Genomic DNA, 72,089 nt, shown 5'->3' on the forward strand with positions numbered 1-72,089 from the left:
ACATCAACATGAATCCACCACGGGTGTACATGTGTTCCCCATCCTGAACCCCCCTCCCACCTCCTTCCCCATCTCATCCCTCTGGGTCATCCCAGTGCATCAGTCCCGAGAATCCTGTATCATGCATCGAACCTGGACTGGTGATTCATTTCACATATGATAATATACACATTTCAATGCCATTCTCCCAAATTATCCCACCCTCCCCCTCTCCCACAGAGTCCATAAGACTGTTCTATACATCTGTGTCTCTTTTGTTGTCTCATATACAGGGTTATTGTTACCATCTTTCTAAGTTCCATATATATGTGTTAGCATACTGTATTGGTGTTTTTCTTTCTGGCTTACTTCACTCTGTATAATAGGTTCCAGTTTCATCCACCTCATTAGAACTGATTCAAATGTATTCTTTTTAATGGCTGAGTAATACTCCATTGTGTATATGTACCACAGCTTTCTTATCCATTCATCTGCTGATGGACATCTACGTTGCTTCCATGTCCTAGCTATTATAAACAGTGCTGCAATGAACATTAGGGTACACGTGTCTCTTTCCCTTCTGGTTTCCTCAGTGTGTATGCCCAGCAGTGGGATTGCTGGGTCATATGTCAGTTCTATTTACAGTTTTTTAAGGAATCTCCACACTGTTCTCCATAGTGGCTATACTAGTTTGCATTCCCATCAACAGTGTAAGAGGGTTCCCTTTTCTCCACACCCTCTCCAGCATTTATTGCTTGTAGACTTTTGGATCGCAGCCATTCTGACTGGCATGAAATGGTACCTCATAGTGGTTTTGATTTGCATTTCTCTGATAATGAGTGATATTGAGCATCTTTTCATGTGTTTGTTAGCCATCTGTATGTCTTCTTTGGAGACATGTCTATTTAGTTCTTTGGCCCATTTTTTGATTGGGTCGTTTATTTTTCTGGAGTTGAGCTGTAGGAGTTGCTTGTATATTTTTGAGATTAATTCTTTGTCAGTTACTTCATTTGCTATTATTTTCTCCCATTCTGAAGGCTGTCTTTTCACCTTGCTTATAGTTTCCTTTGTTGTGCAGAAGCTTTTAATTTTAATTAGGTCCCATTTGTTTAGTTTTGCTTTTATTTCCAATATTCTTGGAGGTGGGTCATACTGGATCCTGCTGTGATGTATGTCGGAGAGTGTTTTGCCTAAGTTTTCCTCTATGAGTTGTATAGTTTCTGGTCTTACGTTTAGATCTTTAATCCATTTTGAGTTTATTTTTGGTGTATGGTGTTAGAAAGTGTTTTAGTTTCATTCTTTTACAAGTGGTTGACCAGTTTTCCCACCACCATTTGCTAAAGAGATTGTCTTTTCTCCACTGTATATTCTTGCCTCCTTTGTCAAAGATAAGGTGTCCACAGGTGTGTGGATTTATCTCTGGGCTTTCTATTTTGTTCCATTGATCTATATTTCTGTCTTTGTGCCAGTACCACACTCTCTTGATGACTATGGCTTTGTAGTAGAGCCTGAAGTCAGGTAGGTTGATTCCTCCAGTTCCATTCTTCTTTCTCAAGATTGCTTTGGTATTCAAGGTTTTTTGTATTTCCATACAAATTGTGAAATTATTTGTTCTAGCTCTGTGAAAAATACCGTTGGTAGCTTGGTAGGGATTGCATTGAATCTATAGATTGCTTTGGGAAGTATACTCATTTTCACTATAATGATTCTTCCAATCCATGAATACTGTATATTTCTCCGTCTATTAGTGTTCCCTTCGATTTCTTTCACCAGTGCTTTATAGTTTTCTATATATAGGTCTTATTTTATTCTTTTCGTCACAATGGTGAATGGAATTGTTTCCTCACTTTCTCTTTCTATTTTCTCATTATTAGTGTATAGGAATGCAAGGGATTTCTGTGTGTTGATTTTATATCCTGCCACTTTACTATATTCATTAATTAGCTCTAGTAATTTTCTGGTGGAGTCTTTAGGGTGTTCTATGTAGAGGATCATGTCATCTGCAAACAGTGAGAGTTTTACTTCTTCTTTTCCAATTTGGATTCCTTTTATTTCTTTTTCTACTCTGATTGCTGTGGCCAAAACTTCCAAAACTATGTTGAATAGTAGTGGTGAAAGTGGGCACCCTTGTCTTGTTCCTGTTTTTAGGGGAAATGCTTTTAATTTTTCACCATTGAAGATAATGTTTGCTGTGGGTTTGTCATATATAGCTTTTATTATGTTGAGGTATATTCCTTCTATTCCTGATTTCTGGAGAGTTTTTTTTTTTTTTTTTTTCCCCGTCATAAATGATGTTGAATTTTGTCAAAGGCTTTCTCTGCATCTATTGAGACAATCATATGGCTTTTCTTTTTCAATTTGTTAATGTGGTGTATTACATTGATTGGATTGCACATATTGAAGAATCCTTGCATCCCTGGGATAAAGCCCACTTGGTCATGATGTATGATCTTTTTAATGTGTTGTTGGATTCTGATTGCTAAAATTTTGTTAAGGATTTTTGCATCTATGTTCTTCAGTGATATTGGCCTCTAGTTTTCTTTTTTGTGTGGCATCTGAATCAGGTTTTGGTATTAGGGTGATGGTGGCCTTATAAAATAAGTTTGGAAGTTTACCTTCCTCTGCAATTTTCTGGAAGAATTTGAGTAAGATAGGTGTTAGCTCTTTAAATTTTTGGTAGAATTCAGCTGTGAAGCCATCTGAACCTGGGCTTTTGTTTCCTGGAAGATTTCTGATTAGTTTCAATTTCCGTGCTTGTGATGGGTGTCTTAAGATTTTCTATTTTTTCCTGGTTCAGTTTTGAAAAGTTGTACTTTTCTAAGAATTTGTTCATTTCTTCCAAGTTGTCCATTTTATTGGCATATAGTTGCTAATAGTAGTCTGTTATGATCCTTTGTATTTCTGTGTTGTCTATTGTGATCTCTCCATTTTCATTTCTAATTTTATTGATTTGATTTTTCTCCCTTTGTTTCTTGATGAATCTGGCTAATAGTTTGTCAATTTTTTTTATCGTCTCAAAGAACTAGCTTTTGGCTTTGTTGATTTTTGCTATGGTCTCTTGTGTTTCTTTTGCATTTATTTCTGCCCTAATTTTTAAGATTTCTTTCTTTTTACTAACCCTGGGGTTCTTCATTTCTTCCTTTTCTAATTGCTTTAGGTGTACAGTTAGGTTATTTATTTGACTTTTTTCTTGTTTCTTGAGGTATGCCTGTATTGCTATGAACCTGCCCCTTAGCACTGCTTTTACAGTGCCCCACAGGTTTTGTGTTGTTGTGTTTTCATTTTCATTCATTTCTATGCATATTTTGATTTCTTTTTTGATTTCTTCTGTGATTTGTTGGTTATTCAGCAGCATGTTGCTCAACCTCCATATGTTGGAATTTTTAATAGTTTTTCTCCTGTAGTTGGGATTTAATCTTACTGCATTGTGGTCAGAAAAGATGCTTGGAATGATTTCAATTTTTTTGAATTTACCAAGGCTAGATTTATGGCCAAGGATGTGATCTATCCTGGAGAAGGTTCCCTGTGTGTTTGAGAAAACGGTGAAATTCATTGTTTTGGGGTGAAATGTCCTATAGATATCAATTAGGTCTAACTGGTCTATTGTATCATTTAAAGTTTGTGTTTCCTTGTTAATTTTCTGTTTAGTTGATCTATCCATAGGTGTGAGTGGGGTATTAATGTCTCCCACAATTATTGTGTTATTGTTAATTTCCCCTTTCATACTTTTTAGCATTTGTCTTACATATTGCAGTGCTCCTATGTTGGGTGCATATATATTGATAATTGTTATGTTTTCTTCTTGGATTGATCCTTTCATCCTTATGTAGTGTCCTTCTTTGTCTCTTTTCACAGCCTTTGTTTTAAAGTCTTTTTATCTGATATGAGTATTGCTACTCCTGCTTTCTTTTGGTCTCTATTTGCATGGAAAATCTCTTTCCAGCCCTTCACTTTCAGTCTGTATGTGTCCCCTGTTTAGAGGTGGGTCTCTTGTAGACAACATATGTAGGGATCTTGTTTTTGTATCCATTCAGCCAGTCTTTGTCTTTTGGTTGGGGTATTCAACCCATTTACATTTAAGGTAATTATTGATAAGTATGATCCTGTTGCCATTTACTTTATTGTTTTGGGTTTGAGTTTACACACTCATTTTGTGTTTCCTGTCTAGAGAATATCCTTTAGTATTTGTTGGAGAACTGGTTTGGTGGTGCTGAATTCTCTCAGCTTTTGCTTGTCTATAAAGCTTTTGATTTCTCCTTCATATTTGAATGAGATCCTTGCTGGGTACAGTAATCTGGGCTGTAGGTTATTTTCTTTCATCACTTTAAGTATGTCCTGCCTTTCCCTCCTGGCCTGAAGAGTTTCTATTGAAAGATCAGCTGTTATAGGCATCCCCTTGCGTGTTATTTGTTGTTTTTCCCTTGCTGCTTTTAATATTTGTTCTTTGTGTTTGATCTTTGTTAATTTGATTAATATGTGTCTTGGGGTGTTTCACCTTGGATTTATCTTATTTTGGGACTCTTTGGGTTTCTTGGACTTGGGTAATAATTTCCTTCCCCATTTTAGGGAAGTTTTCAACTATTATCTCCTAAAGTATTTTCTCAGGGTCTTTCTGTCTTCTTCTTCTGGGACTTCTATGATTTGAATGTTGGGGCGTTTAACATTGTCCCAGAGGTCTCTGAGATTGTCCTCATTTCTTTTAATTCATTTTTATTTTTTCCTCTATGACTCATTTATTTCTACCATTCTGTCTTCTACCTCACTAATCCTATCTTCTGCCTCTGTTATTTTGCTATTTGTTCCCTCTAGAGTGTTTTTGATTTCATTTATTGCATTATTCATTATATATTGACTCTTTTTTATTTCTTCTAGGTCCTTGTTAAAACTTTCTTGCTTCTTCTCAATCCTTGTCTCCAGGCTATTTATCTGTGATTCCATTTTGTTTTCAAGATTTTGGATCATTTTCACTATCATTATTCGGAATTCTTTATCAGGTAGATTCTCTATTTCTTCCTCTTTTGTTTGGTTTGGTAGGCATTTATCCTGTTTCTTTATCTGCTGAATATTCCTCTGTCTCTTCATCTTGTTTGTATTGCTGTGTTTGGGGTGGCCATTCTGTATTCTGGCAGTTTGTGGAGTTCTCCTTGTTGTGGAGTTTCCTCGCTGTGGGTGGGGTTGTACTGGTGGCTTATCAAGGTTTCCTGGTTAGGGAAGCTTGTGTCTGTGTTCTGGTGGGTGGGGCTGGACTTCTTCTCTCTGGAGTGTAATGAAGTGTCCAGTAATGAGTTATGAGATGTCAGTGGGTTTGGAGTGACTTTGGTCAGCCTGTGTATTGGAGCTCAGGGCTATGTTCCTGTGTTGCTGGAGAATTTACTTGGTATGTCTTGCTCTGGAACTTGTTGGCCCTTGGGTGGTGCTTGGTTTCAGTGTAGGTATGGTGGCTTTTGATGAGCTCCTGACGATTAATGTTCCCTGGAGTCAGGAGTTCTCTGGTGTTCTCAGGATTTGGACTTAAGCCTCCTGCTTCTGGCTTTAAGTCTTATTTTTACAGTAGCCTCAAGACTTCTCCATCTATACAGCACTATCTAGGTTAAAGATGAAAAGTTTCTCCATGGTGAGGGACACCCAGAGAGGTTCACAGAGTTGCACAGAGAAAAGAAGAGGGAGGAGGGAGATGGAGGTGACCAGGATGAGATGAGTTGGAATCAAAAGAGGAGAGAGCAAGCTAGCCAGTAATCCCTTCCTTATGTGTGCTCCACAGTCTGGACCACTCAGAGATGTTCATGGAGTTATATAGAGAAGAGAAAAGGGAGGAAGGAGAGAGAGGTGGCCAGGAGGATAAAGGGGGGAATCAAAAGGAGAGAGATCCAGCCAGTAATCAGTTCCCTAAGTGTTCTCCACTGTCTGGAACACACAAAGAGATTCACAGAGTTGAGTAGAGAAGAGAAGGGGGAGGGAGGAGATAGAGGCAACTGGCAGAGAAAAAGGAGAGTACAAAGGGAGAGAGAGCAGTGAAGCCAGTAATCTCACTCCCAAGTAAAAATGGTACTGAAGATTGGGTTCTTAAGGGTAAAAAATTGATAACAAATACCAAAAAGCAAAGATTAAAAATCTAGAGTAGAGGTTGGATTTTCAAAAATACAATATTAAAGAAAAAGAGAAAAAAAAAAAAAAAAACCCAAAGGCACAAAAATTATAAAATATGTATATATGAAGTTTGCTTTAAAAAATAGGGTCTCTCTTTTTTGCAAAGTAATGGTAGGTTATAAAAATGAAAATTAAAGGAGTAATAGAGGACTTAAAATTTAAAAAAAATTAAAAAATGATAGTAGAAATAGTAAAAATATATCTAGGAGTTTCTCTGGTGTTTTTGTGGGCAGTGTGGGGTCAGTTCATTTTCGGATAGTTCCTTGATCTGGCTTATATTTCTCAAGATCTATAGGCCCCTTCCTATGTGGTTGGTACTATCTACAGGGTTTTAATCTATTGCACTTTTCACTTCCAAGGAGGGTCCCTCTGTTTTAGCTTCTTCTGTTTGCTGGTCTCTTCAGTGTCTAATTTCCACCCTGGCACAAGGGGGCAGTGGTGGACACTTTTTTAGGCTCACTTGTTCAGTTGTGCTCTGGGGAGGGATCAGATCAGATCAGATCAGATCAGTCGCTCAGTCGTGTCCGACTCTTTGTGACCCCATGAATCGCAGCATGCCAGGCCTCCCTGTCCATCACCAACTCCCGGAGATCACTCAGACTCATGTCCACCGAGTCAGTGATGCCATCCAGCCATCTCATCCTCTGTCGTCCCCTTCTCCTCCTGCCAGCATCAGAGTCTTTTCCAATGAGTCAACTCTTCGCATGAGGTGGCCAAAGTACTGGAGTTTCAGCTTTAGCATCATCCCTTCCAAAGAAATCCCAAGGCTGATCTCCTTCAGAATGAACTGGTTGGATCTCCTTGCAGTTCAAGGGACTCTCAAGAGTCTTCTCCAACACCACAGTTCAAAAGCATCAATTCTTCGGCACTCAGCCTTCTTCACAGTCCAACTCTCACATCCATACATTACCACAGGAAAAACCATAGCCTTGACTAGACGGACCTTTGTTGGCAAAGTAACGTCTCCGCTTTTGAATATGCTATCTAGGTTGCAGGAACACTGCAAATAACACTGGCTTGTGCTCACAATGTCTCGGCCGCTCTGGGTTTGCCCCCGCTCACAGCGTGTGTGCTTTCCCTGTCTACAATGCTTAGGCTCTAGGTTGCTCTCCCAGGAACTGTCTGAGGCTGGCCCTGGGTTGTATGCACTTCCCAGGCCTAAGCCGCTCAGGTTCAAGTATTCGGGTAGTCCTCAGAAGTGCAGACTTGGTTGGACCTGCGTTTTGTGCCCTTCCCAGATCCGAGCAGCTCAGGTGACAAGGTTTTTGGCGAGCACGGCACTGTGACTTATTGCCTCCCCTCTCCCTACCGCTCGGTTTTCTGGGTATACAACAAGCGCACCTACGTAGGTGGATGTTGACCCGTCCAGAATCCCAAGAAGTCTTGGTTAGCAACGAAGCCTGCTTGCAGTTTGGTAGATAATGCCTCTCTGGGGCCACAATTGCCCCGTTTCGGCTCTGGGTGCCCTCGCCTGCCCGTCACGGGTGGAGGATTTGCCGGTCTGCAGCCGGCGAGCTCTGTTCAGTCCTTTGTTCTGTGAGTGGGCCTGGCAGTGTCTTAGGTTATGGCTTTTCGCTTTTCCCACAGTCTGGTTTGCTAGTCCAAGTTAGTTCCCTCAGATTGCCCTCAGGGCATTCAGGCAGGGTCCTTACTCTAAGCAATGCAGCCCGCGCCTCCCTGCCCAGCCCCCGCTTGCTAGTGATGAATGCAGGCGTCTGTGCTGCTTCTGCGCTGGGAGTTACCCTTGGGCACATAATCTGTGGGTTTTAATTATTTATTATTTTTCCTCCCGGCTATATTGCCCTCTGTGGTTCCAAGGCTCACCACAGACTCAGCAGTGAGAGTGTTTCCTGGTGTTTGGAAACGTCTCCCTTTTTAAAGACTCCTTTCCCAGGATGGAGCTCCATCCCTATCTGTTTTGTCTCTCTTTTTATCTTTTATATTTTTTCCTACCTCCTTTCGAAGACAATGGGTACTTTTCTGGGTGCCTGATGTCCTCTGCTGGCATTCAGAAGTTGTTTTGTGGAATTTTTTCAGTGTTCAAATGTTCTTTTGATGAATTTGTGGGGGAAAAAGTGATCTCTCCATCCTATTCCTCTGCCATCTTCAGAACTTTATTTTTTGTATCATATAAATGATGTTTAGAGTTGGAAGTGTTTTTGAAATTATGTATTCTTTTCTTGCAGAGTAAATGCCTCCTAGCCTAACAACTTATCAGTGTCTCTAGATGTAAATACAGTTTGCACAGTCCCCTTTTCACGAATTTTCCACTGACTACAATGTGTAGGTTTTCTTTCTGAAAAAATTAATTGAATGTAATTCATTGAAAATAATTCATTGAATATAATTAAAATATCTTTCTACTTTCTGTTGAATTCTATGGTAGTAATATTCATCTTCCTTCTGATCAGAATTGGTTCTAATTAGAAAGAAAGGCAGTTTAAGAACTTTTCAAGTGCAAATCTATTCTTTTCCAGAAGCCTAGAAACCTCATTTTCAGACTGCTTCAGTAAATAAAAAAATAGATAGAATTAGAAAACATGATTTAGTCTAATATAATGTAATGTATCTAATGAAGTGATTTGAAAATGTCTAAAACTATTCATAATACTATATCATAATACATATTCAGAATAACTGATTCATTGGAAAAGACCCTGATGCTGGGAAAGACTGAAGGCAGGAGGAGAAGGGGATGACAGAGGATGAGATGGTTGGATGGCATCACTGACTCAATGGACATGGGTATGAATAAGCTCCAGGAGTTGGTGATGGACAGGGCAGTCCTGCGTGCTACAGTCCATGGGGTTGCAAAGAGTTGGACATGACTGAGTGACTGAAGTGAGTGAAGTGATTCATAATGCAAAGTGAGTGTTGTCACATGCAAAGAATATTAATAGAGTAAAATTTTAATGCACCTTTTCAGAACTTCTTTGTATTTAAAATAAATTTAATTAAATGTTTTCTATATTTCCATTTAATTCTCAATTGGCTCTCAGGTTTTCCCAACAAATTAAAAGATGAACAAGACTAGCATTAACTCAGAATTTTTAAATTACACCTCCAAATTATCCTGACTGTTTTACAATAAAATCATTGACATCGTGATTAATATTTCCAAAGGGAATTGTAGAGATAAAATATTCTCTAATGTTTTAAGGACACACACACACACACACACATACACACTAACAAAAGCAATAATAGCAAATAGTAAACAGAAATTCTCTGTCTCTCTCTCTCTTTTTTTTTTTTTTTGAGATGCTAAACAAGAGTTTGTAATATTCACGCCTGATAATGAGATTTTCACTTTTTTGAAGGTGAACAAATGAGCTTGAATGTATTGCTGTTTCAATAAGAAGCAACAAATGCTAAACAAAAACAAACTGGGATAGGAGTACAAGGGGGAACCAAGATTGAGATTCTGTTTATCTCTATTGCAACCTGACTAGAGTTGGATGGAGAAACTGGAAAATTTAGGTATACATTCAGTCCTCCCTTGCCTTTGCATGCCTCTCTTCTTCCTTATGTATCTCATTCTTATTTTTCTAAGAACTGGATTTCTTTGCAAGAGCCAGGAGATATCTGAATTATGGCTCAAAAAATTAATCACTGTAGTTCTCATTTTTTACAGAGACTAAGTGATGATCACTTCTGGAGAGAGATGTTTCTTGGTTAATTGAATCAGATGCCTGCTCTGTTAATCATTTATGAAAAATGGGGTGAAATTATGTGGTAAATATCTGACTTCTTGGAGGCATATCTTTGTCTTTATGGAGTGGATGATTTCTAGATAATGAGTGATAGCTCCTGGACTTAATTGAAAAGAATATGTATCATGAATATTTTTTCCCACAGTTAGGAGGATAAAGTTCAATACAAAAACAATGTTAAAGAAATAATTTTGAATAGATAACTTTTTAGAATAATAGATATCTTCCCAGGTGGTGCTAATGGTAAAGAACCCAAATAATAACTAATTTCCCACCCACCATTCTGTATTTGTGGAGGAATATTTTGTTAACCATACTAATTTATGGAGGGACAATATATAATAATAATTCCATTTAGTGAACTCTTATTCCAGGCTTCCCTGGTGGCTCAGATGGTAAAGAGTCTGCCTGCAATGTGGGAGACCCAGGTTCGATCCCTGGATTGGGAAGATCCTCTAGAGAAGGAAGTGGAAACCCACTCCAGTACCCTTGCCTGGAAAATCCCAGGGAGAGAAGAGCATGGTATGCTACAGTCCATGGGGTCACAAAGAGTCAGACACAACTGAGGGACTTCACTTTCCTTTATTCCATGTCAGACTAAAACTATGCACGTCAGAGTACTACACATATAATCAATTGAACCAACCATATAATTGTTTTATTGAATGTCTCATTCATCAAGCACTGTCCAAAGATCTGAATTTAGCTACATGAGAAATTTAACTGAAACTGGTGAAAGTTCACAAACATAAATGAAGGGTGCTGTGGGAAAGTAGGGCCAGGGAGTTGACCCTTTTTAATACAGTAATCCCATTACCTAGCACTACAGATGAGTTATCTGACATTTAGCACTATTATTTCCCCAGTGTTCTGGAAGGGTAGGGCAGAGCCTGAATTAGAAGTCAAGTATTTCTGATTCAGAAGTTCTTGCTTTGTTATAAAGAGGAGATAATAAAATTTGGAAGTTGCTGTGATGCACACAAAATCAAACAAATGATTATTTCTGGCATAGACTAGACCTCAGTGTTTGTTGATTTTGAATCACATGATTTCTCTTGCTGTGCATTTCCTCTACAGAAACAGATGAAAAAAAGGCAGGAAGAGTGGGTTCAGCTTTCTTATGAACTAAATTACCAAGAAGTGCCAAATCAATTTAGTTTTTGTTCCTAGCAGAGACAGAAAAACCTCAAATTCACACTTTTCTTTGGATTTACATTTCTGAGAAAAAATCAGTTTCTTGTAAAAGTGATGTTAGCAGAGATGGAATATTTTCAATTTTACTAATGCAGAGACATTTAAGGGAAGAAAGTCTTGATATATTTTAAAAATAAGATTCATTTCAGTGTCACTTCACAAATAAAGTAAGAAATGTCTTTGTTTAAAAAAAATCTCTTGATTTTGTATGTCTTTTACAATAAGAAATTGATGTACTAACATCTGCCATTTTCAGTGCTGAGCATAATCTAAAACTTAAATTACTGTATGAAGTATGAAATAATTATTCTCATTCTCTATGAAATAACTGAGATGTTAATTAGATGACATATTTCTTATATAATTTCAGAATTTCATATTTCTTCCTGTTTATTTTGGGTGGAGAGAAGTTCTGTTTTAAATTCTTAAGATTGTTTACCTTAATAAATCACTTTATAGCAACTTGGTAATAGCTACTTTGTGTGCTCACTCAATTGTGTCCGACTCTTTGTGACGCCATAGACTGTACTCCGCCAGGCTCCTGTGTCCATGGAATTTCCTGGCAAGAATATTGGAGTGGGGTTCCATTTCCTACTCCGGAGGATCTGTCTGACCCTGGGATGGAACTGCGACTCTTGAATCACCTGCGTTGGCAGGCAGATTCTTTACCACTAGTGCCACCTAGGAAGCCCCAGGTAACAGCTACTGGTGCTGCTGCTGCTGCTAAGTTGCTTCAGTCGTGTCCGACTCTGTGCGACCCCATAGACAGCAGCCCACCAGCCTCCCCGTCCCTGGGATTCTCCAGGCAAGGACACTGGAGTGGGTTGCCATTTCCTTCTCCAATGCATGAAAGTGAAAAGTGAAAGTGAAGTCGTTCAGTCATGTCCGACTCTTAGCGACTAGTAATAGCTAAAATTTATTTGAGAAGTTATCACATGCTCACTAACGCCTCAGTTACTAAAGCTACAGCTAAGGATTATACTGACCCAATATTTTAAAAAGAACACTCGTGTATTTCAAAATATTACTGAATCTATGCATTCACAATAATTTTACTCTTTAGTAATAAAAAAGGAGAAACTGTAAAGATGAAAGAGTTGGTTGCTCAGTTATTTCAGACTCTATGAGACCCTGTGAACTGTAGCCTGCCAGGATCCGCTGTCCACAGAATTCTCCAGGCAAGAATACTGGAGTGGTTTGCCATTCCCTCACCTGAAAATTGTCCTGACCCAGGGATCGAACTCCGGTCTCCTGAATCTCAGGCAGATTCTTTACCATCTGAGCCATCAGTTTACCTAGTTTCCCTCTCAGTGATTCATTATTTCTTAGTGAATTTTATTGATAATTTCTGCCTGACTTTACACTCTGTGTGTAATGACATAATTTATTCTACAATCACAAAGTTTACTATGGGACGTTAATAAATATTTGAATACTTCAAAATATAATAATAAAAAGCAATAAGCTATATTTAGGGATCTTACAAATTCTCATAATTTTAACTTGAATATTGAGACTATCATAATATCTGGTCTTTTTTAAATCATATTTTATATGATACATTTATCATACTTTTAATTATGTAATGTATGTAAGTCACACATGGTTTACATATATTACATTATTTTATATAGTATATGACTACATATATTATGTCAGTTTAGTTCAGTTGCTCAGTCTTATCCAATTCATTGCGATTTCATGGACTATAGCATGCCAGGCTTCCCTGTCCATCATCAACTTCCAGAGCTTACTCAATCTCATGTCCAGTGGATTGGTGATGCCACCCAACCATTTCATCCTCTGATGTCCCCTTTTCCACCTTCAATCTTTCTCAGCATCAGGGTCTTTTCCAGTGAGGCCACTTTGCATCAGGTGGCCTAAGTATTGGAGTTTCAGCTTCAGCATCAGTCCTTCCAATGGATATTCAGGACTGATTTCCTTTAGGATTGACAGGTTTGATCTCCTTGCAGTCCAAGGGACTCTCAAGAGTCTTCTCCAGCACCACAGTTCAAAAGCATGACTTCTTCAGCACTCAGCTTTATTTATAGGCCAACTCTCTCATCCTTACATGATTACTGGAAAAGCCATAGCTTTGACTAGTTGGAACATTGTTGGTAAAGTAATGTCTCTGCTTTGTACTATGCTGTCTAGGTTGGTCATAGCTTTTCTTCCAAGGAGCAAGTGTCTTTCAATTTAATGGCTGCATTCATCATCTCCAGTGATTTTGGAATCCCCCCCACAAAAACAAAACAAAACAAAACAAAAAGCTTGAATCAAGATGGCCAGGAGAAATCTCAATAACCTCAAGTATGCAGATGACACCACACTTACGGCAGAAAGTGAAGAACAAAAGAGCCTCTTGGAGCCAAGATGGCGGAGGAGTAGGACGGGGAGAACACTTTCTCCCCCACAAATTCATCAAAAGAGCATTTAAACGTCGAGTAAATTCCACAGGACAGCTTCTGAGTGCCGGCAGAGGACATCGGGCACCCAGAGAAGCAACCCAACTCTTCGAGGGGAGGTAGGAAAAAATATTAAAAACAAAAAAAGGGAGACAAAAGAGGGAGGGACGGAGTTCCGTCCTGGGAAGGGAATCTTAAAAAGAGAGAAGTTTCCAACCATCAGGAAACCTTCTCACTGCCGAATCTGTGCCGAGCTTTGGAAGCACAGAGGGCAACATAACAGGGAGAAAAAATAAATGAACAATTTAAAACTCGCAGATTGCGAGCCCTACAGTAACTCCCCCAGCAGAGAAGCAGCGCAGACGCCTGCATCCGCCATTAGCAAGACGGGGCTGGGCAGGGAGGCGCGGCGTGGGCTGCATCGCTGAGAGTAAGAATTTGGCCTGAATACCCTGAGCGCTGTCTGAGTGAAATAATTTGGGCTAGCAAACCAGACTGTGGGATACCTACCACGCGAAAAGCCAGCCCTAACCTAAGACCGCCGGGCCCACGCACGAAACAAAGGACTGAGCAGAGATAGCCGGCTGCAGACCTTCCCCCTCCGGTGACAGGCAGCCAGAGCCGGAAGGGGGCAATCGCAGCCCCAGAGAGACATTATCTATAAAATTGTAAGCAGGCGTCTTTGCTAACTAAAACTTCTTGGGGGTCTGGACGGTCAACATCTGCCTGAGAAGGTGCGCCGGTTTTACATCCAGATAACCGAGTGGCGGGGAGGCAATAAGTCGCAGCATTGGTGCTCGCCTGGGAAGAGCAAATTGGCGCTCGGACCTGGGAAGAGCACAAAACGCAGGCCCAACTGAGTCTGCGCCTCTGAGGACTACCCGAGTGCCTGAACCTGAGCGGCTTGTACCTGGGAGGTGCATGCAGCCCAGGGCCAGCCTCGGATTGTTCCCGGCGGAACAACCTAGAGTCCGAGCAGTGTGGACAGGGAGGCTACACGCGCCGTGAGCGGGGGCAGACCCAGGGTGGCTGAGGCACTGCGAACCCACGCCAGTGTTATTTGTTTGCAGCATCCCTCCCTCCCTCCCCACAGCGCGACTGAACAAGTAAGCCTTAAAAAAAAAAAAAAAAAAAAGTGTCCTCCACCGTGCCCTTTGAGTCAGGGCGGAAACCAGATACTGAAGAGACTAGCAAACAGAAGAAGATATAACAGAGGGAAACGCCTTGGAAGCTACAGGCAATAGATCAAAACCCTGTGGTTACTACGGACTACATAGGAAGGGGCCTATAGATCTTGAGAAATATAAATCTGACCAAGGAACTAGCCAAAAATGAACTGAACCCACAACACCCACAAAAAAAAAAAAAAAAAAAAAAAGTCCTAGATATTTTTATTATTTTTACGATCATTCTTTTTTTTTTTTTAATTAAAAAAAAAAAAATTTAAGTCCTCTATTGTTCCTTTAATTTTCACTTTTATAACCTATTACTTTGCAAAAAAAAAAAGACCCTATTTTTTTTCTTCTTCAGCAAACTTCATATATATATATTTTATAATTTTTTGACCTTGGTTTTTTTTGTAGTTGTTGTTTTTGTTTTTTTCTTCTTTTCTTTAACATTGTATTTTTGAAATTCCAAACTCTACTCTAGATTTTTAATTTTCGCTTTTTGGTATATGTTATCAATTTTGTACCTATAGTTTTTTTTATATAATTTCTGTGACTTTTTTTTTTTTTTCTTCTTCTCTGTTTCTTTCTCTTCTTCTTTTATATAACATTGTATATATGAAATTCCAAACTTTACTCTAGATTTTTAATTTATGCTTTTTGGTATTTGATATCAATTTTGTACCTGTATTTTCTTTATAATTTTTGTGACATTGTTCGTATCTGTTTGTTTGTTTTCTCTCTTTATTTTTCTTCTTCTCTTTTTTTTTTTTTTTAACATTGTATTTTTGAAATTCCAAACTCTACTCTAGATTTTTAATTTTTGCTTTCTGGTATTAGTTATCAATTTTGTACCTGTACTTTCTTTATAATTTTCACAACCTTGTTTGTTTTTGTTTGTTCGTTTTTTCTCTCTTTCTTTTCCTTCTTCTTTTCTTTAACATTGTATTTTTGAAATTCCAAACTCTACTCTAGATTTTTAATTTTCGCTTTCTGGTATTAGTTATCAATTTTGTACCTGTACTTTCTTTATAATTTTCGCGACCTTGTTTGTTTTTGTTTGTTCGTTCTTTCTCTCTTTCTTTTCCTTCTTCTTTTCTTTAACGTCGTATTTTTGAAATTCCAAACTCTACTCTAGATTTTTAATTTTTGCTTTTATGTATTTGTTACCAATTTTGTACCTTTAAGGACCCAATCTTCAGGACCCATTTTTCACTAGGGAGTGAGATTACTGGCTTGACTGCTCTCTCTCCCTTTGGACCCTCCTTTTTCTCCACCAGGTCGCCTGTGTCTCCTCCCTAACCCCTCTCTACTCTACCCAACTCTGTGAATTTCTGTGTGTTCCAGACGGTGGAGAACACTTAGGGAACTGATTACTGGCTGGATCTGTCTCCCTCCTTTTCATTCCCCCCTTTTATCCTTCTGGCCACCTCTGTTACCTTCCTCCTTCTTCTCTTCTCTGTATAACCCCGTGAACATCTCTGAGTGGTCCAGTTGTGGAGTGCACATAAGGAAGTGACAACTGGCTAGCCCACTCTCTCCACTATTGATTCCACCTCATCTCATCTGGGTCACCTCTAACTCCCTCCTCCCTCTTCTCTTCTCCATGTAACCCTGTGAACCTCTCTGACTGACCCTCACTGTAGAGAAACTTATCATCTTTAATGTAGATGTTTTATCAATGGTGTTGTATAGAAGGAGAAGTTTTGAAACTACTGTAAAAATAAGACCGATAATCGGAAGCAGGAGACTTAAGTCCAAACCCTGGCTCCAGGGAACTCCTGACTCCAAGGAACATTCATTGACAGGAGCTCATCAAATGCCTCCATACCGACACTGAAACCAAGCACCACACAAGGGCCAATAAGTTCCAGGGCAAGACATACCAAGCAAATTCTCCAGCAACAAAGGAACACAGCCCTGAGCTTCAAGATACAGGCTGCCCAAAGTCACCCCATAACTATAGACATCTCATAACTCATTACTGGACATTTCATTGCACTCCAGAGAGAAGAAATACAGCTCCACCCACCAGAACACTGACACAAGCTTCCCTAACCAGGAAACCTTGACAAGCCACCTGTACAAACCCACACACAGTGAGGAAACGCCACAATAAAGAGAACTCCACAAACTGCCAGAATACAGAAAGGACACCCCAAACTCAGCAATTTAAACAAGATGAAGAGACAGAGGAATACTCAGCAGATAAAGGAACAGGATAAATGCCCACCAAACCAAACAAAAGAGGAAGAGATAGGGAATCTACCTGATAAAGAATTCCGAATAATGATAGTGAAATTGATCCAAAATCTTGAAACTAAAATGGAATCACAGATAAATAGCCTGGAGACAAGGATTGAGAAGATGCAAGAAAGGTTTAACAAGGACCTAGAAGAAATAAAAAAGAGTCAATATATAATGAATAATGCAATAAGTGAAATTAAAAACACTCTGGAGGCAACAAATAGTAGAATAACAGAGGCAGAAGACAGGATTAGTGAATTAGAAGATAGAATGGTAGAAATAAATGAATCAGAGAGGATAAAAGAAAAACGAATTAAAAGAAATGAGGACAATCTCAGAGACCTCCAGGACAATATTAAACGCTACAACATTCGAATCATAGGGGTTCCAGAAGAAGAAGACAAAAAGAAAGACCATGAGAAAATACTTGAGGAGATAATAGTTGAAAACTTCCCTAAAATGGGGAAGGAAATAATCACCCAAGTCCAAGAAACCCAGAGAGTCCCAAACAGGATAAACCCAAGGAGAAACACCCCAAGACACATATTAATCAAATTAACAAAGATCAAACACAAAGAACAAATATTAAAAGCAGCAAGGGAAAAACAACCAATAACACACAAGGGAATTCCCATAAGGATAACAGCTGATCTTTCAATAGAAACTCTTCAAGCCAGGAGGGAATGGCAAGACATACTTAAAATGATGAAAGAAAATAACCTACAGCCCAGATTATTGTACCCAGCAAGGATTTCATTCAAGTATGAAGGAGAAATCAAAAGCTTTTCAGACAAGCAAAAGCTGAGAGAATTCTGCACCACCAAACCAGCTCTCCAACAAATACTAAAGGATATTCTCTAGACAGGAAACACAAAAATGGTGTATAAACTCGAACCCAAAACAATAAAGTAAATGGCAACGGGAACATACTTATCAGTAATTACCTTAAATGTAAATGGGTTGAATGCCCCAACCAAAAGACAAAGACTGGCTGAATGGATACAAAAACAAGACCCCTACATATGTTGTCTACAAGAGACCCACCTCAAAACAGGGGACACATACAGACTGAAAGTGAAGGGCTGGAAAAAGATTTTCCATGCAAATAGGGACCAAAAGAAAGCAGGAGTAGCAATACTCATATCAGATAAAATAGACTTTAAAACAAAGGCTGTGAAAAGAGACAAAGAAGGTCACTACGTAATGATCAAAGGATCAATCCAAGAAGAAGATATAACAATTATAAATATATATGCACCCAACACGGGAACACCACAGTACGTAAGACAAATGCTAACAAGTATGAAAGGAGAAATTAACAATAACACAATAATAGTGGGAGACTTTAATACCCCACTTACACCTATGGATAGATCAACTAAACAGAAAATTAACAAGGAAACACAAACTTTAAATGATACAATAGACCAGTTAGACCTAATTGATATCTATAGGTCATTTCATCCCAAAACAATGAATTTCACCTTTTTCTCAAGCGCACATGGAACCTTCTCCAGGATAGATCACATGCTGGGCCATAAAGCTAGCCTTGGTAAATTCAAAAAAATAGAAATCATTCCAAGCATTTTTTCTGATCACAATGCAGTAAGATTAGATCTCAATTACAGGAGAAAAACTATTAAAAATTCCAACATATGGAGGCTGAACAACACGCTGCTGAATAACCAACAAATCACAGAAGAAATCAAAAAAGAAATCAAAATTTGCATAGAAACGAATGAAAATGAAAACACAACAACCCAAAACCTGTGGGACACGGTAAAAGCAGTCCTAAGGGGAAAGTTCATAGCAATACAGGCATACCTCAAGAAACAAGAAAAAAGTCAAATAAATAACCTAACTCTACACCTAAAGCAACTAGAAAAGGAAGAAATGAAGAACCCCAGGGTTAGTAGAAGGAAAGAAATCTTAAAAATTAGAGCAGAAATAAATGCAAAAGAAACAAAAGAGACCATAGCAAAAATCAACAAAACCAAAAGCTGGTTCTTTGAAAGGATAAATAAAATTGACAAACCATTAGCCAGACTCATCAAGAAACAAAGGGAGAAAAATCAAATCAACAAAATTAGAAACGAAAATGGAGAGATCACAACAGACAACACAGAAATACAAAGGATCATAAGAGACTACTATCAACAATTATATGCCAATAAAATGGACAACGTGGAAGAAATGGACAAATTCTTAGAAAAGTACAACTTTCCAAAACTGGACCAGGAAGAAATAGAAAATCTTAACAGACCCATCACAAGCATGGAAATTGAAACTGTAATCAAAAATCTTCCAGCAAACAAAAGCCCCGGTCCAGACGGCTTCACAGCTGAATTCTACCAAAAATTTAGAGAAGAGCTGACACCTATCCTGCTCAAACTCTTCCAGAAAATTGCAGAGGAAGGTAAACTTCCAAACTCATTCTATGAGGCCACCATCACCCTAATACCAAAACCTGACAAAGATCCCACAAAAAAAGAAAACTACAGGCCAATATCACTGATGAACATAGATGCAAAAATCCTTAACAAAATTCTAGCAATCAGAATCCAACAACACATTAAAAAGATCATACACAATGATCAAGTGGGCTTTATCCCAGGGATGCAAGGATTCTTCAATATCTGCAAATCAATCAATGTAATACACCACATTAACAAATTGAAAAATAAAAACCATATGATTATCTCAATAGATGCAGAGAAAGCCTTTGACAAAATTCAACATCCATTTATGATAAAAACTCTCCAGAAAGCAGGAATAGAAGGAACATACCTCAACATAATAAAAGCTATATATGACAAACCCACTGCAAACATTATCCTCAATGGTGAAAAATTGAAAGCATTTCCTCTAAAGTCAGGAACAAGACAAGGGTGCCCACTTTCACCATTACTATTCAACATAGTTTTGGAAGTTTTGGCCACAGCAATCAGAGCAGAAAAAGAAATAAAAGGAATCCAAATTGGAAAAGAAGAAGTAAAACTCTCACTATTTGCAGATGACATGATCCTCTACATAGAAAACCCTAAAGATTCCACCAGAAAATTACTAGAACTAATCAATGACTATAGTAAAGTTGCAGGATATAAAATCAACACACAGAAATCCCTTGCATTCCTATACACTAATAATGAGAAAACAGAAAGAGAAATTAAGGAAACAATTCCATTCACCATTGCAACGGAAAGAATAAAATACTTAGGAACATATCTACCTAAAGAAACTAAAGACCTATATATAGAAAACTATAAAACACTGGTGAAAGAAATCAAAGAGGACACTAATAGATGGAGAAATATACCATGTTCATGGATTGGAAGAATCAATATAGTGAAAATGAGTATACTACCCAAAGCAATTTATAGATTCAACGCAATCCCTATCAAGCTACCAACAGTATTCTTCACAGAGCTAGAACAAATAATTTCACAATTTGTATGGAAATACAAAAAACCTCGAATAGCCAAAGCGATCTTGAGAAAGAAGAATGGAACTGGAGAAATCAACCTACCTGACTTCAGGCTCTACTACAAAGCCACAGTTATCAAGACAGTATGGTACTGGCACAAAGACAGAAATATTGATCAATGGAATAAAATAGAAAGCCCAGAGATAAATCCACGCACATATGGACACCTTATCTTCGACAAAGGAGGCAAGAATATACAATGGATTAAAGACAATCTCTTTAACAAGTGGTGCTGGGAAATCTGGTCAACCACTTGTAAAAGAATGAAACTGGACCACTTTCTAACACCATACACAAAAATAAACTCAAAATGGATTAAAGATCTAAACGTAAGACCAGAAACTATAAAACTCCTAGAGGAGAACATAGGCAAAACACTCTCCGACATACATCACAGCAGGATCCTCTATGACCCACCTCCCAGAATATTGGAAATAAAAGCAAAAATAAACAAATGGGACCTAATTAACCTTAAAAGCTTCTGCACATCAAAGGAAACTATTAGCAAGGTGAAAAGACAGCCTTCAGAATGGGAGAAAATAATAGCAAATGAAGCAACCGACAAACAACTAATCTCAAAAATATACAAGCAACTCCTACAGCTCAACTCCAGAAAAATAAACGACCCAATCAAAAAATGGGCCAAAGAACTAAATAGACATTTCTCCAAAAAAGACATACAGATGGCTAACAAACACATGAAAAGATGCTCAACATCACTCATTATCAGAGAAATGCAAATCAAAACCACTATGAGGTACCATTTCACACCAGTCAGAATGGCTGCGATCCAAAAGTCTACAAATAATAAATGCTGGAGAGGGTGTGCAGAAAAGGGAACCCTTTTACACTGTTGGTGGGAATGCAAACTAGTACAGCCACTATGGAGAACAGTGTGGAGATTCCTTAAAAAACTGGAAATAGAACTGCCTTATGATCCAGCAACCCCACTGCTGGGCATACACACTGAGGAAACCAGAAGGGAAAGAGACACGTGTACCCCAATGTTCATCGCAGCACTGTTTATAATAGCCAAGACATGGAAGCAGCCTAGATGTCCATCAGCAGATGAATGGCTAAGAAAGCTGTGGTACATATACACAATGGAGTATTACTCAGCCATTAAAAAGAATACATTTGAATCAGTTCTAATGAGGTAGATGAAACTGGAGCCTATTATACAGAGTGAAGTAAGCCAGAAGGAAAAACACCAATACAGTATACTAACGCATATATATGGAATTTAGAAAGATGGTAACAATAACCCGGTGTGCGAGACAGCAAAAGAGACACTGATGTATAGAACAGTCTTATGGACTCTGTGGGAGAGGGAGAGGGTGGGAAGATTTGGGAGAATGGCAATGAAACATGTAAAATATCATGTAGGAAACGAGTTGCCAGTCCAGGTTCGATGCATGATGCTGGATGCTTGGGGCTGGTGCACTGGGACGGCCCAGAGGGATGGTATGGGGAGGGAGGAGGGAGGAGGGTTCGGGATGGGGAACACATGTATACCTGTGGCGGATTCATTTTGATATTTGGCAAAACTAATACAATTATGTAAAGTTTAAAAATAAAATAAAATTAGAGAAAAAAAAAAAAAAAAGAGCCTCTTGATGAAAGTGAAAGACGAGAGTGAAAAATTTGGCTTAACATCCAGAAAAAACTTAACATCCAGAAAACCAAGATCATGGCATCCGGTCCCATCACTTCATGGCAAATACATGGGGTAAAAATGGAAACATATATAATTATATATATTAACTATACTGCATTATACATATTGTATTAAATATGCCTGCATAGTCGTATTTGACTCTTTGCAACCCTATGGACTGTAGCACACTTGGCTCCTCTGTCCATGGGATTTTTTATGCAAGAATATGGTCGTCTGTTGTCATTTCCTCCTCTGGGAGATCTTTGAGACATAGGATCAAACCCACATTTCCTGTGTGTCCTGCATTGGCAGGCAGATTCTTTTTTTTTTTTCTTCTAATTTTATTTTATTTTTAAACTTTACATAATTGTATTAGTTTTGCCAAATATCAAAATGAATCCGCCACAGGTATACATGTGTTCCCCATCCCAAACCCTCCTCCCTCCTCCCTCCCCATACCATCCCTCTGGGCCGTCCCAGTGCACCAGCCCCAAGCATCCAGCATCGTGCATCGAACCTGGACTGGCAACTCGTTTCTTACATGATATTTTACATGTTTCATTGCCATTCTCCCAAATCTTCCCACCCTCTCCCTCTCCCACAGAGTCCATAAGACTGTTCTATACATCAGTGTCTCTTTTGCTGTCTTGTACACCGGGTTATTGTTACCATCTTTCTAAATTCCATATATATGCGTTAGTATACTGTATTTATGTTTTTCCTTCTGGCTTACTTCACTCTGTATAATAGGCTCCAGTTTCATCCACCTCATTAGAACTGATTCAAATGTATTCTTTTTAGTGGCTGAGTAATACTCCATTGTGTATATGTACCACAGCTTTCTTAGCCATTCATCTGCTGATGGACATCTAGGTTGCTTCCATGTCTTGGCTATTATAAACAGTGCTGCGATGAACATTGGGGTACACGTGTCTCTTTCCCTTCTGGTTTCCTCAGTGTGTATGCCCAGCAGTGGGGTTGCTGGATCATAAGGCAGTTCTATTTCCAGTTTTTTAAGGAATCTCCACACTGTTCTCCATAGTGGCTGTACTAGTTTGCATTCCCACCAACAGTGTAAAAGGGTTCCCTTTTCTGCACACCCTCTCCAGCATTTATTATTTGTAGACTTTTGGATCGCAGCCATTCTGACTGGTGTGAAATGGTACCTCATAGTGGTTTTGATTTGCATTTCTCTGATAATGAGTGATGTTGAGCATCTTTTCATGTGTTTGTTAGCCATCTGTATGTCTTTTTTGGAGAAATGTCTATTTAGTTCTTTGGCCCATTTTTTGATTGGGTCGTTTATTTTTCTGGAGTTGAGCTGTAGGAGTTGCTTGTATATTTTTGAGATTAGTTGTTTGTCGGTTGCTTCATTTGCTATTATTTTCTCCCATTCTGAAGGCTGTCTTTTCACCTTGCTAATAGTTTCCTTTGATGTGCAGAAGCTTTTAAGGTTAATTAGGTCCCATTTGTTTATTTTTGCTTTTATTTCCAATATTCTGGGAGGTGGGTCATAGAGGATCCTGCTGTGATGTATGTCGGAGAGTGTTTTGCCTATGTTCTCCTCTAGGAGTTTTATAGTTTCTGGTCTTACGTTTAGATCTTTAATCCATTTTGAGTTTATTTTTGTGTATGGTGTTAGAAAGTGGTCCAGTTTCATTCTTTTACGAGTGGTTAACCAGAATATTTGGTCTTTTTAAATGGGAAAGTTTTTAATGCTGAATTAAATTTGAATATAGCATGTGCAGGGAGAAGGCAATGGCAACCCACTCCAACACTCTTGCCTGGAAAATCCCATGGATGGAGGAGCTTGGTAGGCTGCAGTCCATGGGGTCGCACAGAGTCGGACACGACTGAAGCGACTTGGCAGCAGGTAGCAGCATAGCATGTGCAAGAAAGTCAAGCACTTGCAATTATTCCAAGATTAATCAAATAATGGAGATTATCATGTTATATTTTCTTATGGTATTACAAAGAGATGGATACCATATACAGACATTTAAAAAATAATCAAATGTTAGAAACAGACAAAATAATCCAAACTTTTCTTGTAAGGGTTTACTCCAATCTTTATTTACTGTATTCTTTTTTCCAAATAGCACTTTTCTGTCTTGTCTGAGACTTTAAGTGAATTAGATAGTATGAAATAGTAGCCTTTGGAAGGTCAGTAATTTAACTTATTGCTGTTTACTTTTACAGATTTGAACCATGTGCACTGTGAAACATATAAGCAAAAGTCACTAAGCCAGTGGAATAAACTCTCCTGAGAATGGGGAGAAGGTAGGTTCATTGGGTTTAGCTTCATTACTGGAGAAGGAAATGGCAACCCACTCCAGTGTTCTTGCCTGGAGAATCCCAGGGATGGGGGAGCCTGGTGGGCTGCTGTCTATGGGGTCGCACAGAGTTGGACATGACTGAAGTGACTTAGCAACAGCAGCAGCAGCAGCTTCATTACACTTCACAGATAGTGAGTTTTCTTTTGTTGTTGCTGTTGTTTTTTACACAAATTGAAGATCTGTGTAACTTTAGAGTTGTCAGATGATGGTAGCATTTTTTTTTTTTTTTAGTTAAGACATGTACTTTTTTTTTTAATTTAATGCTTTTGCACATTCAATATACTACAGTGTAGCATAAACATAACTTTTACATGCACTGGAAAACTAAATAAGTTTGTGTGACTTGTTTTGTTGTGCTATTCACTTTATTTCAGTGATCTGAAACAAAACATGAACTACTCTCTGAGGTGTGGCCAATTAAAATTGCTGGGGCTAAAAAACAAACAAAAAAAAATCATCCAACTGCAGCACTTACTAGCTCTGGAAATTCAGGCAAGTTAGTAAACCTCTCAGCAGTTAAGTTTCCTCACCTGGGAAGTTGGGGTACTACTATTACTACTACCAATGTCTTTGTTGTTTCTTAATGGTTGATTCTATAGTGGGAATTTAATGTTATAAAAGCTGATAGTACTTCATAATTTTTATTGCATAATTTTTATTTATTGCATAATTACATTCTCTGTATAGTTCTGTTTTCTATATTCATTGTTGCAGATTTCTTAACTTCTTTCAAAAGATTAGATACAGGTCCTATAATGAAATTCAAAAAAAAAAGAAGGAAACATGTAGAGGTAGCTACACATGTGAATAAAATGTAAAGATCTCAATTATTAAATCAGTTTACCCATTTTACTTTCTCTTCTTTTGAAAAAACTTCTCCGTTTCAGTTTTAAATACTTTCAGTGAGATTTTGATTAACCATTGTGCCAAATTTGTATTACATAAATAATAAGTAACACAAATGTGATAATAACTGAAATTATAGCAAGTATTTATAGAGAGTCAGACAATCTGTATGTCTCTATATTTGCCTACTTTACACATTTTCATTAATTGAATGAAGTATCTCGATGGAAAAGAAATGCAAAAAAGCAAAATGGCTGTCTGGGGAGGCCTTACAAATAGCTGTGAAAAGAAGAGAAGCAAAAAGAAAGGTGAAAAGGAAAGATATAAACATCTGAATGCAGAGTTCCAAAGAATAGCAAGAAGAGATAAGAAAGCCTTCTTCAGTGGTCAATGCAAAGAAATAGAGGAAAACAACAGAATGGGAAAGACTAGAGATCTCTTCAAGAAAATCAGAGATACCAAAGGAATATTTCATGCAAAGATGGGCTCAATAAAGGACAGAAATGGTATGGACCTAACAGAAGCAGAAGATATTAAGAAGACATGGCAAGAATACACAGAAGAACTGTACAAAAAAGATCTTCACGACCCAGATAATTACGATGGTGTGATCACTGACCTAGACCAGACATCCTGGAATGTGAAGTCAAGTGGGCCTTAGAAAACATCACTACGAACAAAGCTAGTGGAGGTGATAGAATTCCAGTTGAACTATTCCAAATCCTGAAAGATGATGCTGTGAAAGTGCTGCACTCAATATGCCAGCAAATTTGGAAAACTCAGCAGTCGCCAAAGGACTGGAAAAGGTCAGTTTTCATTACAATCCCAAAGAAAGGCAATGCCAAAGAATGCTCAAACTACCGCACAATTGCACTCATCTCACACACTAGTAAAGTAATGCTCAAAATTCTCCAAGCCAGGCTTCAGCAATATGTGAACCGTGAACTTCCTGATGTTCAAGCTGGTTTTAGAAAAGGCAGAGGAATGAGAGATCAAATTGCCAACATCCACTGGATCATGGAAAAAGCAAGAGAGTTCCGGAAAAACATCTATTTCTGCTTTACTGACTATGCCAAAGCCTTTGACTGTGTGGATCACAATAAACTGTGGAAAATTCTTCAAGAGATGGGAATACCAGACCACCTGATCTGCCTCTTGAGAAATCTGTATGCAGATCAGGAAGCAACAGTTAGAACTGGACATGGAACAACAGACTGGTTCCAAATAGGAAAAGGAGTACATCAAGGCTGTATATTGTCACCCTGTTTATTTATCTTATATGCAGAGTACATCATGAGAAATGCTGGGCTGGAAGAAGCACAAGCTGGAATCAAGATTGCCAGGAGAAATATCAATAACCTCAGATATGCAGATGACACCACCCTTATGGCAGAAAGTGAAGAGGAACTCAAAAGCCTCTTGATGAAAGTGAAAGTGGAGAGTGAAAAAGTTGGCTTAAAGCTCAACATTCAGAAAATGAAGATCATGGCATCAGGTCCCACCACTTCATTGGAAATAGATGGGGAAACAATGGAAACAGTGTCAGACTTTATATTTTGGGGCTCCAAAATCACTGCAGATGGTGATTGCAGCCATGAAATTAAAAGACCCTTACTCCTTGGAAGAAAAGTTATGACCGACCTAGATAGCATATTCAAAAGCAGAGACATTACTTTGCCAACAAAGGTCCGTCTAGTCAAGGCTATGGTTTTTCCTGTGGTCATGTATGGATGTGAGAGTTGGACTGTGAAGAAGGCTGAGTGCCAAAGAATTGATGCTTTTGAACTGTGGTGTTGGAGAAGACTCTTGAGAGTCCCTTGGACCCCAAGGAGATCCAAGCAGTCCATTCTGAAGGAGATCAGCCCTGGGATTTCTTTGGAAGGAATGATGCTAAAGCTGAAACTCCAGTACTTTGGCCACCTCATGCGAAGAGTTGACTCACTGGAAAAGACTCTGATGCTGGGAAGGATTTGGGGCAGGAGGAGAAGGGGATGACAGAGGATGAGATGTCTGTATGGCATCACTGACTCGATGGACGTGTGTCTCAGTGATCTCCGGGAGTTGGTGATGGACAGGGAGGCCTGGCGTGCTGCTATTCATGGGATCGCAAAGAGTCGGACACGACTGAATGACGGATCTGATCTGATGAGCTACATATCCATATTATAAAAGAGAAAACTGCAGTTTAATTAACTATTACAGAGTAAGGGGAAAAGTATTGAAATTTCAAACTACTAGGATCCAAATACCTTTCCCTCTTCTTTATTTATATAAACATATTTCACAAGTTAGATCCACATAAGTTGACAAACTCCCTTTTATGTGTTTTGGATAAAAATAATAGAAGTTCTGTGTTTTCATTTTTTAAGTGCAATATCAAAATTCACATCTACTATGAAAAAGAAAATTCCATGGACGGAGAGCCTAGTAGGCTGCAGTCCATGGGGTTGCTAAGGGTCGGGCACGACTGAGCAACTTCATTTTCACTTTTCGCTTTCATGCATTGGAGAAGGAAATGGCAACCCACTCCAGGGTTCTTGCCTGGAGAATCTCAGGGACGGGGGAGCCTGGTGGGCTGCCGTCTATGGGGTCGCACAGAGTCAGACACGACTGAAGCGACTTAGCAGCAGTAGCAGTATGAAAAAGAAACAGATGGATAACTATAGGCAAAAACACAGAATCTTGACACTAAGTTAATTATGCTAAGTATTTAATTTTTTTGGATTAGAAACATTGTCTTTATGAAATAGTCATTGTTCAATTCAATTATTTAAAAACAAAAGAGTTTTAATAAAATGGTCATATAAAAATTGTATTAAATTACATTTTCTGGAACCTAAATATTAGGAACATAAAACAGCGCATGATTTAGAACTCACCCTGATATGATGTTTATTTCAGTTTATTCAAATAAGTACCAAATGTTTTTAAAAGTAGATTCTTTTTATGCTGTTTGCATTTTACATCAAACTTGTGAATAAATCAAATTATTTTCAATGCTTTATTTTCATATAAATTCAGAAGTATTTTCCACATGATTATGAAGATAGATTTTTAGATTAACTTGTAGCTATTGATTCTATTTAAATGTATGTGTGCTAATGCATTTTAGCTTTGCAGCAATAGATTTTTTGAAATATAATTTCTGGATTTTTGCATTCTTAAAATTATGAATTGGTGTTTTCCTAATAGATGCTTCAATTTAGTGGACTAATATGATTTGGCAATAAGAATTATGTAAATATTCTTGAACTTTGGTGCTGTCACTTTTTATTGATAGGTACATTAAAAGGGCTTGCTTTAGTGTCTTTCATACTATGTAATTTAGTTTGTGCAAAACAGAACAGAATAACTTACCAGAAATAAAAACCATTTTACTTATAATTCTGTTTCAGGGTGAGATGGGCTAAGCTGGTGTCAGACTGTCACTCCCACCAAGAATATCACACAAGTGGTATAGAACAGAAAATTATTTGTATTTATATAATGGTTCAGTGATGAAGAAATACAAATTTACTGGAAGGTCAAGAACCTCAAAGAGGTGCACTTAATTCTGTAGCTACCCCGGACACCAGGGGATTTGCCAATTTTGCTTATTCTCTGTGGTTGAGAATCAAATTTGCAGAAAAAGAACAATGCTTTTTGAAGACCTTGGCACATACCTGGAATGTGATTAAAGATTACCTCTCATGAGGCTATTCTGAGGGTAATGATTTCTGGAATGTGCTGAGTACAAAGATTCTCAATTATTATGACACAACCAAGTGACATGGGGATGTGGATATATACAAGAAGAGTATTCATTACAATCTCAAAAGCAGAAACTCGTGGGACAGGGATGGGGGGAAAGCTTCTCTCTATATTAAGTGGGAGAGTGAAGGGTTTGGAGAAGAATGAAGACTCAGACAGAATGGCATTGCACTGGAGTGTTTATGGATCTTCCAACCAGCAAAGAAGAAAAGGAAAAACAACTCGGCCTGATCTTATAAGAGTTTTATTAAGATATAATTCACATACATATAATTCATTCAATTAGATTGTACAGTTCAACAGTTTCAGTATTTCACTTAATTGTGTAACCTATACCACAAATTGCACTCATCTCACATGCTAGCAAAGTAATGCTCAAAATTCTCCAAACCAGGCTTCAACAGTATGTGAACCATGAACTTCCAGATGTTCAAGCTGGATTTAGAAAAGGCAGAGGGATCAGAGATCAAATTGCCAACATCCGTTGGATCATCAAAAAAGCAAGAGAGTTCCAGAAAAACATCTATTGCTTTACTGACTATGCCAAAGCCTTTGACTGTGTAGATCACAACAAACTGGAAAATTCTGAAGGAGATGGAAATACCCGACCATCTGACCTCCTGAGAAACCTGTATACAAGTCAAGAAACAACGGTTAGAATTGGACATGGAACAAGAGACTGATTCCAAATCTGGAAAGGAGTATGTCAAGGCTGTATATTGTCACTCTGCTTATTTAACTTATATGCAGAGTACATCATGAGAAACACTGGGCTGATGAAGCACAAGCTGGAATTGAGATTGCCAAGAGAAATATCAATAAACTCATATATGCAGATGATACCACACTTAGGCAGAAAGTGGAGAAGAACTAAAGAGCCTCTTGATGAAAGTGAAAGAAGAGTGAAAAAGCTGACTTAAAGCTCAACATTCAGAAAACAAAGATCATGGCATCTGGTCTCATCATTTCATGGCAACTGGTTGGGGAAACAATGGAAACAGTGGTAGACTTTTTATTTTGGGGCTCCAAAATCACTGCAGATGGTGACTGCAGCCATGAAATTAAAAGACGCTTGCTCCTTGGAAGGAAGTTATGACCAACCTAGACAGCATAATAAAAAGGAGAGACATTACTTTGCCAACAAAGGTCCATCTAGTCAAGGCTATGGTTTTTCCAGTTGTCATATATGGATGTGAGAGTTGGACTATAAAGAAAGCTGAGCATCAAAGAGTTGATGCTTTTGAACTGTGGTGTTAGAGAAGACTCTTGAGAGTCCCTTGGACTGCAAGGAGATCCAACCAGTCCAACCTAAAGGCAATCAGTCTTGAATAGTCATTGGAAGGATTGATGCTAAAGCTGAAGCTCCAATACTTTGGTCACCTGATGGGAAGAACTGACTCACTGGAAAAGACCCTGATGCTGGGAAAGATTGAAGGTGGGAAGAGAAGGGGACGACAGAGGATGAGATGGTTGGATGGCATCACCAACTCAATGGACATGAGTTTGAGTAAACGCTGGGAGTTGGTGATGGACAGGGAGGTCTGGTGTGCTGCAGTCCAGGGGGTTGCAAAGACTGAGTGACTGAACTGACACCACAGATAATTCTGACATCATTTAGACATAACCAGTGTGTCGAGTGGAGAAGGAAATGGCAATCCACTCCAGTATTCTTGCCTGGAAAATCCCATGGACAGAGAAGCTTGTGGGATACAGTCCATGGGGTCACAAAGAGTTGGACATGACTAAGCATTTACAAAATGTCTCAAGATATAATTAAATAACATATATACAAATCACTCAATAAATTATCCTTCTCCTATTAAATAGTGCTTATTTACTATTGTTAAATAATAGCCACATATTGTTACTCAAGTAAACTATAAGTGACAGAAATTGTGTGAACTGTCCCAACAGTGATCTGAACCTATGACTGTCACAGTCATTAAATTTGGAACAGAGTTGTTGACCTGCCTCAAATACTGTTCAGCAAAACATCAAATCTAAGGAACTAGCTAAATTGACAGCATATCCATGGACAAAGTGGCTGAATACTAAGAATTACTCCACCAGCAGAGGTGAAAGATGAGACAGCCACTCAGGTTCTCATATATCTTCCTAACAATCCAAGAGCCTCTTCTGACCTGTCCCTTAACATGCTAGAGATAAAAGCTTTCCCAGTGCTTTTTCTCAGCAAAGCTCTCTGGTCTTTCAATTTCAAATGTGAGAAGAGACAAATGCAGCTGCCCACATTCAATGTCTATGGCTTAAAATGTTTGACACCTTCTTTAGAGCACTGGCTACTGAAAAATCTCAGTGGAATGCAGGACACAAAATTACATAAATTTCAGTTCAGTTAGCATTCTGTGTGATTGCATGCTTGTACAGTGTTGTTCAGGGACACGCATCTTCTTCTTATGGTTTCTAAGAATTTGTTGTTCTAACAGAAAAAACAAGCAAATATGTGATGGAATATCATTCAGTGATCGCCAGGGCTAAGCTCATTTTTCAGTGTGACTTTCTAAAATGGCCCAAAAAAACCACAGGAAGAAGAAAAGTTAAAAATGAGTTTAAGGAAAACTTCTGGAATTGCGGTGTAAGGAGCTCCATAAATGATTTTTGCAGTGAAACTACAATAATGGGTGAAAGTTATAAAAGAATAGCCAGTTAATATCATGGGAATTATCCTAATGACAGCAGAGAGATGCATACCATAGACACATCGCTATACACGGGATGCATTGAAGAGATACACGGGTTTCTTAGTGATCCCAGAAGAAGAGGAAATATTTTGCTTTGGCTGAGGGTGGGTATTTTATTTATTTTTTGTGTATATATTTTTGGTTGCACTGGGTCTTCGTTGCTGTGTGTGGGCTTTCTCTAGTTGTGATTTGTGGGGGCTACTCTCCAGTTGTGATGCATGCACTTCACATTTCTGTGGCTTCTCTTTGCTGCGGAGCACGGACTCTAGGGTCTCAGGCTTCAGCAGCTGTGGCATGTGGGCTCAGTAGCTGTGGTGCACGGGTATAGATGCCCAGCGGTATGCGAAATCTTCCTGGACCAACGATAGAACCCATGTTTCCTGCATTGGCAGGCAGATTCTTATCCAGGGAAGTTCTAGCTATTTTTAATACATGGTATTTAATTGATATCTCACAAAAGCTCCAAGAAGTTACTACAGGTTAGTTCATTTCATAGATTTCACTTGAAGAGAAAGATCAATTCATTCACTGCTAGCTGTATTTATTGATTATTCTCTATATGCCAGATCCAACCAGTCTATCCTAAAGGAAATCAGTCCTAAATATTCATTGGAAGGACTGATGTTGAAGCCGAAACTCCAATAGTTTGGCCACCTGATGCAAAGAACTGACTCATGTGAAAAGACCCTGATGCTGGGAAAGATTGAAGGTGGGAGGAGAAGTAGATGACAGAGGATGAGATGGTTGGATGGCATCACTGACTCAATGGACGTGAGTTGAGCAAGCTCCGGGAGTTGGTGATGGACAGGGAGGCCTGGCATGCTGCAGTCCATGGGGTTGCAAAGAGTTGGACATGACTGAGCGACTGACCTGAACTGAACTGAACTGAACTGACTGAAATTCAAAGCCCCATGTTCTGACTTCAGGAGCTATACTTTGAACCTCTCTGCCATGCTGTCAACATGTAAAAAAGAAACAGAATAAGCAATTTTGGTGCTGTGAGAAGTGTACAGAGAAAGTATTTATCAAGAAGAGACACTAAGGTTGAGGCAGGTTGAGCTATGAGGAGGTTGTATTAAGTTCTTTCAGTCATGTCCAATTCATCGCCACCCTATGGAACTTAGCCTGCCAGACTCCTCTGTCCACGGGATTCTCCAGGCAAGAATACAGGAGTAGACTGCCGTGCGATGTGCCATGGGATCTTCCCAACCCAGGAATTGAACCCGAGTCTCCTGCATTGGTAGGTCGGTTCTTTACCACTAGCCCCACCATCTAGTGGTTACTTAATAGAAGAGAGAAGAGAAATTGAGTAAAGATTTATCACGCACACACAGAGGAAGTTAATCATCAGTTTTAAAGAATCAGATGAAGGTCATACCTTAGTTGGTAATTTCTAACCACTGTTGTACTTTTCTAATACTTCACTTATTTTTCGTAATTTTTGTGATTCTTTTTTAACTCCAAGTGTGAGAAAAGTTAGTAAACTGATATAGGAGATATCTATTATTTCCATTCAGTATTTGTAATGAAGCTGTATTGGTGTGTTTAGAGGTTTTCAGTAAAAGCCATTAGCCAATGTCAACTAGTGAATTGGGGAAAAAAATGTGTTCATCTGACGAAAACACTTGGTAAGTAATCTGTCTTTTTACTCCACATAAAGACAAGATTGCTGAACCTGAAACTGATTTTATATCGCAACTTTATGTAATGAATATATTATTTTATGACTTTTCAAACTGTTTAGTCATAATTATAGTTTCTACATTATAGAACACTCATTTTGTCCTTCTAAAAGAACATCAATTTTTTTTTTTTTTAGTAAATCTCTAAAGAACTCTAATTAATGAATGAAACTACTTGCTTGTCTGTCTTTATAACATTGTCTTAAAAGTAAGCCCTTTTGGGAAACAAATAGTTTATACATAGAAGTTAAAATGAGCCATTATACAATATTTACATTTTCTTTAATTTTGAAGCACATGCAAGTAAGTGTGATTAAACAGAAAACAAAGATGTGATAAAATAGTAACAAAATATTTATGTACCAGATATTTCCCCAAGCTTTTGGATTTATATATGAACAATATTTTAAAACAATCTATAATGAGAAAAAAAATCTATTAAAAGTATATGAAGAAGTGACGTCACTCAGTAGTGTCTGACTCTTTGCAACCCCATGGACAGTAGCCTACCAGGCTCCGCAGTCCATGGGATTTTCCAGGCAAGAATACCGGAGTGGGCTGCCATTTCCTTCTTCAGGGAATCTTCCCAACCCAGGGATCAAACCCAGGTCTCCTGCATTGCAGACAGACGCTTTACCATCTGAGCCACAAGGGAAGCATTAAAAGTACATACTCATTTATATACATATAGTCATGTTGTTAATAGCAGTTTAAATAAGTAGTAGATTTGAAAAGAACAAATTTCTTGGTATCTAATTTGAGATGGGAAGACTCTGACATATAGTTTTTCATTCACACACTGTATTTAAAAACACTATGGGCTAATAAGTGAAGTTATATTAATGAAGTGTTCACAAAATGTGGTTTTGAAGGTAGGTCGCCCAGGCTTTCCTGATAGCTCAGTTGGTAAAGAATCCACCTACAATGCAGGAGAGCCCAGTTCAATTCCTGGGTCAGGAAGATCCGCTGGAGAAGGGATAGACTATCCACTCCAGTATTCTTGGGCTTCCCTTGTGACTCAGCTGATAAACAATCCCTTGCAATGCAGGAGACCTGGGTTCAATCCCTGGGTGGGGAATATCCCCTAGAGAAGGGAAAGGCTACCCACTCCAATATTCTGGTCTGGAGAATTCCATGGACTGTAAAGTCCATGGTGTCGCAAAGAGTTGGACATGATTGAGCAACTTTCACTTCACTTGACACATTTGGGCTTTCCTGGTGGTTCAGTGGTAAAGAATATGCCTGCAATGCAGGAGATGTGCATTCGATCCCTGGGTTGGGAAAACCCCCTAGAGACGGAAACAGCAACCCACTCCAGTATTCTTACCTAGAGAATTCCAGAGAGAGAGAAACCTGGTGGGCTACAGTCCATGGGGTCACAAAAGAGTTGGGCATGACTAAGCAATCAGCAACAACAGCGACAGCTTGGCACATTTGAATCACAGAACTGAATCTGTAGACCTTTCCTTCTGTCTCTGTTTCTGTACATTCAACCTTCTGGACAATTATGGCAAACTATCCCCTTCCTGCTCTTCATCTCTGAGCTTTTGTGTATTCCGCTGCCTTGGCCTAGAGTGCCCTTTTCAATCTCTTCTTTTCCTCACACTTGCGCCTCTTATGTTGTTTTATATTTTAGATCCAAACTCACTTCCTTTGGACTTTTCATTGTTCTTCCTCTTCTCATATATCATTTTATCACATTTTCTATAGTATAACTTTTTCTGTGAAATTATGACATTTATTTACTTGCATATTTTCCCCAGGACTACCTTAGAATAAAGGAAACACATTCTAATCATCTGTTTATCCTTCATTGCTGGTGCAGTAATTAGAATGTTGTGTTTAATAAATATTTGGAGAAGGAAGTAAGGATGAGTAGCTGTGTACAAGGCAGACAAAGTAGGGCTGTGGAGTTCCAGGCATGGGAGTAGTGTATGCATGGGTGAAGGAACACAAGAGAGTGCATGTGTCTTGGCAACAGTGACTTATCCAACATGCACGGAGCAAGAATGCTGAAAAGGAGAGGCTTAAAAGGGAAAATAGGACTCCCAACTGTAAAGGGCCTTTCTACTTTGCCAAAAAGTATCTTGGTGTCCTGTAGACCAAGAGGAGACCTGGAAAGATTGAAGTCAGGAAATGAGATGATCAAGTCAGTATTTTGAATAGAGAATCAGTTGGTGGTATGAGGATGAACTTTTATCTCTAAGATGTGGAATTAGAAAGGCTGATTACAAGTGATGTTTTTGTGAAAGAGGAACAAAGTTAATTAAGAAGACACTTTGAAGATGGAATCACAAGATCTGAAGAGGGTATGTTGTCTAGAAATTATTTTCAATGGAGTCTTTTTGATGTGGTCAGATGGCATACTGTCCTGTACTAAGCAATGCCTACTGTGATTTTCAGTAAAATAATGAGATGTTATTGTTGGACAGGGCTATGTGCCTGGTTGGACAGCCCATATCGAGAGGAAAACTATAGCAGTTGTCCTCCACCACCAATCACTGCTCTCCAAAATCTAGATCCTCTCTTTTTGGGAAAGATGGTGAGTAAAATTCAATTTGACACTGGAGTTTTCAGATGAATTCATGGTCTTTTATTTTCAATTTGTGGAGTTATTAAGATGTTATCACTATATTTAGGGCTTTGCCTTGAAATAGCTTTAATAGATCTGCTCATTAATGTATGCAAATGCACCAAATTATCTTTTTCTTACATCTTAGTGAATTATTTTTAAATTAATTTTTATTAGAATGTAGTTGTTTTACAGTGTGTTAATTTCTACTGTACAGCAAAGTGAATCAACTATAGGTATACATAAATCCCCTCTTTTTTGGATTTCCTTCCCAGTTAGATCATCACAGAGCATTGAGGAGAGTTCCTTGGGCTATATAGTAGGTTCTCTTTAATGATCCATTTTACACATAGTATCAATAGTGTAATCAATCCAAATCTCCCAATTTATCCCACGACCAAATTATCTTTTTTAAAATAAAATATATATAATTGAAGAAGGATTATTGTTATTTAACTTATATGCAGAGTACATCATGAGAAATGCTGGGCTGGATGAAGTACAAGCTAGAATCAAGATTGCCAGGAGAAATATCAATAACCTCAGATATGCAGATGACACCACCCTTATGGCAGAAAATGAAGAAGAACTAAAGAGCTTCTTGATGAAAGTGAAAGAGGAGAGTGAAAAAGTTGGCTTAGACCTCAACATTCAGAAAACAAAGATCATGGCCTCTGGTCCCATCACTTCATGGCAAATAGATGGGGAAACAATGGAAATAGTGACAAACTTTATTTTTGGGGCTCCAAAATCATTGCAGTTGGTGACTCCAGCCATGAAATTAAAAGACACTTAGTCCTTGGAAGGAAAGTTTGACCAACCTAGACAGCTTATTAAAAAGCAGAGACATTACTTTGCCAACAAAGGTCCGTCTAGTCAAGGCTATGGTTTTTCCATAGTAGTCATGTATGGATGTGAGAGTTGGACTATAATAAAAACTGAGCACCAAATAATTAATGCCTTTGAACTGTGGTGTTGGTGAAGACTCTTGAGACTCCCTTGGACTGCAAGGAGATCCAGCCAGTCCATCCTAAGGGAAATCAATCTTGAATAGTCATTGGAAGGGCTGATGTTGAAGCTGAAACTCCAATACTTTGACCACCTGATTCGAAGAACTGACTCATTTGAAAAGACCCTGATGCTGGGAAAGATTGAGAGTGAGAGGAGAAGGGGACAACAGAGGATGAGATGGTTGGATGACATCACCAACTCAATGGACATGCTGCTGCTGCCGCCAAGTTGCTTCAGTTGTGTCTGATCCTGTGTGACCCCATAGACAGCAGCCCACCAGGCTCCCCAGACCCTGAGATTCTCCAGGCAAGAATACTGGAGTGGGTTGCCATTTCCTTCTCCAATGCATGAAAGTGAAAAGTCAAAGTGAAGTCGCTCAGTCGTGTCCGACTCTTAGCGACCCCATGACTGCAGCCCACCAGGCTCCTCTGTCCATGGGATTTTCCATGCAAGAGTACCGAGTGGGTTGCGTAAACTCCAGGAGTTGATGATGGACAGGGAGGCCTAGCATGCTGCAGTCCATGGGGTCACAAATAGTCAGACACGATTGAGCAACTGAACTGAACTGATCCGTGAAGGAATGACCACACTTTATATCTCTAGTCCTAGTAACTGGCATACAGTAAGCAATCTTTTAATAAATGCTTGCTGAACGAATAAATGATTGAAAGGCCGTTGGCTGAACGAATGAAAGTTGAATGAAGAGTGAAGAAAGAAGGACATGTAAGCACTTTTGATTCTAGCAAAATCATGCATAAAGAAGCACCATTTGCCTGAGGATCAATACTTTTCCCAGATGTAACTGATAAAGGATTTACAGGTGTTATTTTTTTTAAAGAAAATATTTTCATAAGAAATTTTTGTCAATATTTTTAAACAAAATAAACGTGCTCCAAAAATATAATAAATTCCAGAATTTAATGGCTATGCCATTCCAAATTTAAGATATCTTTAAAATTTTTAGAGTGTGATTACCACTTGAAAAAAATCACATCAAAATCTAAATATTCCTTTTTTATCATTAATTTAACAAATATTTATTGAGGAATTAGTTTGTCACACATTGCTGTGATGATAATACAAAATGAAAAGACATAGCTACTATTCTCAAGGGCTTATAACTTTGCAAAGAGAAAAACATGTGCACAAAATTTTCAAAGCTAGTTAAGTAGCATATTCATTTCCTAGGGCTTTGGTAACAAGATACAACAGAGTAGGTGGCTTTTATAACAGAAATGTGTACTTTCACAGTTTTGGAGCCTATGTGTCCAAGATCAAGGTATTGGCAAGTTTGATTTCTTCTAAGGCCTCTTTTCTTGGCTTGCAGATGGCTGGCTCCTGACTGTGTCTTTACCTTCTTGTACTTCTGTGTGTGTATCTTTTGTATCTCTTTTTGTATATCCAAATTTCTTTTTCTTATAAGGACATCAGTTATATTGGGTTAGGACTCACCCTAAAGACTTCATTTTAATTCAGTCGCCTCTTTAGAGACCTTATGTTTCAATAGAGTTATATTCTGAGGTACTCAGAATTAGGACTTCAGCATATGAAATTAGTCCACACAATTTTAGCTTGTAATAGGTAAGATATAAGATTTGGGCTGTATAAATGGAGCAAGGGTTTCAGACTTTCAGACTCTCAAAATAAACCTAGAATGGATAGATATTTGTTTTAGGCAAATAATAATACTTGCTTAAATATTTAAATATTAAAAATGTGCTGCTAAATATATGGAAATGAAAATATGTTTTCTACAGCTTTCCCCCTCATTGTATCTGCTGTCATAATCATTTCCACGGTTCACAACTGAGATGTCATAAACAAAAGCAATCAGGAGTTTATAAAAGCATAAATGCCTACAGCAGATAAGTACACAATACATCGGAAGCTAATTTTAATGCAAATGGCTTTGCATGAGGAATGAGGGCAGTGTGGTGTCTATGAAGTATATCTACAAAGCAAAACAAGACAAAGAAAAACCACTCTTCAGCAGCCTTTCTCCAGGACACTCATCTGCATATTTCCATCAAGGGAGGGGCAGGACTTTGCTCTCAAAGGAATAGACACTTCCTCTAGATATGGATTCATCTTCCTGCCCTGCAATGTTTTTGCCAAACCCATCATCTGTGGTATTAAGGAATGTGTCATTCCCCATCATGAAATTCAATGCAACATAGCTTCCGTACCAAGAAATCTGTTTTATAGCACATAAAGTGGAGAAATGCTCAAGAAATTAATTGTTCTTTTGATCCCCATCACTCTGGAGCAACTGGCCTGATATATTGGCGCTATGGCCTTCTGAAATGCCAACTGGATGCTTAAACCTTTTGGGGCTGGGGTAATGTCTTCCAGGATGTGATATATGATCTATATGAGCAACCAACATATGGCTTTATTTCCTTCATAATCAGAGCTCATGATTCAGGAAATAAAAGAAGAGAGAGAAGTGACTTTTTCACTATTACTCTGAGAGATACAATGACATCATTATTGCTGCCCATTCTCAAAACTTCTGGGCTCTGCTTGCCTTGGTTCCCAAGGGAGAAATATTTTAACTAAGATCTACATCAGTAGTTCCATTAAACTCACAGTTTAAACCAGCACTCACTTTCTTTGGGCTCTGAATATTGGTGAATCAATAGGCAGAAGAGTATTGGTGTTTTGGCTGAGGTAATTGATCTTTATTATCAAAAATAAATTGTGTTAAGACACAATGGGGTAAAAATTGCAGAAGGTCCTTAGAAACGCTTCTTTGTATTCCCTACCCAGTGATTAAAGTCACTGGAAAAAAATGCAAACTATTTAACATAGGAAGGAGTCTCATGACCCCAACTAAAAGCATAACTAGCCAAGGTCTTTTGCTGAAGGCAGAGGTGGTAGAACAATGTTGCTAAAGATATTGATTGTGATCACGTGACCAATGGCAAATCTGAGAAATGTAATAGTTGTGGATAGCTTTTCTTACTTTGATATGTATATACTTGTGTATGTGTTAGCTTATAAAGTCTTTTCCTTTTAAATTTGCCAAATACCTAATATAAAAAGTATTCATAATAGTCATTTATTTGATTTACAAGATATCAAAGAGGAAATGTGACTATATAGAAGAGAAATGATCACTTAAAGAGAGATAAAGTGGTTTTGTATCTTATTTTAAGGAGAAGGTTGTACAGAAGACAGTTGTACTATGTTATATGGAAACAATTTTGCTATTGTTTTATTTAGAAATTATGATAAGTATGATTAATAATAAAGATGTCTAGAAATGTTAAGTTGACAAGGGGTAAATTGTAGTGGAATTGTATTGTGTCAACTTAGCCAAACGTAGAAGTACATTTCCCAGAAATTCTTTTATCATTCTGAGTTAGTTTTAGCCAGATTTCTTTGTGAAGAGAGTAGTGAAATAACAGCTGTATTTTTTTTTTTTTTTAACATTCCTGAGGTTAGAGCAGGTCACCGGGCATGAGGCAGTTTACACATGTTATCACTTATCTGCAAGTTTCAATCTGTCCACATGGACTTCACTTACCCTTGAAATTTTCTTAGTCTTGCTGTCTCCATTGGATGTCCATCTTCCCTTCCTTATTGCCTGTCCACCTGACTTCAGGCCACAGCACCAGACAGAATAAACAACTTCCCCAAAGCTAGTTAACTAGCTTCCTAAATTTTGTAAGTTCCAATCCCAGTAACTCTTTGTCTGAATGTACTACAGTAGTTCTGCTTCTGTGATTGAACTCTGACTGATAAAATTAGTGAAGTTTTAGAGCCAGTAGGAGAAAGCTTTCTTGCTTTTTTTTTTTTTTTTTTTATCATAGTATTCTTTTGCAATCATGGAAAACAGAAGTTAAATGTCTATATGTGTATCAACTTATTATTCTCACCCACTATGTGGCTATTCCCTACCCACTATATATAATCAATTTTAAGACAGCAAAATACTATGAACTTAGTCATTATTCAGCCAAATATGACACTTGAACAGCTGTGGGAGATGCATTTTAACTAGAATTGATAAAAGCCAATTACTTCATTTAATTAAAAGACCATAAGTCTTCTCTCACCATTTTCAGAAATATTTGTAATTAGTCTATGAATCATCAATTCTACTGTTTTAAAATGGTTTCTAATTTCAAAAGTTACTTTAGCCTTTAAATGCTTGTAAAACTAGTTCCCATTTAAATAATCGTTTTTTTCATTTCATTTTGAGGAACAAATAGGTCTGCAGATTTCTATTCTGATTCTGCTCATTCTTACAACAAAGCATTTTCAACACGTTGATTTATTTTCTCCTCTCTAAATAGGTCCCCCTGGGTAAAAGTGCTGTTACTGACCAAATTAATGCATCAAAGGAAAAATATGGCTTTGGCAACTGACAGCAGTTATCTCTTCCAGCTCAAGATTATATTCCCTTCCAGATCTGAATTACTGTGAGAACAGATGCACAGCCAGCCAATAATGGCATGCTATTGCATTTATTATCGTATAAGATCATAAATATTTTAATTTTAAATTCTTGGGCAATAGTTGAACTCTGTGCACTTGTCAATGTTGCTGTTGTTGTATGGGAGATATACAAGTCAAATAAAATAATGTTAAAATACAGGGGAAGATAATTATAATGCCATACTCTATGAAATAATAAAATGAAAAAACACAATTATATATGGCATTATGGCAATGTACAGAAGCCACCTTTATAATCAAAGAATATTTTATATTAGGGAATATGCCTTTATATGTTTTAGAAATTTATTTTTTGTCATGTATCTAAATGGGCAACAATTCAAATTGTAGTTGCACCAAGTAAATAAAACATTTGAGAGACTAAGACTCAGATTTAGATTCTAATGTTTGTTCATCCATTCACTGAAAACGAGACTATCATAATATAGGCAAAGAATGAGAGCATAGTCAACTATTGAGTCTTTATTAGAGTTATATAACCTCTTTAAGGACATAAAGTAATCTTTTCAAAACGACAATCATTCTGCAGTTACCTGCACTTCCAAATATATCATATCTAGGTTCAACAACATACTGAGTCAATGAGATCACATATTTAACACAATCATTGAACCTACTTTTCTAAAGTTGTCCTTTTGAATACATCCAGACTAAAGAATTTTTAAGGATACCCAGAATGTTTAGGAAATGAATAGCAATGTAATTTGCAGTCCCTTAAATTTAAAATTATTTTTTTTTAAAGAAAATGAGCTTACTTCCTTGAATAGTTATATATGATAGTTCTTTTGGAGGCATACCAAGACATCTTCCATCTGTTGTATACTGAGGACATTACAATTAAGAGGGATTCAACAGTAATTTTACTAACTTTATATGCAATTCCTCATATTATAAAAATGGAGTGTAAAATTTATTACTAAGTAAGTATTCTAAAAATGAAGATTGGGGAGAAAATAAATACAGATTTAACAAGAGAGTGGCATTAAGAAAAACCAAAATGGAGACAAAACAAAAGAATAAATAATAATAATGTACCTAGCAATTTTTTCTCATCTTAGTTTACTGAAGTTAAATGCAGTCACCAAAGGAATGTCTAGGAAGAAGGAGAGTTAAAACTAAAATATTTCAACTGTAAATCATGTTTGACTTCCAAGTTTATATGATTAACTGTCTTATTACATGTATTCTTCTGATTGTAAAGCTGGGCTTAAATTGATAGTAAAATTAACTCTATTGATATAGACTTTTCAAAAATTCCTGAATACTGAACTTCTGCTCATTCTTAACAGATCTGATGACTACATGAAAACATTATGCATTTCCCCTGGGAAATGTGTAGAATTCTAGCACTGAGAATCCAATTAAGATACTACTTCCTTCTGCAACAGCACTAGAATCCAACATGTTTTACTCTCTTAAATCAGTTTGTACAAATAGACACAGAGATAGTCTAAATGGAAATTCAGGCCCAAAGATAAGCATGCAACCAGGACATCTAACAGAGCGAAAAATCCAAGACAGGAAAAAAAAAAAAGCTCAATATATGGAAGAATTTTTCACCAGTGGCTCAGTGCTAAAGAATCTGTCTGCAATGCAGGAGACCTGGGTTCCATCCTTGGGTCAGAAAGATCCCCTGGAGGAGGTCGTGGCAACCCATTCCAGTATTCTTTCTGGGAAAATCTCATGGACTGAGGAGCCTGGTGGGGTACAGTCCACAGGGTCACAAAGAGCTGGACATGACTGAGTGACTGAGCACACATGGAGGAACTTAAAACAGAGGAAAATGGTAATAGAGGAGGCAGAGCTGCACTTTCAAATAAGCATAATAATAATAATTATAATAACTAGCACTGAATATTTCCTATATGACCAGTACCTTTATATGACTCTATATGTCTCAACTTCAGCTGGGTTATTTATATATTTCAACTTTAATTGGGTTACATGAAAGAGTAAACCATAGTCATAAAATAAGAACTATGAAGTAAGACAAAATAAGGGCTAATCGCTCAGTAGTGTCAGACTCTTTGTGACCCTATGGGCTGTGGCCCACCAGGCTTCTCTCTTCATGGAATTTTCCAGGCAAGAATACTGGAGTGGGTTGCCATTTCTTTCTCCAGGGGGTCTTTCTGTCCCAGGGATTGAACCCAGGTCTCCTGCATTGCAGGCAGATTCATTACCCTCTGAGCCACCAGGGAAGTCAGTCAGACACGACTGAGTGACTAACACACTATTATGTAAATGAATAAAAATTATAACTCAAAAATAAAAACTGTAGTTGAAATTAAGAACAAAAGATCAGGATGAACTGAGAAGATTAATTAGGTCTGGAAGATCTTGTTACAGAATAAAACAAGAAAACACCACCAGATGGAGAAAGAACTGGGGAATATGAAAGAAAAGTTGTGAAATATGGATGATACATTAAATAGTTCCAACATCTAACTAACAGGAGGACCAGAAGGAAGACATATAATAACATACATAGGTAATAAAGCAGATAATCTTTAGAACTGAAGAAAGAGCACTTTGATGAAAAGCTATACCTCTTGTATTGAGAATAAATTTTAAAACAAACTAGAAAATTTAGACATAATGACAAATAGTAATTGCATTAAAAATAAAAATATAATCTTAAATTTTCAGAAAAATATGTAAGTACGGTTACTGGAGTTAAGATGGCAATGGAACAACGTCTTCCAGCAGAAGAAATGCAAAGACCCAGAGATAAAAAAGGAGAAAATTTACTGTCTTAAATTAATGTATTAAGAATTGAAAGATTAAACATGAGTGAATGATATTTTCATATTATATGCTGCTGCTGCTGCTAAGTCACTTCAGTCATGTCTGACTCTGTGCAACCGCATAGACGGCAGCCCACCAGGCTCCCTGGCCCCCGGAATTCTCCAGGCAAGAACACTGGAGTGGGTTGCCATTTCCTTCTCCAATGCATGAAAATGAAGAGTGAAAGTGAAGTCGCTCAGTCATGTCTGACTCCTAGGGACCCCATGGACTGCAGCCCAGCAGGCTCTTCCGTCCATGGGATTTTCCAGACAAGAGTGCTGGAGTGGGTTGCCATTGCCTTCTCCTTGTATTACATTAGGAAACTAACAAAATGAGCCTGTGCAAAGTATAAGAAAGGACTAAAAGAGAAAAAATAGAAATTTACATAATAAAAATGAAGGAATAGAGTTAATAAAAACAGAAGCTTTAAAAAGGATAAATTAATGACATATATACAAACTTTGAAAGTATGACAAAGAAGAGATAAAGAACAAATAATTTTAGAAACATATAAGTATGAAATAAATATAGACACAAAGAAGATTAAAACAATTCCAATAAAGAACTATAGGCAATTTAACCTAATTCATTTTTAGGAAAGACATATGACAAAATGTTCTCACTCTAGAGGAAAAGAAGTAGAATAAAAATGGAATCAAATCCGTAATGTCCTGAGACATTGAAATGTGGGATGAATATCCATCAGCCTGGAACAGTGTTATTTATTCAAATCTCAAATCAAATATCAAGTTCTCTGAGAGTTTTCTGATCTTAATGAAATTGTCTAATCTTACTTTGCCACCCCACTGTTTTTTTCATTGCTCTTATCAATGCTTGGTAAATTGTATGGTGCTATGTTACTCTTGGAGTTGATAAATGCTACTCAGTAAATCATTCATTATCCAACGAATTGACTGACCAACGGATTCATCAATTCCATTTTATGGTTTCTGATTTATTTTTGTTGTTATTTTTTCTCTCTACCCCTTCTTACCTTTTACCTGATTTTTCTTCCGTTGCTTCTCCTCACACAGTGCTCAGTTGCTCAAGCTTGTCTGAAGACTTTGTGAGCCCTTGGACTGTAGCCCACCAAGCTCCTCTGCCCATGAAATTCTCCAGAAAAGAATACTGGAGTGGGTGCCCTTTGTACTCCAGGGGATCTTCCTGACCCAGGGATGGAACCCACATCTCTTGTGTCTCTTTCATTGGTAGGAAGATTCTTTATCACTAGCACCATCTGGGAAGCCCTTTCTTCCCCTACTGGGTTGCAAATTATCAGACTGTGACCAGGTAAAGCCATGTTAAGCTTTTGAAATGAAAATAAGAAATGAATAAAACAAACAAGCAAGCAAACCTACTTAGAACAGTAATTGTCTTGACATGCTTCACTTGACGTGTTTTACTTTTCTGGGCTAGAGCTTGTTGCTGTTGTAGCTCAGTTATTCAGTCCTGTCCAACTCTTTGCAACCCCATGGACTGCAGCACCCCAGGCTTCCCTGTCCATTACCATCTCCCAGAATTTGCTCAAAATCACGTCCATTGAGTCAGTGTTGCCATCCAACCATCTGATCATCCTCTGTCGTCCCTTTCTCCTCCTGCCCTCAATCTTTCCTAGGATCGGGGTCTTTTCCAAACAGTCAGCTCTTCCCACCAGGTGGCCAAAGTAATGGAACTTCAGCTTCAGCATCAGTCCATTGGTCCATTGCTACTCTAGGGGAGCAGAATTTGCCACCCACAAATTCGCTTCTTTTAGCATAAGAATTATTTTAGGTTTCTGTTTTGTTTTAAAGAAACAGCAGACAGAGGAGAAGCTCCAAAAACTGAGCAGAAATAAAAGTTACTCTTTGTAAGAGACATTTACATTTATAAGAGAAGCCTCCATTTGTAAGGTTGTTTCCCTCTCTGTCTTGGGCAGAGAAAAATGACCACATCTCTAAAATTCTTGTCCATGGAGAGAGAAGGCAAAGACTCAAATCTGCAGAACAACTGTGGTTGCATTTGCTTTAATTTCCCTGGTAACTTCCCATAAGTGGCCTTCCCCACTCGACATATTTTTTGTCATTAGTTGGAGATGGTATTTAAGATAAGTGTCTTGGGCCATCTGGAGTAGTTACTCAGTTTTCCTAGATTTTCCATGTACACAGGAGGTATCCATGTTATTAAACTTGTATTTTTATACTGCTAATCTGTCTTTTGTTATAGAATGTGTCTTCAGCCAAGAACCTAGTGGATTAGAAGGAAACTCAGTTTTCCTCCTCTACACTACTTGTAATAATTTAGGAAATCAACACCAGAAATGAATATTTTTAAAAGTATATGTGAGGACTAGAATTTTTTAAATTGTGATGCAATCATTTCAACATCAAATGGGTTTCCATATTTTCTTAGTATGTGCATTTTATTAAAAAAATATGAAAACATTTTCTGAGAAATCTGCATGTTGATTTAGACCACTGAATTAAGGGGCCAAGGTTAAAACCATGTTCCAGATGTTAGAAATGCATATGGCTCTCTGAGACTGCTTTGAAGCTCAGGATTTTCCCCCCACCCCCTACTATGTAGGCATTTATAATAAGGACCTAGTGGTTCAGCTGTCAGACACGATTGCAAAGAGTCAGCCACGACTGAGGAACTAAGCATTAGGTACTAGGTATTTCCACTTCCCATCTGCCTTTATTCATGGACCTGACACTCCAGGTTCCTATGCAATATTGCTCTTTACAGCATCGAACCTTGCTTCTATCACCAGTCACATCCACAACTGGGTGTTGTTTTTGCTTTGGCTCCATCCCTTCCTTCTTTCTGGAGTTACTTCTCCACTGACCTCCAGTAGCATATTGGGCACCTACCGACCTGGGGAGTTCATCTTTCAGGTCCTATCTTTTTGCCTTTCCATACTGTTCATGGGGTTCTCAAGGCAAGAAAAGTGAAGTGGTTTGCCATTCCCTTCTCCAGTGGACCACGTTCTGTCAGACCTCTCCACCATGACCCGTCCATCTTGGGTGGCCCCACACAGCATGGCTTTCTTTCATTGAGTTAGACAAGGCTGTGGTCCATGTGACCAGATTGGCTATTTGTCTGTGATTGTGGTTTCAGTGTGTCTGCCCTCTGATGCCCTCTCTCAGCACCTACTGTCTTAATTGGGTTTCTCTTACTTTGGATGTGGGGTATCTCTCCACGGCTGCTCCAGCAAAGTGCAGCCACTGCAAAATGCAGTAAAAATGACAGAATGATCTTAATTCGTTTCGAAGGCAAACCATTCAATATCATGGTAATCCAAGTCTATGCCCCAACCAGTAATGCTGAAGAAGCTGAAGTTGAAGGGTTCTATGAAGACCTACAAGACCTTCTATAACTAACACCCAAAAAAGATGTCCTTTTCATTATAGGGGACTGGGATGCAAAAGTAGGAAGTCAAGAAACATCTGGAGTAACAGGCAAATTTGGCTTTGAAGTACAGAATGAAGCAGGGCAAAGGCTAATAGAGTTCTGCCAAGAGAACACACTGGTTATCGCAAATATCCTCTTCCAACAACACAAGAGAAGACTCTACACGTGGACATCACCAGATGGTCAACATCGAAATCAGATTGATTATATTCTTCGCAGCCAAAGATGGAGAAGATCTATACAGTCAGCAAAAACAAGACTGGGAGCTGACTGTGGCTCAGACCATGAACTCCTTATTGCCAAATTCAGACTGAAATTGAAGAAAGTAGGGAAAACCACTAGACCATTCAGGAATGACCTAAATCAAATCCCTTATGATTATACAGTGGAAGTGAGAAATAGATTCAAGGGACTAGACCTGATAGATAGAGTGCCTGATGAACTATGGATGGAGGTGTGCGACATTGTCAGGAGACAGGGATCAAGACCATCCCCAAGAAAAAGAAATGCAAAAAAGCAAAATGGCTGTCTGAGGAGGCCTTACAAATAGCTGTGAAAGGAAGAGAAGCTAAAGGCAAAGGAGAAAAGGAAAGATATAAGCATCTGAATGCAGAGTTCCAAAGAATAGCAAGGAGAGATAAGAAAGCCTTCCTCAGTGATCAATGCAAAGAAACAGAGGAAAACAATAGAATGGGAAAGACTAGAGATCTCTTCAAGAAAATTAGAGATACCAAGGGAATATTTTATGCAAAGATGGGCTAAATAAAGGACATAAATAGTAGGGACCTAACAGAAGCAGAAGATATTAAGAAGAGGTGGCAAGAATACGCAGAAGAACTGTACAAAAAAGATCTTTACAACCCAGATAATCGTGATGGTGTAATCATTCACCTAGAGCCAGACATCCTGGAATGTGAAATCAAGTGGGCTTTAGGAAGCATCACTATGAACAAAGCTAGTGGAGGTGAAGGAATTCCAGTTGAGCTATTTCAAATCCTGAAAGATGATGCTGTGAAAGTGCTGCACTCAATATGCCAGCAAATTTGGAAAACTCAGCAGTGGCCACAGGTCTGGAAAAGGTCAGTTTTCATTCCAATCCCAAAGAAAGGCAATGCCAAAGAATGCTCAAACTACCTCACAATTGCACTCATCTCACACTCTAGTAAAGTGACGCTTAAAATTCTCCAAGCCAGGCTTCAGCAATATGTGAACTGTGAACTTCCAAATGTTAAACTGGTTTTAGAAAAGGCAGAGGAACCAGAGATCAAATTGTCAACATCCGCTGGGTCATGGAAAAAGCAAGAGAGTTCCAGAAAAACATCTATTTCTGTTTTATTGACTATGCCAAAACCTTTGACTGTGTGGATCACAATAAACTGTGGAAAATTCTTCAAGAGTTGGGAATGCCAGACCACCTGACCTGCCTCTTGAGAAATCTGTATGCAGGTCAGGAAGCAACAATTAGAACTGGACATGGAACAACAGCCTGGTTCCAAATAGGAAAAGGAGTACGTTAAGGCTGTATATTGTCACCCTGCTTATTTAACTTCTATGTAGAGTACATCATGAGAAACCCTGGGCTGGAGGAAGCACAAGATGGAATCAAGACTGCCAGGAGAAATATCAATAACCTCAGATATGCACATGACACCACCCTTATGGCAGAAAGTGAAGAGGAACTAAAGAGCCTCTTGATGAAAGTGAAACAGGAGAGTGAAAAAGTTGTCTTAAAGCTCAACATTCAGAAAACTAAGATCATGGCATCCAGTCCCATCACTTCATGAGAAATAGATGGGCAACAGTGGAAACAGTGGCTGACTTTATTTTTCTGGACTCCAAAATCACTACAGATGGTGACTGCAGCCATGAAATTAAAAGACGCTTACTCCTTGGAAGGAAAGTTGTGACCAATCTAGACAGCGTATTGAAAAGCAGAGACATTACTTTGCCAACAAAGGTCCATCTACTAGTCAAGGTTATGGTTTTTCCAGTGGTCATGTATGGATGTGAAAGTTGGACTATAAAGAAAGCTGAGTCCAGAAGAATTGATGCTTTTGAACTGTGGTATTGGAGAAGACTCTTGAGAGTCCTCTGGACTGCAAGGAGATCCAATCAGTCCATCCTAAAGGAGATCAGTCCTGGGTGTTCATTGGAAGGACTGATGTTGAAGTTGAAACTCCAATACTTTGGTCACCTGATGCAAAGAGCTGACTCACTGGAAAAACCCTGATGGTGGGAAAGACTGAGGGCAGGAGGAGAAGGGGATGATAGAGGATGAAGTGGTTGGATGGCATCACCGACTCAATGGACATGAGTCTGAGTGAACTCCGGGAGTTGGTGATGGACAGGGAGGCCTGGCGTGCTGCGATTCATGGGGTCGCAAAGAGTCAGACACGACTGAGCGACTGAACTGAACTGAACTAGATACTAAGATTCTTAACAGAATTGAGAACACTTTTCTTCAGAGGAGTGTCTTAAAAAAAAATCTGAAATAAAAACAGAGTGTTTTCAGCTCTTAACTTGACTGTGTGTGTGATTTTACTATAGTTTTTGATCCTTAAGGACTTCTTCAAGGGTCTTCTCCATTTTCCAACATAGTTTACATTTAAGGTATAGGATTAAGATTTCTCATGGCAAATACTCTGAGAAATCTTCAAGGGTTCTGTATTCTTTCAGAAGCCTGGCTGCAGCCATGAATTAAATTCTCTCACATTTCCTCTGTAAAAATTCTACAGAACAAGAAAAATCCTTTAAGCAACCCTATAGGACTAGTACTATTAATAACAGACCAAGCCATACCTCCAGGCAGAGAAAACCTACAGATTCATCCTGTTGCTCAATAAAGTGTGTTTGCAGAAGGATGGAAACCTGCTTGAGGCAGCAGAGCCAGCGTGGATGTTAACAGCAGTGAGGCCAGTCAACGGGGCACAGAATGGCTGGTTTGGTAGGTGGGAGAAGTACAATATTAGCCGGAGAAGAGGCGGAGTCCAGAAAATCATGCAAATATGATCCCCCCCCCCCACCCAGGGAGGGACCCTTGGGATAACTGCCATGAAAAGTCTGAGGATGACATGATCAAGACAGCAATAATAGGAAAGCAGTTTTAAAAAGATTTTGAAATTTGAAGAACAAAGTACAATCCTTTATTTAATAAACTGTTTGACACTTAACAGAAGAGGGAGCCCTTGAGCTGAGAAACCCAGAGAGCTATCCTTCAACCCTTCCTTTTACCTGCAAAAAGCTCTTACCTCTCACTTGGCACCTGTTGATAGCTAGTCCACAGGGAAATTTACTAATAAGGGAGGCAGTTGGATAACAGGGTGACTAGGGCAGGGATGTGAACAAGAACAAAATAATCTCTGTATACCTATCTGTATATTTTACTTTTTAAATTTAATTTAATTTATTTATTTATTTTTTTTGCTGGCATTTTTTTTAATCTTATTTTATTTTTAAACTTTACAATATTGTATTAGTTTTGCCAAATATCCAAATGAATCCGCCACAGGTAAACATGTGTTCCCCATCCTGAACCCTCCTCCCTCCTCCCTCCCCATACCATCCCTCTGGGTCGTCCCAGTGCACCAGCCCCAAGCATCCAGTATCATGCATCGAACTTGGACTGGCGACTTGTTTCATACATGATATTATACATGTTTCAATGCCATTATCCCAAATCTTCCCACCCTCTCCCTCTCCCACATAGTCCATAAGACTGTTCTATACATCAGTGTCTCTTTTGCTGTCTCGTACACAGGGTTATTGTTACCATCTTTCTAAATTCCATATATATGCGTTAGTATACTGTATTGGTATTTTTCTTTCTGGCTTACTTCACTCTGTATAGTAGGCTCCAGTTTCATCCACCTCATTAGTTTACTTTTGAATCCTGTAAATGAATTACAATTCAGAAGCAAACAAGATAATTCCTTGGGCTTAAAAACAAACTGAAACAAGTAAATTAATTTTAAAGGTAATCACACAAAGAATGGGACTTTATAGCATATAATGTTGACATTACAGCCTTAATGAAATGCACAATAAGAATAGAATCAAACAGGAATGATTTCTAGTTTCTTCAGTAATTTAATGTTAGTAACATTAGCAATAATATTTGACACTATTTCTATTATATAATGAGACAGAGCAAATAAATATATTAATTATTTTGAGTTAAAATTATTAATGCTAGAGAAAGTAGATATAATTTGAAGATAGACATAGCTCAAAGAATTTAAGTAAGCCCATTGTTATATTCAAATTGAACTGGGTTTGTTCATGTGATTCAATTATTTTAAAGTGTATCTTCTAAATATCTTCTTTGTCCTTTCAAATGACCTGGAAACAATATCATTCCAATGGTGGGAATCTCTAACTCTAGGGTTAGCTCCCTTGAAATCATTCTGCACTTAAAGGAATGAAAATTCCTTAGTAAAACAATTGATTCCAAGTCTCAGACAAAAAGAGTACAAACGTGCCTGGGATAGATTTTGGTGAAAGGAAATTTCAAAAAGTTTGTGGAGTTGTGTCAAAAATAATACCAGAATAAGAGGTAAGAGAGTGAGGGGAGAAGAAAGAGAAGTTAAGCCAGAAATAACATTCATTTGTCAACTAGAGGTGAGGGTTTGTGTCATCCTCCTATTACAAGCCCACTCTGATCCTCTCAGTTGCGCTGATATTTGAGGCCCTTGCCCACTTGTTTTTCCTCAATCACGTTAGTGACCAACTCCACGGACACACAAGCTTACAGCAACTCACAATTTGCTTTTGTCCTGTGCCCCTTACTTTCTGCCCTGGAGCAGTAATTTATATGGCTCTTACGCTGATTGAGCAAGTTGATTACCAAGCTAATAATCAACTTGCTCACACCAAGAAGCAGCCGTACTGGTAATGATTTTGTGCTGGTTTCAGCCTCTCAATAACCATTGTTGTAGCTGACCTGCCATTGTGGTCCCTACAAGGATTGCAAGACACCCTCAGCAATAACCATCTGGACGCTTTGGGGACAAAAGGTTTATAACTCACAGGTCTTGGAAAGCACATGGCATGCCTTGGGCCACACTATAAGGTGGAGCCTAGACAGTTAGCACCCATGGGTCTGGGGTTCTGCTTTTATATGGTTTGAGGGCACAAAACAAAGAATATTGCTCACCACTCAGTTCTGTAAAGTGAAAGTGAAGTCACTCAGTCGTGTCCAACTCTTTGCAACCCGATGGACTGTAACCTACGAGGCTCCTCTGTCCATGGGATTTTCCAGGCAAGAGTACTGGAGTGGTTTGCCATTTTCTTCTCCAGGGGATCTTCCCGACCCAGGGATTGAACCCAGGTCTCCTGCATTGTAAGCAGATGCTTTACCATCTGAGCCACCAGGGAAGATCCAGTTCTGTAAGAACTAAGTTAACAGCCCCTGCAATTGATGACCTACCTACAGTACAACCTGAAAAGAACTCAGGATAAAGAACAGGATAAGGCACTCTGTGCTCTGGAAATGGGCTCCTTAGGAAGTTAGATATATTTCAGGAAAAAAGTTTTATGAAGCACGACTCTTGCATCTTCCCATACATAAAGAAGCACCAAAATCATTAAGAAAACTGTTTCTGGTGACTAGCACTAATCATCTAAGATATGCTCTTGACTGCATGTATTCTTTGGCCAAAATCACACGTATACTGGCTTTTACCCAACCTTTTTGGAGAAATTTTTAGGAGCTATCTGAGAGGCTGTCTTCCAGGTTGTAAGTCTTAGTAAGACACTGAATAAAACTCAACTCACAGCTCTTACATTGAGTGTATGTTTTCAGTTAACATGAGTGGGAGGCATAGGGTTTCATGGGCTTACTCTTTATTGGTGAATTTAAAACATAAGAGCAACTTGAGAAGAGAGAGAGAGAGCGAAAAAAAAAAAACCCCACAAGCTGCCCAAATAATTAGTTATTGAAATTAACCAAGATCTCTGGAATAAAAAGGAGTGATTGAATTGTGGAGGGAAAAGAGCCATGAAATCGTTGACTGATGCTAATGAATCCATAACCATTGCTTATTGGTGTAAAATCGAGAAGTACAGGCTAATTAATTAGAGACATGAAAGTAAATTCCAAACAAAATTCCAGCAGAGAAGGGATGGAGACTCAGATGTAGAGAATGGACCTGTGCACACAGTGGGGGAAGGAGAGAGTGAGACGAATGGAGAAAGGAACCAACATATGTACACCATCAGGTGTAAGATGGCTAGCTGGTGAGAAGTCCGTGTATGGCACGGGGAGCCCAGTCTGGTGCTCTGTGATGACTTGAAGGGATGGGATGGGGAGGGGAGGGAGTCTAGAGAAGGAAGGGATGTATGTAGAATTATGGCTGATTCAAGTTGTATGGCAGAGACCAACACAACCTTGTAAAAAAAGATTTGCAATTAAAATGATAACAAAAAAGAAGTGAGAGTGTTGTCTTTGGGGAGATATAAATGAGTGAGGAGATAGAAACAAAAAGAAATATAGGACTGCAAGCTTCAAAAAACTATTTTAATCTTTAAATTATGTTTTGTACAAATGTAATAACTAGACATAAATGTGCCTGTGTGTGTGAAGTCTGAATTATGGTGGTTTGATTTGTAGGTGTGTCTAATTGGGACCTTAGGAAATAAAACAAAATATCATAAAAACTTCAGCTCCCTAAAATTTAATTTATGAAAATACGAAATGTTTAAGGCTGCATCCAGAAGCTCTGGGATCTATCTTCCTAAAGCTTTGAGATCTAATGGAAAACATGAAGCTGCTTCTCAGCTGGCTTCAATTGGCATTTCATGGCTGCAGCCAGGGGCTGTGTGTGTGTGTGTGTGTGTGTGCGCTCAGTAGTTTCTGACTCTTTGCAACCCCACAGACTGTAGCCCGCCAAGCTCCTTCTGTCCATGGAATTTTCCAGGCAAAAATACTGGAGGGGGTTGCCGTTTCCTCCTCCAGGGGATCTTCCTGCCCCAGAGACAGAGCCCATGTCACTCATGTCTCCTGCATTGGCAGGTGGATTCTTTATCACTGTGCCACCTGGGGAGCCCACAGCAACAGGGTAGGAAGTGATAATTTCTTCAAGTCTGATTTACAGGCTTTGTTTTGCAGCTGTTCATTATGTCAGTATCACCAAAAGCTAAGGATTAAGAGAGGGGAGGAAATGTATCCCTGAAAGGAAACTGAGGTGAATGGATGGGAGTGACCAAGGTGTACAAAAATCAGAAACCAATGCCAGTTCCAAGCTCCAAACTCCTCATGTTTACAAACAAATGTCAGCTGGCTCTTTCTCCCCTGTTCTCCATTAGAGCAATGTTATCACTATGGGCATATGGGTTTAGTGTTGGGGCTTCCCAAGTGGCTCAGATGTAAAGTATCTGCCCACAATGTGGGAGACCCAGGTTCGATCCCTGGGTCTGGAAGATCCCCTGGAGAAGGGAACCACCACCTGCTCCAGTATTCTTGCCTGGGAAACTCCATGGACAGAGGAGCCTGGTAGGCTAGAGTACGTAGGGTCACAAAGAGTTGGACATGACTGAGTCATTAACATGTCTACACACACGCAAGTATTTGCTAATTTCAACCAATGTACTGCTTCAGTGATTCTAATTTATTTTTGCATTGTTATAGTTCAGCATCTCATTGCTGCTGGCTTGAATTATCAAAGTACCTCATTACTGGTTTAACTCAAGCTTTTTTGTAATTTTTTACCTTATCTCACTCCCATAATCACACATTTCTGATAATGTATTGTTTTTCTTAACTATTTCAAGCATTTTTCCAACACTTTAATAGTTTAAAATGACAAACTAGATTTAAACTAGATTTACTTAGACTCAATAAACTTTGGTAATTTATAATGATAGCATATTATACAACTCAGACTTTTAATTCTGAAGATTTTAGTGATATTTATCCATATTATGATATAATGTTAAAAAACCCCAAAAATATGCAGCGTATCTGTTACATTATGATACCTGATGCATTGTATACACCTGGATAAAGAAATAAATGAATTCTCAAAACATAAAGTATCTTGGTGTGATGCTAGAATTAAAGGAAACATTTTCTTCACAGTTTTCTTTAGTATTGATGGTAGCATGTTTGTGACAGAGACTCCTAATGCTCACCTATACTGCTTCTCTCTTCCTATCAACGTATGAGTAGTTTATGCTTCTCAGTCTTTCTGTAACTGTGTTGGCCCATATAATGTCCTGTGGTAGGAATGATGACCTGTGACATATCCATGCTGAAACGTTTATTTGTTGGGGTGAGGCCCTCCAGCTCTCTTTTTCCTCTTATCACAATTATCATGTTAATATAGGATTTTAAAATAGAGGAGAGACAATGACAAAATATTTGATAATCAAATAGGAAAAACCCACCATTTTACATGTATAACACAAATGAACAGAAACCACAACTACAATTGCTTGAGACTTAATATAATTTTAGAAGTGAAACAGATTAATTTTCTACTGAATAATACTGATTTGAATTTATTTTGTAGTTTCTCCAAGACTGATTCAATTGCCCCCTAGTATACTATCTCTCTATTTTCCAGCCCTCCTATGACCTATAGGATTATCATAAAAAGCAGCCATAATTTAATTCTAAGTGAAATTCAGTTCTTAATGCTTTTATCCATTCATTAATTTTTTGTTAATGTATTCAACATATCTTAATTGAAAACCTTCCATGTGTCAGACACTGTTGTAAGTATTAAGAATATAAGTGATAACTATTGTAAGTACATTTAATAACTATCTACATCTTTTTAGACATTATTTTAAGCCTTTTATCTAATGTAATTCTCATGTATGATGATAAGCCTACTATTATAATTTTAGGTAAAGATTCTGAGATTATGAGAGCTCAAGTAACTTGCACAAGATCACTTAGCCAGTAAGAGAGACCTAGGATTCAAATCTAAGTCTGAACCCAACATCCAGGCTCTTGCCTCCCTGTAAGTGTGACTATAAGCCCAAGTTTGCAGTTTTCACCTACTGTTCTATTGTAAGTTCAAATAATGTCTTGTTACCTTACAAAGTGTCCTGGTTTGGAAGATAAAATGTATGGTCACAGTGTTGTTGATGTTGTTCAGTGGCTAAGTTGTGTCTGACTCTTTGGGACAACAAAAACTACAGCACACCATTTCCTGTCCTTCACTACTTCCTGAGTTTGCTCAAATTCACGTCCATTGAGTCAGTGATGCTATCTAACCATCTCATTCTCTGCTGTCCCCTTCTCCTCTTGCCCTCATTCTTTACCAGCATAAGGGTCTTTTCCAATGAATTGGCTCTTCACATCTGGTGGCCCAAGTACAGGAGCTTCAGCTTCAGCATCAATTCCTCCAATGAATATTCAGGGTTAATTTCCTTTAGGATGGACTGATTGATATCCTTGCTGTCTCTTAAGAGACCAAGGGTCTCTCAAGAGTCTTCTCCAGCACCACAATTCAAAAGCATTTATTCTTTGGAGTTCAGCCTTCTTTATGGTCCAACTCTCACATCTGTACGTGACTATCAGAAAAACCATAACTTTGACTATACAGAACTTTGTCGGCAAAGTAATGTCTCTGCTTTATAATACCTTGTCTAGGTTTGTCATATTTTTCCTCCAAGGAGAAAGGGTCTTTTAATTTTGTGGCTGCAGTCGCCACCTGCGGTGATTTTGGAGACCAAGAAAATAACATTTGCCACTGTTTCCTTTGTTTCCCCATCTATTTGCTATGAAGTGATGGGATTACAGGCCATGAACTTAGTTTTTTGAATGTTTAGTTTTAAGCCAGCTTTTTCACTCTCTTTTTCACATTTTTTTACATCAGTTTCTACCGCTGATTCTGTGTAAAATCACTGCAGATGATACCACTCTAATGGCAGAAATCAGAGGAACTAAAGAACCTCTTGACATCATCTACCACTGACATCAAATAGAACCTCTGATGTCTTGCTTTTTCTATGATCCAACAGATGTTGACAGTTTGACCTCTGGTTCCTCTTCCTTTTCTAAATCCAGCTTGTATGTCTGGAAGTTCTCGTTTCACTTAACGTTGAAGTCTAGCTTGAAGGATTCGGGGCATTACATTGCTAGCATGTGAAATGAGCGCAATCGTGTGACAGTTTGAACATTTTTGGCATTTTTGGATTGGAATGAAAACTGACCTTTTCCAGTCCCGTGGTCACTGCTGAGTTTTCCAAATTTGCTGGCATATTGAGTGCAGCACTTTCACAGCATCATCTTTTAGGATTTGAAATAGCTCAGATGAAATTCCATCACCTCCACTAGTTGTGTTCACAGTAATGCTTTCTAAGGCCTGCTTGACTTCGTACTCCAAGATGTCTGGCTCTAGGTGAGTGACCACACCGTCATGGTTATCTGGGTCAGTCGTCCCTTTTTGTGTAGTTCTTCTGTGTATATTTGCCACCTCTTCTTAATGTCTTTTGCTTCTGTTAAGTCCTTGCTCTTTCTGTCCTTTATTGTGCCTATATTTGCACAAAATGTTCCCTTAGTATCTCTAATTTTCTTAAAGAGAGCTCTAGTCTTTCCCATTCTATCGTTTTCCTCTATTTCTTTGTGTTGTTCACTTAAGAAAGGGTTTCAGCTCTGTCCTTGCTATTCTCTGAAACTCTACATTCAGTTGGGAATGTCTTTCCCCTTCTCCTTTGTCTTTATGATCATGTCACTCATTCCCTTACCACTTCATGTGGCCCTTGCTCACAGGGTAGGGACAGTTCAACCATGTGAAGTGGTATTTTAAAGAGCCATCATGTATGCAGGTGAAATTGTAAGTCCAATATATCTTTCTAGCTCATCATTGTCCTCTGCAGCAGATAGTCTAAACATAAAAGGGGATTTTTAAAGAAAAACAAGAAACAGGGACGAAGTTGAGGTGGTTGGCTGGCATCACCAGCTCAATGGACATGGGTTTGAGCAAGCTCCGGGAGATGGTAAAAGACAGGGAAGCCTGTTGTGCTGCATGGAGTCGCAGAGTCAGATACGACAGAGTGACTGAGTAACAACTAAATGAGGATTACACTAAAAGTCATGACTCCAATTATAGTCATTGGCAGAGTAAGGCCAGCCTCGGTCAAAATTTTGACTCAGCTACAGATAAGCAGAGACTTTGAGCCAGTTATCACTATAAAGTGGAAACATTACTTACATCTTCTTGAGAAATTACTATGTTAAATTAAGAAATGAATATAAAGCTCTTTCAAAAAATATGTGGCACATAATAATAGCTTAGTTAGTGAGGGTTACTACTATTTTATTGAATGCCCTGAATAATCATTTTCTTTGTATTTATCTCACATATAAATATTCCCTGCCTTATAGTTTTCTGTCTTGGAGTTTGGAGCAAACTAAGCATTTGCTCTTTCTGAAATGTTTTGGGAGTTTTCAAGGTGCTGAGCTGATGAAGTACCTCTTTCAAGTTCGTTATTTATGCACAACTGAAGGAAGGTAGAAACTGTCAACACTGGAAAGACTTTGATACAGCTCTGGGTTGTGGATCTTCAATTAAAAATGGAATAAAATGGAACCCTGTCCTTGGGATAAAAGTATAAAACTGAACATTTGAAAACTCTAAGGTGTCCCTTCCCTCTGGATGCTAGTAACTATGTGGAAATTGTTACAAAGATTCTGTAATTTAAACAGATCTACAGTACATTTTCTGAGTCCCCTTGGGATTCCCTGCAACAGCAAACCCCATGTACTTTAGAATTGACTTTCATTATGGTGTTAGATCCTTAGCACTTTTTGGTTGATTTTTTGCTCAGTTTTCTTTCTCGTTTTCCTTTCTAATTCCACATACTTTTCAGATACCTCATTTCTGTGTTCTAGAAGTATGCATTTTGAATTTTTTTTTAACAAGTTAAGATATACAATAAATCAAATTATTCCTACAAAAGCTCCTTATAGGTGAGTCTTTAATTTTGCATTTCCTTTACTCTGATGTCTGCTTCTCTTTCTTTTATTTGATTATTTCTTTATCATTCTATTTTCCTGTGTATTTCTATTTAGTTTCTGTTTTCTTTGTCATAATGTCCATTCTGTTCCATTTAAAGTATGTGTCATTACTCAGCATCTTCAGTATTCCTCACTTTGTCTATAATTTCTTTTCCAATTTATTTTCACCCTCTCTCTACTTTTCAGTTCTCTATGAATTATCTCCTGAAAAGGGGAAAAAAATCATGTGTTCAGAGCCTTTTATACACCAGTCCCTACACTGAGCTGTTTCTTTTCTTTTTTTTGGTAGTGGATTGTATCGTTTCATTTTTCAAATGAGGAGACACCAGAGAAGTTATGGAGCGTGTCCTGCAGCCACATAATGATGTAGGAGTTTCACCTGGATAAATGGGGTGTCCAGAGCTAATGAGTGATAGCAGTAGTAGAACATTCTGTTAATAGTTCTTCTCTCTTTGGTTTTCCCAGAGCATTTCTAGCATCATTATTCTCATGTCCAATGACTAAAGGTTTGGCAGCAACTGAGAGAGATGACATTTAAGAAGGGCTGTGCCAGAGACCCAGGGACTTGTCAGTGGGACGAACGCTCCAGTACTTTAATGATTCTAAGTGATCGTCTGTCTTGCTCCTGAACTCTTTAGGCATGCACACTCAGTTATACTGCAAAACTCCTGTATTTATGGCCTTCAAACTTTAGACCAAAACCCCACTTCTATCTGCCCTGCTTAGTTCTTCAAGTTTTTGACTTGTGACCTTCTTGGCTTTTCTTACCATTTTATTGTCTACTTCATCCTTAGTCTGTATTTGTTGTTGAGTCACTCAATCATGTCTAACTCTGTGACCCCATGGACTACAGCACGCCAGACTACCCTGTCCTTCACTATCTCCCAGAGTCTGCTCAAACTCATGCCCATCGAGCCAGTGATGCCATCCAATCACCCCTTTGTCATCCCTTTCTCCTCCTGCCTTCAACCTTTCCCAGCATCAGGGTCTTTTCTAATGAGTCAGCTCTTTACATCAGGTGGTCAAAGTATTGCAGCTTCATACTCAACCCTCTATCCCTAACTGAGTCTTTCATTTCCTACCTCAACCGTGATTCAATATAATAATTTGATTGCCAGGGTTAACTACTTCATTTAGTCCAGACTAAGCTCCTAAGGAGAAGGCAATGGCACCCCACTCCAGCACTCTTGCCTAGAAAATCCCATGGACAGAGGAGCCTAGTAGGCTACAATCCATGGGGTTGCAAAAAGTTGGACACGACTGAGCTACTTCACTTTCACTTTTCACTTTCATGCACTGGAGAGGGAAATGGCAACCCACTCCAGTGTTCTTGCCTGGAAAATCCCAGAGACAGGAGCCTGGTGGGCTGACGTCTATGGGGTCACACAGAGTTGGACACGACTGATGTGACTTAGCAGCAGCAGCAGGCTCCTAAACCTTAACATTTCAGTGCAAGTCTTTGTGAGCAGTTGTTCCAAATGTATCGGCGTTGCATTTGTGAGCATTTCTCAGACTCAGGAAGAAATCTGATTGCTATGGAACTTTTTCAGTAACTGCAAGCAAGCTGAAGAGCTAATAGTTGTTGCTGCTCTTGCCTGTTAATTAAACCAGTTTCTTCAACATTGCATTCATAGTTCCCGAGAACAAGGAGTGTTGAAAATTCAAGAAGGAGCGTTTTTCTCACTTTCATTAGATAAGGGTCTTAGAAAGTAAGTTAAAGTCTTAGATACATTTGTCTCAAGAGTACCACTTAACTGCGATATTACTTAGCAATTAGAGAATAGTGAAACATGTCATTTGAGTTTTTTACAGCTTGCTTGCCTTGAAACCCATTTTGTTAAAAGGTCAGACTTTAAATGATCCAATATATAATGTTCTGTGCTTTGGGGATCCAAAACCATAATCTCAACACATTATTCTGCCCAAGTGGAGTTGACTGCAAAGGCATGAAGTAGAAATATCATTCCACTAGATTTCTAATCAAGTTTGCTGGCTGGGGAGTATGTGCATATGTCTTAGCTGAGAGATGCTTGTAAAAAATATTTCAGAACATTTGAGAAAACTGGCATCTATAATTTATCAAAGCAGCCATTTTAAAAATGAATAAAACATAGCCACACTATTTTTGAATCACAGGCCTCAGATTTGCTTGTTAAAATAAAAGTAACTTATTTTGAAAAGATACAAATTGTAGTTCTAGTATGTAATTTCATAGTTTTGCAAATACTTTTATACCTTAAAATGTAAACTTATTTCTTTATTGAGACGTGAAACAATAAATATATAAAAAGGAAAATAAATTGGCAGTACACCCCAATCAAAAATGCATCAATTTAAAATATGTTTACATATACTAATGAATGTCTCTATTGGAGAAAGAGAAAGATGCACAGTGAATTAATACAGGATATGTTTTATATTATGTTCCCTAAAGAAAACTCTTTATGAACAGTTTATAGAAACTAATCATAACAGTAGTGAAAGAGAACAGGGAAGGGTAAAAGAAAGGATAATAAAAATGAAAGAAGAAAACCCAAACAGGAGAGTTGTTACAGTATGATTCAATGGAAACTTAGGCAAAAGAATGATGATAGACCAATACAGAAATTTACCAGACAATAACAAAATTTATTTTTTCCTTATATTACATTTAATTATAATTTTTTTTTCAAAATGAATAAAAAAGGATTGTGGCACAGTTAAAAGAATGCCCAAAACTAGATGTTAGGAAGCATATCCCTAAATAGCCAGTTATTGTATACAACTAAATTTATTGTTAACCCATTCTTCACTTCTATAGTGAGGGGGCCGCTTACTTCTTGGTCAATGCCTCCATTATTCTAGATAAATTATCCACATGTGGAACTTAATAGCTCCAGTCAACTAGTAGAAGTAGCAAATTAAGAAAGAAAAGGGGGCATGGACTCTAAGATATGTTTAACTATAAAGTTAGCTTTCTTTTTGTGCAGTTACCCACCAGATAACTCAAAAGAAAGCACAGTCCTACTCACTCTGTTGTAGAAAAAAAAAATTCAGGAATAAAAAGATTTTGACTGTCAAATTTCACTGAGGCTCATCATTACTCTTTGGAAATTGATCATTACTCAGAGAAGCTCTTAGAATTTCTGTGGTTTTAGAGGTTATTATAACTTATTATTAATTCAGGGTCATAGATAAACCCTGGTTTTCAGATCCACTGATCTCTTTGATACAGATCTTTTGTCAGGAATGCTGAGCAGATGCTCTTTCTTAAAAATCCCTTAACAGTAAATTTAATTTCAGACAATTAATATCATCTATCTTCAAATCTTCTTATATTAATAGAAGGTATTTACAACTTTGAGTTGAGAAAAGAGACAGGGAGAATATAAAAATGTCAAATAGTTAATTGAAAAAACACAATATTTTCTACTTTCTGGGACTGACAGTACAGAGTTACCTTAAAAAAATAAATGGGGTTTTCCTCTGTTATTTAAACAAGTCTCCTCCTCTGTTAACAGAAAGTGCTCAGCTATGAGCCCATAGCTGAACTTCATTTTAGTACACACTTTGTGTTGCTACAGATACAATATTACAGCTTAGGACAGAGCTACTCATTGGTTATTTAAAGAAGGCAATTGTTCCTATTATTATAGAAACTCAGAGTTAGAGAGCATTTCCAAATTTGATCTCACCCCTCCCTTTCCTCTACTTATTGCAAATAAGTAGTTGAGATTTTCTATGTGGAGTTAGACAATTCAAACCCAGTTGTCACTTGATAGCTGATGACCTGGGCATATCACTTAGTTCTTTGGTTCATGGTTTATTCATCTGAAAGATGTTAAAATAATATATAATTCTCAGAATTGCTGAGGGTTTTTTAAAAGATACAGATTACATAGAGTTATTGGTCAGCAAAATTGAATTTCTCTTCCCTTAGCAATTCATAAAAGTTGTGTTGGTCAACTGCTTGGTTATTCTCAGATTTATCATCACCCATGCCCTGCTCTGGCTAACTGGTACCAGTGTTATCTCTGTATGAATGATAGCTTCTATTTTCCTGGCTGGGTGATGTCTAATACAATCATTTAATCTCCTTGTGAAGGGTTATTATCACAGATTTTATTTTTATTTGGTTTTACTTTCTGAGTTAATCATGGCTATTCTCAGTCATTCACATTCCCCTGGTTAGCATAGTTTTATAAGAATTGTAACTAACAAAGTGATTAGACACTTTTATATTTCTTTTTGCACATTAGGAAAAGTTTCATGAATCTAATTTTACTATTCTTTAGCTGTGCCACATCTTCTAATTTGTATTTATAAGTAATTGTAACCCAGTGAATAAGTACTTGGACTATTTCAAATTATGCTTATGGAAATCGCATTCTCATTTCATTCTAATTTTTTAAAAAATTATATTTTAATAGCTTCAGTGCTCTCAAAAGCAATAACAGTTTAATTATTTTGACTATATTGTAATGTGTGCCTATTTTTTATTCATGATCCATCTGTGTTATTGAAAAACTTGCAATTGATTCTTAGGAGTTAATGAATTACTAGAGGGAAAAATCTTTTGATGTTGGCCATTGAAGGACCGAATTATTTACTACTCAGAGAAAGATAGAGTGCGTGTATTTACATAGATGATCATTTAGTTTCATCTTATCCCAGAGTATAATGGCTGGGTGGTAATCACTCAACTTGGAGACAGTTTTGTCCAACTCTGTGCAGCTGTTGAAAGGAAAAGTTATGATACATGTTCAGCATTGAGGATAAGGAGGGACGATTATACAGAGGCTGTTTTCATTAGTCAGGATAAGTAATACTAACTGCTGCAACACACTCTGAGATCTCAGTGGATTCAAAAAAATGAAAAATATTTTTTTTTGCTAATTAAAAAAATGTTTCTTTTTCTTAATATAGGAAAATGTTTAATGTTTTATTGTTTTTTTAATTTTTACAATGTTGTGTTGGTTTCTGCCATACAACAACGTAAACTAGCCATAATTTTACATACATCCTCTCCCGCCCCTCCTCCCATCGTATCCCTCCTGGTCATTACCTGTAAAGCAGCCATAAGTATACATATATCCCCTCCCTCTTGGATCTCCCTCCCACCCTCCCATCCCATTCTTCTATATCATTGCAGAGTACCAGTCTGAGCTTCCTATGTTATACAATAACTTCTCCCTAGCTATCTGTTTTTTAATGGTTCATACAGGCCCTAATGCAAGCTCAAAGAAGGCAATGGCATCCCACTCCAGTACTCTTGCCCGGAAAATCCCATGGGTGGAGGAGCCTGGTAGGCTGCAGTCCATGGGGTCACTGAGGGTTGGACATGACTGAGCGACTTCACTTTCACTTTTCACTTTCATGCATTGGAGAAGGAAATGGCAACCCACTCCAGTGTTCTTGCCTGGAAAATCCCAGGGACAGGGCATTCTGGTGGGCTGCCATCTATGAGGTCGCATAGAGTTGGACACGATTGAAGTGACTCAGCAGCACAGGCCCTAATGCAAGCTAGTGAGGGGTCTCCTCCATTCTGAGATGCAATGATACAGGCTCTGTCAAACTTGTAATCCAACCATCTCACCTATGGACTTCACGTAGGATGTTTTCAAGGAGCAGAACTGGAAATAACTTATGTCACTTCTGCCTGATTCATTGATCAGCACCTGGTATCATGGACTTAATCTAATCACAAGACAAGTTCACACAGCACAGGGAACAGTAGGTGAATGTTTTCTATGTCTGCTATGTTCTGGAGAAGGAAATGGCAACCCACTCCAGTGTTCTTGCCTGGAGAATCCCAGGGACGGGGGAGCCTGGTGGGCTGCCATCTATGGGGTTGCACAGAGTCGGACACGACTGAAGCGACTTAGCAGCAGCAGCAGCATGTTCATAGAAGGTGGGGATGGGAATCAGGAGAAAAAACTGCACATCAATCTTTTTCTTCCTGGAATATCTGGACTTTTTGCTTTTCTGAGGAATTCTTCTGTAGGTCTTTTGGTAAGAGAGATTTGGAAGCTACTTTCTTCTTGACTCCTATCCAAATACCCTTCAGGCAAAACGTTAATTGCTCCTTTCCCTACATTAAAATATTTTTTGGATCATTAATATCAATAACAGCTTCTAATTATTGAACACTTACTTTATGGCATTATGTATATATGTATATTGTCACCCTGTTTATTTAACTTATATGCAGAGTACATCATGAGAAATGCTGGACTGGAAGAAACACAAGCTGGAATCAAGATTGCTGGGAGAAATATCAATAACCTCAGATATGCAGATGACACCACCCTTATGGCAGAAAATGAAGAGGAACTCAAAAGCCTCTTGATGAAAGTGAAAGTGGAGAGTGAAAAAGTTGTCTTAAAGCTCAACATTCAGAAAACGAAGATCATGGCATCTGGTCCCATCACTTCATGGCAAATAGATGGGGAAACAGTGGAAACAGTGTCAGATTTTATTTTTCTGGGCTCCAAAATCACTGCAGATGGTGACTGCCGCCATGAAATTAAAAGACGCTTACTCCTTGGAAGGAAAGTTCTGACCAACCTAGATAGCATATTCAAAAGCAGAGACATTACTTTGCCAACAAAGGTTCGTCTAGGCAAGGCTATGGTTTTTCCTGTGGTCATGTATGGATGTGAGAGTTGGACTGTGAAGAAGGCTGAGTGCTGAAGAATTGATGCTTTTGAACTGTGGTGTTGGAGAAGACTCTTGAGAGTCCCTTGGACTGCAAGGAGATCCAACCAGTCCATTCTGAAGGAGATCAGCCCTGGGATTTCTTTGGAAGGAATGATGCTAAAGCTGAAACGCCAGTACTTTAGCCACCTCATGTGAAGAGTTGACTCACTGGAAAAGACTCTAATGCTGGGAGGGATGGGGGCAAGAGGAGAAGGGGACGACAGAGGATGAGATGGCTGGATGGCATCACTGATTCGATGGACGTGAGTCTCAGTGAACTCAGGGAGTTGGTAATGGACAGGGAGGCCTGGTGTGCTGCGATTCATGGGGTCGCAAAGAGTCAGACACGACTGAGCGGCTGATCGGATCTGATATGTGTGTGTGTGTATATATATATATATACTTCTATGTATATATGTATATCCTCATATAATTCATTAAATTCCACCCAAAATTCTATAATATAGATATTATCACTCTTTTATAAATGAGGACATGCAGAATTTAAAAATTAAGTAAAAAACTCACTTTTGCAATACAGAGCTAGTAAGTTGCAGAGCAAAGATGGGAGTCAAGTTCTGTCTGATTCCAAATAAACACTATTTCCCATTATGTGTATCTGCCTCCACCATCTATTTTGTATCTTTTCATATAGCAATTAATAAAATGCATTGCAACTGTGCAGATGGTCTCTCTGAGCTAGTCTTTAAAACTCCAGAGCCCAGCATGTTTAAAGGCTTTCAAACCCATATGCTAATAAATGATTGACCATTAATTAAGGCGCATGAGAACTTACAGATGTTCTTTCTTTCCTTCTTTCTATACCTTCTTTAGCTTGTCAACTGGTTGCAGTACAGCCTAGGCTAACTAGAAAGTGCAAGCAGTTATTTTGTGTAGTGCTTGATAATACCTGAGCTCTGAGAAGGGCTCAGGGCAGTTTCCATTGCTGACTTAGTTCACACAAGCAATCTAAGGAGACATTTCCCTGCTGTTGTTTTCTCTCCTCCACTTGTTTCCTTGCTGTTACTGCTACTTGCATTAGTTTCTTAAGGTCATTGTACAAAGTGCCACAAACTTTTGATTTAAAACAATGGTTATTTATGTTTTCATAAAGGCTAAAAGTCTTTTTCATAGAGCTAAAAGCTCAACGTCATGGTATTAGCAGGGCCATGCTCTCTCTGAAACCTGTAGCGGACAATCCTTCCTTGTCTTTTCCTTGCTTCTAGGGGTGTCTCTCCATCCTGGGTGCCTCTCAGCCTGATTTCTGTCTCTATCCTCATATGCCTTTTCCATGTGTGTTTATCGTCAGGTGGCATTTTTCTCTTCATACAACGACATCAGTCAGATTAGATTAGAGCCACTTTAATGATTTATCTTCATTTGATTACACCTGCAAACAAACCAGTTTGCCGGTGTTGGAAATTAGGACTTCAATACATAAGTTTAGGAGATGGAATTCAATCAATAACACTATGCTAATTATATTACCTTCCCCGCTTAAGCCCTTTTTCTTGCCAATGAAACTGTGTTCATTCACATTTCTGTGGCTTGTATAAATTACTACAACTTGTCTTTTATCTTTGCTCTGATTTCTTCTCCTTTCCTACTCTGCTGCCTAATTCAGGCCCTTTTGATCCAGAAGCCGGGATTTCTGTAGGTCTGTGGTACCTGGAGAGATCCCTGTTTACCCAAAGACATCATCATCTCCATTCACCCTCTGCATCTCTGGTTTCTACATGACAGTTCCAGGAACTTCTAAATCTAAAGCACATTCCATCCCTCCTGAAAAGTGGATCCCCAGTGGATTTATAACAGATTCCTTTGGAGGATACTTAAAGAGGTAGATGAGTTCTTATCATTTGATATGCTAGATGAAGTCTAAGTCATTCACACACACATTTATTCTGGTATTCACTGAGCAATTAATTGTTAGATATGTATGGTATGGTAGGGACTGTTTGAAATTGAAGAATAAAGTATATTTGGGGGAGATTTCATTGAAGTGGAGGAGCCTGACATAGCATATAATTTTAGTACATCAGGAAAAAAAAATTGTGTAGAAAGTGGGGGTCAAAGTGCCCCCAAAACATTCACTGGCTTTACTACTCAAAAAGCAAGACATACTCATGGTAACCCTTTGATGAGTGGAGCCATTTTAGAAAGTTTGAAATTGAAGAATAAAACATGTTTTGGGGAGAATTCATTGTAGTGGAGGAGCCTGGTATAACATGATTTCAGTACATCAGGCAAAAAAAGTTATGTAGAAAGTGGGGGCCAAAGTACTTGCAAAACACTCATTGGCTTTACCACTCTAAAGCAAGACATACTCATGGCAACCTTTTGATAAGTGGAACCATTTTAGAACGTTTAATTTTTTAAAAAGAGGTTTTGAATATAACCACTCTAAGGGCCCACTTTATACCAGGCACTTCAGAAAATCATATGAAGGTTGGAGTCCAGCTGTGATTTAGCTACATACGAGGAGTCTGTGTGGTCGCACAGAGTCGGACACAACTGAAGCGACTTAGCAGCAGCAGCAGCAGCAGCAGAGGAGTCTGCTGTAGACTGGCTCACCCTAGAAAGAACCCAGAATGCTACAAAATCTAGGCTAGCTCCCCAAACATTTCAGGTTATAAATATTGAAATTGTAGATTTTCTAGCTCCTGAAGGATAGGGCTTATCTTCTACTTTTTTGTTTATTTAATTTATGGTGCCCAACAAAGTTCCTGGTTCAAAGCACATACTCAACAAAAGTGTCAAATAATTCCATGTATGCTAGTACCTATAGATGCAATTACAAACACTATAAGCTTCACACCTTTGGCCAATGGCTCTTTCTTTCATCTCTGCCCCTCCAATGCTTAATAAGGGTTCTGCTGCTGCTGCTGCTAAGTCGCTTCAGTTGTGTCCGACTCTGTGCGACCCCATAGACGGCAGCCCACAAGGCTCCCTGGGATTCTCCAGGCAAGAATACTGGAGTGGGTTGCCATTTCCTTCTCCAATGCATGAAAGTGAAAAGTGAAAGTGAAGTTGCTCAGTCGTGTCAAACTCTTCGCAACCCCATGGACTGCAGCCTACCAGGCTCCTCTGTCCATGGGATTTTGCAGGCAAGAGTACTGGAGTGGGTTGCCATTGTCTTCTCTGTAATAAGGGTTCTAGAATACAGCAAGGTTGACTTTAGTTTAATTAGCTATCAGTATTGCCCAATTTTAAAATGTGCTGCAGTCTGTTCTCCTTTTCAAGCACCCACATTTACTGCATTTGGCTGAAAGCTTACCTCAAGAAAAAATACCCAAACCTCTTCCACTGAGTTGCTTTTTATTCTTGGAAGAAGCTAATTGATTAATTATCTACTCTGATGATTTATTTTTGGTACAATTGCTCATGATGTTTAATGCAATGTAACGACAAACTAGGATGGGCAGCATGTGGGCTCAGTGTAATGTGTGATTATTTTCTTCATTAATTATATCCAAAGCTGATTGCTTCTTTTACAGTTTTATTGAAGTTTAATACTTTTTGATATAATTCAAGCTAATGTAGCTTTGTTTTTGTTTTTTTGCAAAAGAAATAATTTGGTTTAATTCACAGTACCTGGTTTCTAAGTGGGTTAAAAAAAATAACCTATATAGATTTCTTTTCTCTCTTACCTTATGAGAAATATTAATCACCAGATTGCTCCTTTGTAAAGGGGGGGGGGTCAACTCACCCAATTCTTCAGGAAAAATTTAAAAAAAATTACTCAACTGTTGACTTCACTTCCTTTATTCATAAATACTTTTATTCATACATATTCATGATAAAGTAAGATCAATATTGAATAATTTAAACACATATAACTTTTTGAAACATCATTGAATTCCAGAAATTTTGTAGATTTTATGTTTGAAGACTCTTTTTTTAAAACTTATTGTATGGTGGCATAATAAAACATGTGCGTGCCCAATATTTTAAGAGTAAAATATTTAAAATAATAAGAAAAGCTCTAGGATTTTCAATTTAAATATAGACTAATACATACAACATTAATTTCCAATAGAATAGAGTGATGATAAAGTTTACCATATTTTTTGCAGAGAAAATAGATTTTGCAATAGAGAAACTTATACTTGATATTGCAAAAAAAAAGTCTGTGGATAGAAATACTTCAAAATAGCTTTGACTATAACAGTTCTAAAATCATTAGACACTCAATTCTAGCAACCTAAATGTTCCTCATCCAATCTGAATTTGATGGCCCATGTATTTTATGCAGTTTCTTTCATCTGCTTGGGACATTGTAGTCTCCATGTCTCCACGTCTGTCAAAGACTCATCAAGCTTAGTTTAAATTGTTCCTCCTTACAAGGGTTCCATAGTCACTCCCTAGCATTTTTGGAAGTGATCTGTCCCATATGATTTTTTTTTTCTTTTTACACATCTTTTTGTTTGTATATGTGTAATTACATGGATTCATTTGGGCAACCGAGAACTGCTTGAGAATAGACAGGCAAGTGATATATTTCCATCTCCTAAGCGACTAGTTCTGGTAGAATGGAAAACAGGCCTCTATCTCCAGCCAGAAACGAAGGCACACGAACCAGCCAAAGTCAGCTTCTAAAAACACAGCAAATTATACCTCTACCCTTTGACCTCCCTTGGCCTCTGTGCTATATTGTAACGCATCGTGAACAAGTTGTCTCATTAAATGTTAAAAACACCTAGTGAGAAAATCATGAAGCTGTGCCCCATATTCTGTCATGCGCAGTGTGCTATGGTTACCACTGTGTGCACACTAAATATTTCCAGAGACCTCCTCCACCAAGGAGAGTTACAATTTCCTTGAGAAATAAAATAACCCATAATCCACCTCTTGCTGCTTCAAGGCAAAGTAATAGGATGTGTGATATGAGCAAATAAGATTCTACTGAGTTCCTGCTGCTGCTTCTCCTAGGGTGCTTGGTGATATTTTCATATTTTTTAGATTTTCTATTTGTTATTCTCATTCCATGTCTTTTTTCTTATGCCTGAAATATTTTCCACCCTTTCAACATTCCTTTAAAGTCTTGTGAGTGTCATTTTACAACCAAATCTGTACAATGTAGAGATATCTGCCTCTTTCTAGTAAAATCCAAGGGTGAAATGTATTCTTCAGTACAGAAAATTTGACATTTGTTCTAATCTATCATCTCTTTTGTCTGCAAGTTTATTATTTTAAGGTACTCATTGTTTGAGTAACTCCTAAATGTCTTCAATGAACACTTTCTACATTTCATCCCAGCTCCTACTGCTTTGATAATAAAATTGGACTCCTTTATTAGTCAATGAAAACACTCCGCAATTTAAATTTCAGAGCCCATTTAAATTTTATTCGAATCTCCTAATATTTCCTTTTTGAAACTGTCTATTAATATCCCAATTAATATTTTGTGTCTTAGCTCATGCAATGGAATTTCAGGTACTTTTGGACAACTTGAATCGCATTGTAACTCTCAATGTTCTGAACCCGTATTTTAAATTTTCAGAGACGTCTGACCACAAAAGTATCTTTGTTTTGCATTAAAGTAAGCTATTCTCTTAAAATGTCTTCTCACTAATCTTCTAACCTCTAACCATCTAATTCAAGGCCAATTTGAATGGATTTAATTCATTTTTTACAAATTTACAGCTTATTCTTTTATGTTCTCAAAGTTCGCTTTCTCTAGGATAATCCAGTTACTGCTACTTCAATCATGTGGCTCCTATTTTTGACATTATCTTTTTACCTATGTATCTCTTTTGAAATGTGGTGTTCAAAACTGAACCCTGTCTTTCAAAGATGGTAGGAACAATGTTGAAGAGAGACACATTTTTCTTTAGTGAGTCTCTGCCCTGGAATTCAATTTCCCTTGGCTTCCCAGAACTGCGTACTCTGTCTCCTCATTCAGTGATCTGCCTGT

At 38.2% G+C, this 72,089-nt stretch overlaps 1 long non-coding RNA gene across 2 annotated transcripts; it reads left to right on the forward strand.

Annotated features, from left to right (window-relative positions):
* Window positions 1-13,396: 13,396 nt before the first annotated feature.
* On the forward strand, window positions 13,397-45,637 carry LOC147342461 (uncharacterized). 2 transcript variants are annotated; one of them, XR_015157832.1, is made up of 4 exons: window positions 13,397-13,557; window positions 24,192-24,272; window positions 35,738-35,847; window positions 45,171-45,637. It is a non-coding gene; the product is annotated as an uncharacterized LOC147342461 (long non-coding RNA). The 2 variants fall into 2 exon arrangements; XR_015157833.1 differs by lacking the exon at window positions 45,171-45,637 and adding an exon at window positions 41,190-42,937.
* Window positions 45,638-72,089: the final 26,452 nt, after the last annotated feature.

Source organism: Bos grunniens, chromosome 29, assembly GCF_055505025.1.
Source record: "Bos grunniens cultivar Pamir isolate PY7600 chromosome 29, Bosgru_T2T1.0, whole genome shotgun sequence".
Classification (NCBI taxonomy): Eukaryota; Metazoa; Chordata; class Mammalia; order Artiodactyla; family Bovidae; genus Bos; species Bos grunniens.